The sequence below is a fragment of the Pholis gunnellus genome (assembly GCF_910591455.1).
Source record: "Pholis gunnellus genome assembly, chromosome: 14".
NCBI classification, from domain to species: domain Eukaryota; kingdom Metazoa; phylum Chordata; class Actinopteri; order Perciformes; family Pholidae; genus Pholis; species Pholis gunnellus.
The window spans coordinates 10,103,288-10,173,999 of NC_136541.1; the positions used below are offsets into that span (position 1 = coordinate 10,103,288).

A 70,712-nucleotide genomic window follows, 5' to 3' on the forward strand; every position below is an offset into this window, starting at 1 on the left:
TGGCATCTACTCAACCAGACACACAGAGGGCGAATTTAAATGGATTTTACAGAAAGAATCCCTCCATGGGACGATACAAAAGCATCACCTAAAACAGTACACTTTACATTATATTAAATTTGTTCACTGCACCGATCTCTCTCTCTCACAAATACCCCCCCCCCCCCCCCCCCCCCCCCCCCCCCACACACACACACACACACCTACACACATACAGTGTTGTTTAATGTAGAAAAAAATGTTTGGGCAACAAATAGACAATTAGCTACGTCGGACAGAGCACATACCTGTTCTCCTCAGTTTGCAGTTAAACTGCTCGATTCTCCGTTTGTGTTATGTTGAGTAGCTATTTTCGCCCAAACAGCATGTGATACAGAAAGCCTGTTCTTGCAGGTACCATCCACTACGAAGAAAAACACGCACAAGTAACCAACAAATCTGAGCTCATCGTTCATAATGCCCACTGTTACTGTCTGAAGACTAACTGCCAACTATGAGCCAATGACAACAGTGCTTGGCAATCAGCCAATCAAATTAGGTTGTGGTACCGAGCAATCACTTGTGAGCATGCGTACTGTCGTTCTCCCTCACTCAGGGCACTTGACGTCGCAGCATAGAAGCGCAATTAAAAAAACATTTAAAACTATTATATCAGTCGCTGACTTTAAATTGTATAATGATAAATAACATATGTAACCAAGGCGCGCATTAAAACAGAATTATATTAATTTCTACATTACTCAGTATAAAAACAGCCTTTTTTTCCTGCTGCCAGCAGGTGGTACTTGACTCATAAGTGTTACATAGAATGTTACAACAGAAACCCTCAGTTATTTCCCTACTCACAGATTGATCAGCACCATAACGTAGTTTTATAGGAAATTGTTAAAGAACTGCATCAAAGTTAATAACCTGATTGTATTTTTTATTCAGGCAGTTTCCAGTCGCCATTTCGCAGCTGCTTTTTTGTTTCCAACAAGATTCATCGGTGGTTTCAGTGAGTGGTCTGGTGATATCCGCTGACCCAAATTAACTGGTTTAGATTCCCTAATTTTTCTTCACTAGATAAATTCATGTATAAACTGAGGCATGGCCATCTGCTTCCTAAAACGGCTCCAATCGCATTTTATTGCAAAAACAAAACAAAAACTGAATCACTGTTGAGGTCGAAATTAAACATTTATTGCTAACCAAGATAACAAATAAGTTACAATAATATACACACAAAGTTGGCAACAGTAAGCAGCTTTTTGGATAAGAACTGAGAACTAATAGATTTAACATGTGATTTATTTACCTTCTATTATAATGTCATGAACAGTCATCCAACAACAGATACAATTTGCATTCAGTAAGACAAGAGTGCAGCATTATAACAGTCAGTTATTCCTGGAAGAAAAAAAAAAGTTTTAACCAAATGAGTATAGCTAAAACGACGCTTGAGAATCAAAACGTAAGACTGGAAATATTTCAGGATTTTTTACACTTAGTTTGGGGGGGAAATCTAAAGCCTTTGCCCACAGCTGCGTAACAAAGCACAGCTGAGTAACAGGGATTTAAATAAATAGTGTAGCTGAGACTGTGGATAAGACGTTAAAAATACTTGACAAGAGACGACGCTGCCATGCGTTTAACCTCTGGGTCTCACAAACAAAAACCACCGCCCCTTAAACCAATTCCTGCCTCGACTGTAAACTGAAGTAATTTTAACAAAACTATCTTTGTTTGCAACAAGTCATGTGTTGCATCTCCAGTTCTAACCCTTTAGCACAGTGGTAGTATGATGGCTCTAGTTTAAACAGGACGAGGAAAGCTTGCCCTTCACATGCTCACTTTTCAAACAGGGAAGTTATTCTATTTGAAACAGTAGGTGCGTGAAAAAGGCAAAAACTTGCCAAAAAAAAAAAAAAAAAAAAAAAAAAAGATGTGGCGTCTTAAAACCAGTCAAGTATCTTAGGCCCCAAAAACATTGAAATCACTGAGCAAACATGCTCATGCTGTTTCAATCCACAATCAGAATATTCCTGTCATTCACGCACATGAAAAACACAGCAAATTCTGTCTTCTGGCCAATAACATTTAAGTACGGTAAACAATTCCCTCCAATCTGATAAGAGCAATACAGACTTACTACAGTTTGCCAACAGTCACGTGTTCTCCAAAACTTGACATGGTGAGGAAGTCAAAAGGCTAAGTAATGTTGTCTAATGAATTTCAGGCTTTTGTAAAGATGGTCACACTTCAAAACATCTCTTGCAGTAAAACCAACAAAAGTGACGTGATAACATAAGGAGTGGTTGAGGGTGTAAAGACAGACTCAGAGGAACCGAGTCAGAACCGCGCCAGACTCTTTTTGTCCTTAGTGAGCACAGACCAAACCCTGCATCTAGAATGTGTCCGTAGACTTCAGCTAACACGAAGATGTGTGGCGCTCCTCTCTCTGCTCCCAACATCCAGCCGTGGTAGTGGGGTTCTTCAGCAGGGCAGCTGTGTGTGTGTGTGTGTGTGTGTGTGTGTGTGTGTGTGTGTGTGTGTGTGTGTGTGTGTGGTGGGATGATGATGACAGAGGGCTAGCTGAGGAGGTCAGGCTGCAGGTCGATCCTCTGAAGGACATCCTCGGGCATGCAGAGGACGGGATTAACTGGCTTGATCTGTTCGTCTCCGAGGAGGGAGAGCCCTGCCACTCCGAACAGAGTGTGGAAAGGATCCACCTGCAGAGAAGGAGGGAGCCTCAACAACAACCATACATACAAATACAAAGAGGAGTTGCATGTCCTGTAATGACACACCGTAACATAATCTCCAAGCACAGTTTTAAACGATGCGAATATATGAGGATGTGCATCAGATAGTAGACCGAATAACCGTATCAAATCCATATACTCTGCACTTTACTGTGTTTTGCACTTCTGGCTAGATGCTAAACTGCATTTCGTTGTCTCAGTACCTACACTCCAATGACAATAAAGTTCTATCTAGTCTTGTCGAATCTGATCTAAAACCTCCTCGTACTTCATAAATTCCCTGTGAATCTACTGCAAGATAGCTTTCATCTCACACCTCATATGAGACAGAGAGACAAAGGATGGGATCATGGAGGTGCAGACAACGCTGACATGAGATGAAAGAGGAGAGAGGATTTTGTGAAAAGACAGGTCTAATACGTTTCCCATTCCCGTTGCAGGAGTTAGTGGTGTTGTGACGGCTCACCATGTCCCCCGGTCTGTCGGCGAAACCTCCGGTCTCCTCATCTTGACACGCTAGAATAAAGGATCGCAGCTTGGCCTTGTCGATCCAGTGGATCCTACCAATGATCTTCAGCGACGCTAAAACCCACCACGAGTAGCACACATCTGGAAGCTGAACGAGACGAAATACGAATTAGCAGGGCAGCGGAGCTACTTCCGGAATTATTCTGATTTGATAAAAGTTTAAAAATGACAAGAAGGAGGCGTTTGATTTCCCAGTAAAGTGTCTGGAGAGCGCAAACCTTCTCCGGTCGTCCATTGAGGCCTCCGGACGGCAGCTGCCTCTCGCAGAGCCACCAGCCCAGCAGGTCGGCGTTCACCTGGTGCAGCTGACCGGTGAGCGACAGGAAGCCAGAGCAGCAGTATATCTGACAGACAGAAGGGAAAAGACCAGAGATTATATTTGACAAGGACTTTCACACATGTCACAGCCCAAGAGGAGTGTGTGAATGGAACACCAGTCACCTTTCAGGGTGTGAACATTTCATTCCGTTAGTGTCGGGGGACTGACAGTCTCTCAGTTATGAGTCAAACTCTGTCCCACAAGACCCGCCCACAGCCTCATACTTATCATGTGTGAATAATAATTCATCTGCCTGATAACTTTTATGTGGGAACTAGCAATTTAACACACTTTCTACAAGTTAGATCTCCCGATGTGGCTGCTTTTGTTTAAAAAAAAGAGATGAAAGAAAACTGTGTTGCACTACATGAGTACTTAGGTGGTCTCACCTGACCAGCATGAGACTCTGAACCAGGTCTGCAGCCAAACCCTCCGTCAAAGTTCATACAGGACAAGACAAACTCGACAGCTTTGTCGACGTTTATTGAGTCCATCTTGCCCTTGGGAAGAAGGAGAGGAAACCGAGAGTCATCTTCAGATTACATAGTGTGACAGTGTTGAGAAAAGAGGAATACTTGAGGAAAAACTCGACGTGACATACATACCAGTAGTGCAAGCGTAGCAACAGCACAGAAGGAAAATCTTGTGTCTATTTCTCCTGTAAAGACAAAGCATTGCAATAACGCAACATTATACTAGTATTTAAATACTATATTTAAAGCAAACTATAATCTAAATAAATGAGAACTACTTTATTGTATTACTGAGATTTCGGCTGCAAGCCCAACATGACAGCAATTATTTAAGTCGTATATTTGTACAAATATATTTAAAAAGAAGTCAACTTGTGATACAAATTGTGGGCTGGCATTGGCTATTATTGTATCCCCGTACTAAAAAACGTATGTGCTTTACATTCGCTCCTTTTTTTTTTCACCCATTTGAGGAGTGCTCACCCCATTTGTCCCCTGCAAATGAGCCATCTTCCTGCTGCAGCCCTTTAATGTACTCCACCACTTTGTCCACATCAAGCGCATCCACATTGTCATACAAGCAAAGGATCTGAGGAAGAAAACAACAAAAATAAAAAGTCAAAAACTAGATAAGACAAAACGGAAGATAACAGACGAATTGAGAAGTTTTGCTGGGAGTTCAATAAAAATATCACTTTAACAATCTTAAAAAAAAAAAACAGATAATGAGGCCGCTTAAGCTCAAATCACAGCAAAGTATTCTTGTCTTTCCAGTTGGCAACCACTGCGACCTCTCGCAGCATGAATGTTGATGAGAAAACAACACAAAGTCCGTCAATCAGTCAGATTTCATGGAGTCACCTGGACGGCGCTGAGGGTGTAGAGCAGGTGGGGGTCGTGTCCGATGCTGGCGCTGACGCCTCCACACTCGTGCTGACAGGCTTTGATGAAGTCTATGATCTCCTGCCGGTTCATCCGGGGCAGCTGCCCCATCAGGTCCATCACAGTCAGCCCCCAGTAGACGCCGCTCATCCTCAGGTACTCGGACAGCGTGTACTCCTGGAACATGAACGAACAGGAGAGCAGGACGTCGTTACTGTTTTTACTGTACAGCCTATGGAAACAGGGTTTCCCCCTTGTTTATTCAGTAAAGGAATAAACAAGTTTGTGAAGTTTGCATAAAAAAGCAAATTCCTGAATTTTGTATAATTAACACAGTAAAAGCCCATGTGTACAGCATAGACATGGTTAATGTGCAAACAACTGAATTAAATCTACAGCCTGGAAAATAATATTGCAGGAGCTGTATCCCACAAATATCTAAAGTATAAAACAGTTTCTGTTAACACAGATAGCAATAAAGAATATGCACTTTTAAAGTTTTGTTTGAAAATGGCCTATTGTTTCTATATTTACTCCTATACAGTTTTAATTACACTGCTCATACAGACTTACAAGGTAACATCTGTCATCTAACCACTATGCATTACCTTGGATTGTTTAGTTTTGTTTTGTACACTAATGGTGTTGTTGGAAAAGAGACATACTTTTCTGTAAAATATGACATATGAGAACATAACAGAAGAGAGCATGCATTGGACTTTTGTTTTTGGGTGACAATGGAAACATTCCCAGAGCAAAAGTACACTGAAGTAATTGGAAAGTTGAGAGAAAACCAAATATAACCCCCATTAGATGGATGTTTACTCACATAGTCATCCTTTTTGGAGCCGTAGGCAGCGATGTAGTCTGCATGTTTGTCCAGCAGCAGAGTGCTGGGAGCGTCAGGCTTAATGATGACATCTTTCACTTGGGTACCCTGACAGTAAACACATCAACACATTTAAAACATAAAAACTAATTCTAACTGGCCTTGTTTCAATTTTATGTAATTACAGCCCCCATAATGTCGCTGTCAAACCCGATACTAAGTAAACCGGTAATGTAATGTTAGCTAAAAGACGAGTTGTTTACAGACTGTGCTATCATCGAGCTACATGCTAGCACTGATGCTAGCTACATTTTAGCAACTTTACTATGATTAGCTGCTTTCACACAATAACGGTCAACTGTGGCGCTAACGTTGGATAGAATGGAGACAAGTGGACATGTCTATCTACTTCGGCTATAGTGTTATCTTAAACTACACGGACTAACTATAACATTAACAACATGACACCGGTTACCATTCTGGAAGTGTTCGCATGATCAGGCTTCTGCTCCTTCTTCTTCTTCTTCTTCGTTGGTTTCGGCAGACTAGAGGCGGCATGGCGTATTGCTGCCCTCTACTGTTTGGGAAATCATCTTCCTAACAGTAATTTAGATTTTCGATTTTTTTAATCTCCAATACTGCGCGGATATTGCATCAGTTTCTTAATTGTAGTCCAGTTGGTACAGGTTGAGTAAAGTGCCCAGAGTAAAATAAAATTCTCCAGTTGCTCTCATATCTGAACAGTTTTCTCCTTTGAAGTGAATAATTTTTTCACATTTCCCATCCAGCCCACTCCTAAACCCACAGTGCCCAAGCCTCAGCCTGGTTATGACTACTGCATCTTTTTCTGTTGCCTTTTCCACTTTTGTAAGATCTCCCCTTTTTCTGTTTCACATGTATTCTACCACATTTCTTTGACATGATAGTCCGTTTTGTAGGGCAATTTATATTTCTTCCACAATAGCAGCGTTCTTTGCCAAGTAATCTGCTTCCTTGTACCCTTCTGTACCCAAATACAACTCACCTCACGTCCTGCTTTGTGAATTCTGTATGTTTGATAAATATCCGTCAGTATATCAGGATTTGGAATTGATTTATCTTATTGAAGGTAATGCTGCAGCTTGTCTGGTTGTCGTCTACCCACCAAAGTGCCCATAATGTTGCCAGCATCTTCGGTGTGTATACTGACATCTGGTCTGATTTTCTACGTTCCTTTTTAACTCTTAATTTGTCCCACTCTCTGGATTCTCTGATCCTTCTGTATAAATGTGGAATATGATCTCCATTCTTGTAGCAAGGTCTTAACTTCCTTGACTTTATCAACCGATATTATTCAGTACAGTGATATTAATAATTAAAATTTTCTTCAAGCTAGTTTGTTTTGGCCTTTCTTGCTCTTCCCATGCATTCAGAATGATGATGCAGCAGGTATTCTGTTGAAAAACGGCCAACAATTCTGTCAATAAGATAAATGATGGAGTATTGCGCAACGCCCCACCACATATTCTCAGGGCTTTAGCTTGTATAATATCCAGTCTTTTAATTACTGCAGGAGCTCCTCCTATAACATATCTATGTTCCATCATGTTAGGGATCTCAGTTAGTTCCCCATTTGGGGACTGAGTTTGTTGAGGACTCGTTGGAGGCTTGAGCAACCCGACAGCCTCAGGTGCGTTGCACCTGTCGTGCGTTTCTTCACTTGCCACACCATCGGATGAGAGAGCCCTATGAGGGGATGATGGCACAATTTAGATTTTACATGCCGTGTGTGGGAGGCCAGCTATTGTGTCTATGGCAACAGTGAGTCCGGGGTATTGGTCACAAGCTCCTCAAGCTCCTCTCTTCCTCTTTAAAGTTCATGTTGCGCAGGTCTTGGGTCGTGACATGACCAGACGGTGTGGTAGGAGGGTCCAGAAACGTTTAATGACATAAGGGCCCAGAAAATAACCCAGATAAAGGACGATCATGTCTATCAGAGAGTTTTTGTCCAAGTCAAGAATGGGAAATCAGATCTTATCTCTCAGAGGGATTGTACAGAATGACAATAGTTTGTCTTAAGAGATGCATGACTGAGCGCTTCTGTGTTGTTCTAAACAAATGCCATGTTGAAACTATAGGCTGCCCTGTGATGCCTGGAAGTTAGCATCGCCCCTTGACATAAAGCTAATGAGATTTTCCCACCGGATTTGGAGTTATTACAGAAAATAAGCTCTTTAGCAAACACATTTATCATATTTACAGGTTTTGTTCAGCAGGATAATCTTCACAAATGAGCACCACAAGTGTGAATTCAATCAGCGGAAGTAAAAAGCAAATATTAGGCTATAAACAAACACGACGGTGGCATGAGTGCGGGCACTTGACGGGAGGACAGACTGCAGGACTCTGGTGGGACGAGAGGAGGTGGACTCTGGGTTTACATGATGCTGCTGCTGCTCGGTGCTCAAACAGTCAAAGTTGATGGGCAATGTTTTTCCTATTGTTAAATTTCTAATGTGAAGATTTCAGCCATACGATCTGCCCAGAGAATTTCTCTTTGCTAGCGTTTACATTCCTTGTGATGTAATTTAAAAAAGTACTACAGTAATGTACTATGGTTTTTGCAAGAGTGTGTGTTGAAAATGGGCTTCAACTGAATTTCGTCGTGCATCCTTGTGTTGCATATTGACAACAAATGATCCTTGAATATACACAAGGCTGTAATGGCAGATAATTGAATTTAGGAAACACAAGATTAAGTTTAATTAACATTAAATACATTTGACTAATCCCACCAGGAGACGGTAGATGCAAATCACTATCTAGAACAAGGACCTGTTGTTAAGGTCTTTATTTTGTAAACAGACAGAAACATGTTCAGACCCCATGCATTTTTACAGTTCAACAAATCATTAGACACACATTGCTCTGTTTCTAACACATTCTGGTGAGAAATAGATTTGTACAGATATAATCGGTTCTGCTTGGTTTATGATCATCAATTTCCCCATCAAACAGACCCCAAACTGTTGTATCACATAACAACTTAATAGATTAATGTCCATGTTTGTGCCTGGCAGCAAATATTTACAATCTACAGATGGCATAGCCTGACAGGACCTGAATGTGGCGATCCTCAACCTCAACAAATCATAAAATAAGGCCACCGTTATGAGCTGCATTCAGAAAACCCTTCTTCTAGATGCGATCGGTCTGGTTGATGTTCTCTGATTAGAAAGCTGTCTACCAATTCAGGGTGTGCATCAGATCGAACACAGCAAGTCTGAATGCTGATAAGGCAAACGAATATTCTTTACCATTTCTAACCAAACAATATTTAACAACTATGTAAGCAGATGTGAAGTTAAAACATTGTACATTTGAATGAGGACAAGTCAGGCGTTCATTTCTTGTATCTTCCCAGGTGCTCTCGGGCGATAATGAGTCTTTGGATTTGAGCTGTGCCCTCGTAGATCTACAAAGGACAAAAAAAAATAAAAAAATCATCAAGAAAATGAAGTTTTGACCAAATCTCTGTTCGCAGAGATCAGGTGCACGACATCACCACCCACCTGGTAGATCTTGGCGTCTCTCATCAGCTTCTCCACCGGGTATTCGCTGTTGAAGCCGTTGCCTCCGAATATCTGAACGGCATCAGAGGCCACCTGATTGGCGATGTCTCCAGCGAACGCTTTGGCGATGGAGGCGTAGTAGGTGTTTTTGCGGCCCTGGTCCACTTCCCAGGCTGAGCGCTGGTACGCCATCCTGGCCAGCTCCACCTTCATCGCCATCTCAGCCAGGAGGAAGGACACGGCCTGGTGCTGTGAAACAGTAGGACACACTTAAAAACACTGTACAAGTGAGTAATCACCAGTTATCAGGATAGTTACAGTAATGACAGTATTGCCACTATTATTTTAAATTTTTTTTTAAAAACAGGATTTTTTCACTGAACTCAAAGTGGGGTACACCAGCATATAAAAGCTGTGAGGGAACACGCGTTTTTCTGCTGATAAAAGAAATAAGCAAACAAACCTCAGCAATAGCTACACCAAAGGTCTTCCTCTGTAGTGCGTAATTGGTAGCTTCTTCAAGGGCCCTCTGTGCCAGGCCTGTTGCTCCTGCTGCCACCTGCAGTGCATGAATTACATTAGTAACATCGCAGACACAAATCTTCAGTGACCAATACAATTAATCATGGGTGTTTCATTTGCAATGTTGAAAAGCGTGAATTAGTTTGGTTGTGGCAATAGATCAGATATTGGGAGATTAACTTTAACTTGGTGACATCTGACGTAAAGGCACACTAGTTGTTAATCTGTGGATAAGGAACTGATTTTTAATGGAAAAAAAAAGGGCGCACCTCAGTTTAAACTCATTTTCACATGTCCACACATATCCAAAGGTTGCCTCGTCTGCTGCAAGAAGACACTGTTGACCCGTTATTAAGGTCCTTATTTTATAGTTAGCCATCTTAGGGTAAGATACATGTTGTTACAGATGGAAGACTTACTGGTGGCCTGGTGTTGTCAAAAGCACCCATGGCAATCTTGAAGCCAGATCCCTCTCCAATCAGGACGTTTTCCTTCGGTATCCTCACATCCTCAAAGGTGATGCCTCTGGTATCAGAGCACCTCTGGCCCATGTTCATCTCCTACGAGCACAAAACAAACATGTTATCTAGTGGCGCACACATCAGAGGTCATTATTGGACAACCCTGACTGGAAAGCAGATTCACACACACAGTTCCCCCATCAATTAAAATCTAATTCGATCTCATAATGATTTATACTGCACTAATCTAAAAGTAGAGTTTATAATGCACTCTGTTGTTGAAATCTCGTGGATAGGTGACTTTTTACTAATTATTTGTGAATTGCAGTTATCTACTGTTACCTACACACACTTTATTATCGCAGCTGTTGGGCGCACACATGTAACATGTGTTGCGACATATATACGCTTACGAAACTACATTCCCGCCTTTGTTACAATCCAAGAAAAATACTGATCTTAATACTAAACCACTTGATGTGTTAAGAGGACAAAACTATTTAGCCTCATCGTACCTTTCTGCCTATTAGAATTCCTGGAGTGTCGGCATCCACAATGAAGCCAGTAAAAGCCTTTCCGGTTGAACATTTAGGATCTGCGTTAGTGCGAGCCAGGAGGAAGTACCTAAGAACATAAAAGAGGTTCAGATAACCTTCAGCGCAACGAACAGATGTTTATGTATTTGTTTCCTTTAAGAATATGTAGATACACAAACTCAGTGTTCAGTTTATTAGGTACACCTTGCTAAAACTAATGCAGTCCAATACAAAGGTCCTGCATTCTTCCTTCATGAAGGTTATAACGTGAATTTCACACATAACTGAGTATATATATTGTTAGAGTACAATAAGAGAAATGGTAGCGAGTACACACCAGTTAGCTTTCCCGCCGTTGGTGATCCACATCTTCTGCCCGTTAACAACGTACTCGTCGCCCATCTTCACAGCTCGGGTCTTGAGGCCGGCCACATCAGAGCCCGCCCCCGGCTCCGTCACGCAGTAGGCCTGCCGAAAATAGTCGTCGACTCGTGTGAATAATCAATAACTCTACTAGTGACTGCAGCGCTACTACTTAACGCGTCATGATGCAATTAACTGGATTTCAAACACCAGGTACACATGCTAGGGAAGTAAAACCTCATTATATGTGTACAATACATTAAGCCAACGTACAGCACTCGTCTTAAGCATTAAACTTGTTGTGCAGTCTTTGGTAAAAGTATTAGATGAAAGTAAGCAAGATCATCAAGATATACTTGAGTAAAGTACCTCCTTGAGTAAATGTGCTTATTGTTCATTTCCACCATTTGTTAAATACTTACACACATAAGAGGCTCCTCAGTCATCCTGCCCAGGTATTTAGCCTTCTGTGCCTCACTGCCAGCTAAAATAACAGGCATTTGCTATGTGGGAGAAACAAAAAGAACTTTATATTAACTGAGCTACAACCACCGTCATTAATCATTGTTACGCCTGATGCACATTCTGGAAATATTGATTGGAGAGAAGTATATCTATAATGCTCAGTAGACACGGCGCTATTAACCCCAATGCATGACCCCCTGTGTAATGAAATAACATTGTAGAATTACAAGTCAGTGAGCAACCTTAAAAAGTCACTCCTCCCTGACTCAATGGAAATCTAAGATGCCTTTGAACACTACTGCATAGCAGCAGCAGCATGCACAGCACAGGTTTGATGGAGCACGTCATGTTTATGGTTGATCCCAACAAGGGACGTTAATTGTTCCGTATATACTGTGACATTTGTGGATTAAAAAAAGCCACATTATACAAGACACACAGATGAGTGGAACTATATTTGGAAATGTGTGCTTCCTTTGCATAGGAGTCAGTAGGGGGGGGGCACAAATATTTCCCCCACATCACTAAAGAAACATCAAACAATGGGGATAGTTTTGAGACATTCACCAGACACCTCTATGAAGTGATGGATGGGGTGGGTGTCATTTGGATTTTATCTATATTTCTACCTTTTTCAATACTATTCATCGATCCGGTACATTAACGGTACTGTGCCAAACAAAGGGAATCAATTTAGAAAGGGATTAGAACTTATATATATTTTCAATAGGACAACATATTGTTTAGAGTAAAATCACTGGAAACAAATAATTCCAGACAACACTGAGGTTTGAAATGTATGACCGGAAAGAAATGGGGGACTACAGTTTCACAAATCTCCAACAATTTGTCTCATTTTTAGGATGCATGGATGATTGGGCTAAACAAGCAACATGCATGCATACAGAAGGCTTTCATTACAGCTTGTTCACATCTATTGTCTATTAGCCAAAGAACTGCACTGTGGCTCAAACACACCCGCGCTGAATATGAGTCTGCAGGTAGAGTAGTAGAAAATATTGTTCTGCAAGTTTATGCTTGATGCTAAAATTACTATTGAGTTGTTGTCTGATGTCGGCAAAATGTTACCGTAGTACCGATAATAGCACCAACTTCTAAAATCCCTTGTTTCTTAAAATTTGCAACCCGTTCCAATTAACAACAGGGTTTCTGGAGGCATTACTCGTGGTGGACATCTTGAAAGACTATTTTTTTGTGATTTAAAACAACTTACTCCCAGAGAGTTGGCCTCAATGGCAGTCTGTACTCCGGTGCAGCCATAAGCCAACTCTTCTGTGACGAGGCAGTTATCAAAGATTGACAAGCCCATTCCACCTGAATACAAACACACAAACATCACAGGGTTTTAATTAACACACTAAGGCTGTGACGCAATTTCACACAGCAAATTAAATATATATTTATTATTTATTTAAGTGTGGCTATTGTTTAGGTCATCATCTATGAACTAAATTGATGCGAGACGAGATGTGTCAGGACCTGCGTGGCCTCCCACAAAGGGGGCACACCGGACGACGTCATGCTAAAGTTTAATATTTTCCATATTGAAAAAGACAACGAGCAAGAATATAACATACCATAGTCCTGAGGAATGTGACCGTTCATCAGACCAAGCTCCCATGCTTTCTTGATGATGGGCATAGGATACTGCAAAATGACGTACACATGATGTTTAAGAGTTATGCAAACTTTTTTTTTGTCTGAGATGCAATTTAAGGAGAAACTGTCATCATAGCAACAGGCTAAGTGGTAAGAAAACATTTTATAAACTCTTTAAAAGAAAGAAAAGGGAGATTTAAAAAACCAGTAAGGAATGCATATAACTGGTGGTGGTGACATGTTCACGTCGATTGTTATATTATTGATAGGTCATATTATTAGTATCGGCTCATAGCAGGGGATAGCATGATATCCTTCTGAAAATGTTCCTTCTAATAACACTAAAGATATTTCTCTAGCGTGCTAATGGATAGTCTCTCATCACGGTATAATATCGTGCCCTCCCTGCAGTGTTTACCTTACTCTATTTTCCTCTGGTGTGACTCGACCGTTTTCCCCATCTGATTGGTCTAACACTGTTTCTCAATCTCCTGGTCTCACGTGACCTGGCTTATCGTGCCTGTGTTTCCTAGGTGAACGTGACCTGGATTAACGTAACTGTGTTTCCTAGGTGACCGTGACCTGGATTAACGTGACTGTGTTTCCTAGGTGAACGTGACCTGGATTAACGTAACTGTGTTTCCTAGGTGACCGTGACCTGGTTTATCGTGCCTGTGTTTCCTAGGTGAACGTGACCTGGATTAACGTAACTGTGTTTCCTAGGTGACCGTGACCTGGATTAACGTGACTGTGTTTCCTAGGTGAACGTGACCTGGATTAACGCAACTGTGTTTCCTAGGTGACCGTGACCTGGATTAACGTGACTGTGTTTCCTAGGTGAACGTGACCTGGATTAACGTAACTGTTTCCTAGGTGACCGTGACCTGGATTAACGTAACTGTGTTTCCTAGGTGAACGTGACCTGGATTAACGTAACTGTGTTTCCTAGGTGACCGTGACCTGGATTAACGTGACTGTGTTTCCTAGGTGAACGTGACCTGGATTAACGTAACTGTTTCCTAGGTGACCGTGACCTGGATTAACGTAACTGTGTTTCCTAGGTGACCGTGACCTGGATTAACGTAACTGTGTTTCCTAGGTGACCGTGACCTGGATTAACGTAACTGTGTTTCCTAGGTGACCGTGACCTGGATTAACGCAACTGTGTTTCCTAGGTGACCGTGACCTGGATTAACGTAGCTGTGTTTCCTAGGTGACCGTGACCTGGCTTAACGTGTGACTAACCTTGACCTCTTACCTCTGGTCTAACATCTACTCACTCACGTTCTAGCCTTGAATTCCCTCGTGACTAATTTTCTATGTTCTTAGGAAATTCACCACAGCAGTAAGGTATTTATTTATTTATATAAATAAATTTCTTTTGGGGCATTAGGCCTATTGGACCGCAGTATCCCTACCCTCGGTGATAGTACTTCATGGTGGAGTCCAATCGCCAAAGACTTTGCACTTTTCATATTTGCATGTGTAATAAATCATTGTTAAACTATAAAACAAGTCTCTCCTGATTGAACTGATATAGACAGAAAATACGTAGTACGATAACATTTCAAAGCTTTTATGTCAGTAAACTTATCAAGTCCAGCTGTATCTCAGAATGCATTATACACCAACTGCCACCTAATCTGTGTGCTAGACTCACTTCACCACTCCTGTCATAAGCAGCTGCAACAGGGACGATCTCTTCATGAGCAAACTTCCTGGCCAGCTTTTGGAACTCCTTTTGCTCATCAGTCAGCTCTGTTGGGCAAAGCAGAAGCAAGAAGACTCGTGATAAGCAACTTCACCACACAGGAACACCTTTTTTTTCCCCCAAACTATTTGAAATAGACTCCCGTGAACGTTTCATTACATTGCTGCATTTAGTTAGTTTGACAGTTTTGAAAGTTTAGCAACTGAACTATGTTACAATGACAAGAAAAGAATGTCACTGTGAAATATGGCACACGAGAAAGACATAACCTGATACCAAGTAATGTAATTAAAGTAATATGCGAATCCTATCACATTGCAACTCATATGAAATGTTACATAAATATCAACCATGAAGTTAAAACCTATCAGCCTAAAGTGGACACAGGGACTAAGCTACACCAAAAAGGTGGATTTATATTTGGGGTCAACACAAATATTTAAAATCTAGGCTTTTAGGACAATGCATTTACTATTTTACTGGAACATATTGCACAATATCATCTACATTTAATGCAGCACATCGGAACAAAAAAACATGCAAAACTGATGTAGGACTGCTGTAAGTTCTACAAGCCACCAGATGTCAATGTGTGTTTACCGAATATGAAGCCCCAAAGCGCCAAATCTTTTTCGGCACAAAGAGAAAGAAAGCCCCAAAGCTTTGCAAGGCTTCACCCAACCATCCCTAGTTTAAAACAATAGCCACGTGACCATATGTATAATGAGTTATTGGTTGTAATCATTCCTTCACCCCATACTGGGTATGAAAAAAATCCCTTAGGCAATCTAACATTTAAATGATGGGGACAAAATCATCAGTCGGGTTAAATAAAGTACATATACTTATAAATACAAAGTCTCTGTTGGGTTAAATCCCCCAACTGTGGAAGAGTTAACTGCCCTCTATGTATTTGTCGGACTGCTGTAGCCTCACATGAACTTGAGTTTATCTTTACACAGAATGAGGACAGTGCAAGCTCGCTTGAGGAAGGGATCTATTCACAGCCAGTACAGACAGGAGGAACGATTACAGCGACCAATCATTATTTAGTTGTAGATATGGGCAACTGAGCATTGCTTCAAAGCAGGTATGACAAAATGTGAAGGTATCCTTTGAAGTTATGGAAAGGTTCCTCCATCCTATACTCACCAAAGGAGAAGCCAGTGGATGCTGGTTGGCCCGAGTGAGCCGCTTCAGTGCCGGCTGCAGAAGAACTGGATCTCTGCAGCCGGATCCCAGACCGCACACCGGCTTTGAACACCTGAGCACGGAGAGAGAAACCAGCAACACACAATATAAACAACACATTTTACTGTTTCAAGTAAGAAGTTAGTAAAACAGTAGATAGCCCCAGTTTGTGTCTTTAATGCATCACAATTGCATTCACAGAGCTAAGCATGACGAAATAAAAAAAATAAATGCCATGTTTAAAAAAAGAAAGAAAGAGAGATCACTTAAACATTTACTTTTCCAAAATCACTAAAGTCAATTTTAAAAAACATGAACATCTGATCACAAAAACAAAATAAGCTGTAACTACTTCTATCCATCCATCAGGATATTACAAACATATGGTGGCTCTTTTTGTACACAACAACAACATTAATGCAATATTTTGCATGACAATATCTTTCAAAATAATATCCTTCACAAAGTTGTTACTACTACTCATACATATATCTACTACTACTTTTACTACCATTACTTTGACAGTAACATTGTTTAGCTTCCATTTTCTCCTGTATCGTAATTCAGCCGTTAGCTTCTTTAGATACTTCTGTTTAGCTTCCAACTCTGCCACATTTCAACGACAAGGTCTTTCACCAGTACATTGAACTGCTTTGGGGCTTTACGACTTTTAAGGCAGCCAGTTTCACATTTCCGTATTTCAGCGATACACTTTGCTAGTTGTAATGCAGCTATGTGAGGCACAGACGTTACTTTAGGTGCATTATGATAAACAGTGTGAACACAACGTCTTAAAATGTGTTATGAAAAGCTAAAGGATGTGACGTGGTTAGCAAAACCTTCACTAGATTGACTCGAGAAATGTAGCTGTAATGTAAGAATGTAGAACAGGGGGACGAAAACCTTTCATTAACTAAAACTATGAACATATAGTGGTGAGTTGAAGCTATTTTAACGATACGTACCTTATTGAAGAGCATTGTTAAGTGTCGCTACTGCACCAGCCGTCTACACAGACTGAAATGAGACCTTTGTCCTACATAGTATGTATTCGCCTCTCAGCCAATCACAGCAGCGGGATTGATCACGTGTCGTGTCTCGTTATCCGGAAAATGACTTTTCCCCCAGTTAGCCTCACCTTACATGATCGTTACCAAACAAAGTGTTGTATACAATAACTCACCCCAAATGTTGATCTATTCTCTTAGGTCTCTCACATATGCAATGCATTCTAGTATGTATACATTTAACTGAAAAGTGGTTAAACCGACACATATATTGTGACTTTATACTTCTTTATTTATGGGGTGTGTCACACTATTTGTCTGTTTAACCGGTTTTGCAGTCATTATTCTATTCTAGAATCAATTGCATATGTGAGAGATCTAATTAAGAGAATAGACGTATAAAGAGTTTAGGTAACAACTATGTAAGCAACGGAGCCCCTGAAGGGTCATATCGTGCCTTTTCCATTACCTTACCCACAGTCTATGACCTTTCTCTGCCACGTTTAGCGTTCACTCGCAATAAATATTCATCCTCCCACACGGTGGAGAGAATAACATAAAATAAGACAATCCTTTATTAGTCCCGCAGTGGGGAAATGTACAGGATTACAGCAGCGTAGTGGATAGTGAAAACAAGGGACATGTTAAAAAACAAGAGCAAAACAAGTATTATAAATGAGTAATAAAACAGTAAAGAATATTAAATAAGTTAAAAAATCCATAATAACCAAAATATTATATATACAGACAGAATACTTGTTGGGTTGAAAAAGTTCTCTGCATTTGACCCATCCCTGTGTAGGGAGCAGTGGGCTGCTATTGAGAAGCGCCCGGGGAGCATTTAGGTAATTGGTGTCTTGCTCAGGTACACCACCACCTCGGCACAGTAGCTACACGTAGTAGCCAAAGATCGAACCGCCAATCTTGCGAATACCGGACGACCCTCTCTACCCCGTGAGCCACGGTCGCCCCGACCATAGAAGGCCGACGACCTGACTTTGTTCCACAGCAGGTGTGATATGTCCACTGTCACACAGATAGATATGACCCACTGATTGACTGACTATTTTAATTAGCACCAACCAGCTATACATTTTATAAAATATTTTGGTACACTATGCTGATCATTTTATAAAATGTCATGGTATAACTAACTTAGAGCTGACTGCTTTTACTAAGTCAAAGATATAAATACTTCAACGACTGATTATCTGTCAAGTCTATTTTTCTTCCAGTATAAGTGACCCTGCAGTCTTCTGTCCCTTTCTCCTTCAGCCTGTACTGTTTATCCCCACAGCCATTTGTGTACTATTGAATTCAGATCAGTCATTACATTTTTATTTTTCAGGAGGTGTCATGTCCTCAAGCCCTGCTAATTAGATTAAAAACACATTGTTCTCCCACAATACTTTTGTGTTACCTCGCAACACTTTTCGTCTTCCATTCCTTCTCAGCCGTATTATTCTGGACGGTGTTTACATCACACCTCAGGCCTGTGTTAGTGAGGCGCTACATCACCTGGCTGACCGGATAACCAACAGCTCAGTTCACCGTGCAGCTTTGGGACTCACAAAGGAGATCAGGGTAGCAAAGAGCAGCTACACTGAAAAGTTGGAAAACAGGTTTTCAGGCAACCCTGCATCAGTGTAGAGAAGATGAAAGACGAAATTGTTCGAGAGACTGGTGTTGACCCCCCTGAAGGACATCACAGCCCCCTGCAGTTTGCCTACCTGGCAAACAGGTCTGCACTACATGCTGCAACACCTTGACTCCCCGGGGACATACGCACCACCATCATCACCATCATCATGGAAGTACTTCAACCCAAACTCTCCCAGCTCACTGTGTTAGACTCCACCTCTCAGTGGATCACAAACCTCCTGACAGACAAGACGCAGCAGGGAAGGCTGGGAAAAATCACATCCAGCTCCCGGACTATCAGTACCGGCGCCCCTCAGGGATGTGTGCTCTCCCCACTGCTCTTCTCCCTTTAACGACTGCACCCCAGGATGTGTTTCCTGCGCCAGCTCAGGAAGTTCAACCTCCCTCAGGAGCTGCTGATTCTGTTTTACTCCACCATCATCCAGCCTGTTCTCTGCACGTCCATCACTGTCTGGTTTGGATCGGCCACCAAACAGGACAGGAACAGACTACAGCGGACTGTCAGGTCTGCAGAGAAAATCATTGGTGCCAGCCTACCCTCCATTCCGGACCACCAGAGACCTGGGTAAAGATACCCGGGGTTTGTTGAATGCACTTTGTATTATACGTCTTTGCCAGTTTCTTGTGTTTGAACTGAGACAAGCACTTCCTTCCTTTTATTTTTCAATTGTAACAAGTATTTCAATTCCATGAACTTTGTTCTCTTTTTGTTCAAAGTAGTCATATGCAGCAACTCTCAAATGGCGGTTTATATACGACATAAGCGTGTAACGTTTTACTCTTGATGACACTGCAGTACAAGAACTTCTCCATGAAAGCAGCTGCAAATATCTTGAGAAAAAGGGCAGAATCAGCAAACTGTATCAAAACTATAATAGTTAGCTGATTGCTTTAATAATCAGCTAAATGTATAATCTGAGTTATTACTGACGTTTGAATGAGTAAGCGGACTAAGATACGCAACACTGCACATCATACTTTTCGATAGTCTAGAGACCATTTATGGACTGAATCAGATCATTTTTAACAGACAGATGCATGTGTAGATTTTTTTGATTGGGTGTGGTCTGTTTAAATTTGTGTGTTCTGAGGCACAAGTACTACAGTACTCTTATTTGTATGAAGTAAATATATTCTGCTGTTGAGCCACTGGCAACTAAGTACTACATACTATTTTAACCTTTACTCCAATATATTAAAGGCTAGATGTTCCATTGCAATATATACATTTTTAATTCAACTTGAGATATGAGCCATTGATAATCCTTGCCCCCAAAATGGAATTTTGTAGATATGATTTTTAAATTTGCATTCTTTCCTACTGTGCAATTCAACTCGATATTCCTCTGAACTAAATGTGATCTTGGGTGATCAATGTAAATGTCCCACTGATGTAGACAACTCAGTCATGTGTATTATTGTCTTCCAGTGTAAGTGACCCTGCATTCTTCTGGCTCAGCCTCCGACTGTTTATCTCCACAGCCATTTGTGTACTACTGAATTTAACAAAGATCAGTGACTGCATGCATTTGTTCTTTGCTTTATTTACCATTAAGTGGTAATCTGAATATTAAATGTTTATTTTTCATGAGGTGTCACTTCTTCAAGCCTTGCTAATTAGATTAAGAACACATTGCAATATTGCCATGTGGCCAAGCATAGAAATAGAGTTTCACATCACCAATAAAAAGAGAGTAAAGCAATGGCAGCAGACAGTTTGGGGCGTTTGGATTTTATTGAAGTATCAAACAGCTGTACATCTATTTGCCTTTCTTGGCCTTGATCTTCCTCAGGTAGAACTCAAGCTCTTTTCCCTCCAGGATGTAGCCGTCTGCTCTGCCGCACTGGCCGGGTCTGGAGGCGATGCAAGCTGCAGGAGGGAAGAGGGGAATATAGTCAGTGATGGATAAACCGTATCAAAACATACAGGAAATAGTGCGTCAATCAAATAATCTCAGGCTGAAGTCAGTTTTGAGGTTGCAGAAATGTTAGGCACTGTACGGTTAATATTGACAGATTATAAGACTAGAAGATGATTAATTTAATCTTATTAGAGTACATTTAACAAAGTGCTTGTTTCGTGGTTCTTTCACAGCCAATCTGACACCATTCTATAAACGCCCTGCTGTATCAGCTGTTGGAGACATGGAGGCATTCCAGTACAAGTACAGTCATCTGTCGGCCACGTAACAGCCAAATTGCTTAAAGGCAAGGGAGACGTAAGGGACAAGTTCTACCATTTAATTTCTTAAACTTTAACACCCAGATGGGTGCAGTGAATTAACACTGCAGCAGATGTCCATGTAGGTAACAGGTCTTTCTCAGAGTCATCATTATCATCACTTTCATTCAGTAGCAGAACTGGACAAAGTTATCTTCATGGAAAGACGTGCACCACAGACAGCACTTTTAACAGATGCCATGTAAAGAAAATGCCCGTTAGTTATTTTGTGACCCTGGTTGCATATAGAAATTTTAGTCTGGTAAACAACCCCAGACTAGGAGTGTTATTCTACAGGATCAGATAAGTACAATTACACACTAAAAAAGTATGCATGTCCCAGGACAAGAGAAATGTTTCATTTAAATGTTCACCCAAAATCTGAAATGAGGAACCCCAACAAATAACATTTTCACAGATATTACAAGACTTGTGATGAAAGATTTTGAGTCTTTCGCCTTAATGAAATTAATTAGCATTTGACCTGAAATTTTAATTATTCAATCACAAGTCAGAGGCAAAAATGTAAAACACAAAACAAAAAGAGCCAATGACATTTCTTTGAAATTAACTACTGGTAGACGGAAGCCACCCGAGGTCATGTTGAGACTTACCGAGCAGCTTTCCCTGCTGGAACTGCTCCTCCAAGAGGGTGCTGATCTTGGCCGTCTTTTTACGCTCATCGTACTTCTTCTGGGTCCTCTTTGACCTTTTCTTGTTCAGGACCTCTTCCTCCTCAGGGGTCTACAGAAGAGGGGGGAAATAAAAGTTCATTGGATTTAAGTTTACACTTCTCCTGCTTAGCAACACTAGTTGATTTACAATAAATGCAACACTGCAGAGAAAGGCAGTGTAGGGAATGGGTATTAACGCGGCAGCAGATGTCCATGTAGGTAACAGGTCTTTCTCAGAGTCATCATTATCATCACTTTCATTCAGTAGCAGAACTGGACAAAGTTATCTTCATGGAAAGACATTCACCAGGTCAGACAGCACTATAATATAGGTGCCATGAAAACTTCTCAGCTGGTGACCCTATTTGTAACCTTTTCTATTATATCATATCAAAAAGGTTCATGTATTCATACATTAGAAGCCCACTATTAATCACCCCCCAAAAGGTGTCTTACACTAAACAAACTTCAGTCTCAAGCTGGACTGGTATTACAGGCCCCTTTTTATCAAACCTAGCAAATATACAAAGTCGAATAAGGGCACAGTGCAACGGCAGATTCTCATTTGGGCAATAAACAGGACCACAATTCTCAGATGTATGCATCTCTTGAGCATTGAGCTCTAGTAGTACTAGAGGAAGTGTCATCTTTGTGTAGATCGGACAAAAAGATGCATTCTCCAATGTATCTGCACATGGGTCGCACCAACTGTTTTCAGTTATGATAGCAGCACCATAGAGTTCATACATACCAGGCCAAAACAAAACTGGTGTGATGCAGCTATATTTCTCACAACCGAATAAAAAGAAGTAAGCGACATTTAATTTATACACATACCAGCTTAGCTCCCTTTTTGCGTCCCAGTGGAGTGGCAAAGTGGGCCTCATACCACTGCCTGTAGGGAAGGCTGTCGACGAGCACGATGCAGTTCTTCACCAGGGTCTTGGTTCTGACCAGCTCGTTGTTGGAGGCATTGTAGACCACATCAATGATTCTGGTCTTGCGTGTGCAGCCTGCGTAAACAAACAAAACCCATTAGCAACTGCAAAATCTCCCCCATTTTGGTTGACGAATAACAGATAGATCTTCAAAAGTGCGACACAGGTCTTTCTCAGGTGTCGCGTTATCACCATTTTCATTCAGTAGCAGAACTGGACAAAAGTTATCATCATAAAAAGACATGTATAACATCAAAGAGCAGTGGCATGCAATTATAGTAGCATTTGATATTAACTTACACTCAGAGCCCCATGAGAAGTTACCGACATCAAGCCTCAGAGCACGGTACTTCTTGTTTCCACCACGGACCCTCACCGTGTGGATGCGACGAGGTCCAATCTACATAAATCGACAGTATTTTAGTGTTAGTAGGCAATTTGTATGGTTATGGATTTGGGTTATCCATGTGTAGAGATTGAATTCTGATGGCTCATGGAAAATAGTACGATGCACATATATTGAAGCGTGTCAGTGTAACTATGACGAGTCCTAACATTGGTAAGTCTAGAACTTTGAACCAAAACGGCTCAAAAAGACATACCTAAGGTCGTGTTTTCATCACCCACGCTTAATAACATCAGATCAATTTAGAGCAGGTAAACACTGGCTTATACATACTTTTGTGTTTGCAGGAGGGCGTCCAAGCTCATACTTCCTTTTCTTGTGGTAGGGCTTGCGTTTACCGCCGGTCTTGCGGCGTTTATGCCAGTTATCCCTTGAGATACCTTAATAAATGATTAAACAAGAGCAAGAACCAGGTGTTAGATCATTGGACAACTCGCAGGAAAAAGCAGCACAAAATGATCATCAATGCTTGAGCAATCAGTTCTCCAAGGTATAGGTTGTCCGCAATTGTAATTATGGATTCCATTAGTTTCATCATATCGCTCAAGCAATTTTAAGGTACCTTCTCAGCTTAATGGTGCCTGTATATCTGTTAATTGAATAAGATCATAGTGAACTAGGTTTAGGATAATTTAATCTCAAAATTTGCATACAGTGAGATGTTCTACTGAACTGAATGACCATGTGATGCACGTAGTGATTTAAACTCTGGCCAGAGACAAATTAGAACAGAAATGTCGGGCCTTTACAGTCACACGATGGCCTTTTAAGAAATAACATGCAACTAGTGTACCCAAAATGCGTCTTTGTTAACTTGACCTTCGTTATAATTTTTACACAAGTTAATGTTAAATGTGTCCACACTTCATTTTCAAGTAAGTATTATTCTCAGGTTCAATTTAAGAGTTTCAGTTTAGCAACGTGACATGTTCACCACCATCCTGCTAACTAGCTAATGCTAACATTAACGTTGCCTCTCCACTAGCATGGCGCTTCGAAGAACTAAAACACTGCTCCTGAACGGCAGAAATACAATACAAGGCGGAATCCCGCTTACATATTTTAATACCTCACAAACGGCAAACGGTGCAGTTTTCTATTAAACTAGAATCCCAGAAGCTAACTCCATGGACAACGAGTGCAGCCATCTTGGAGCACTTCGCACATCCGTAACAGATTACTTCATTAAAATACAACAAACTGACTGTAGACAGCTAAGTTAAAGATACATCTCTTCAAATAACGTTTAGCGACAATATAGCAAACCATTAAAGAAATATTCCTTCGATAAAACATCAGATGGACAAGGATTCTCCCTCCGACTCGAGCATGAAAACACGTACCCATTCTCAGGCGCCGGCTAGAAAGAGGACTCGCAAAGGCTCATGGGGAAGTTTGAAGCAACTTGTTCTCGCGAGAATTCAAACCGAAGCGAACGGTATTTTCGAGGGTGAGATTTTTTCTTTATACATTCACGGGTTTTGTTGGACACAGATTATACAGTATAGTACCTCTGAATTAACAATAAATGCAGTGGAAGAAGTACTGAGTAATAGCACAGTATAGAAATTCTACTTGTATAAAAGTACTAAAGTATTTGCATCAAAATATACATAAAGTGGCAAAAGTGAAAGTAGCCTACTCACTATGCGGAATGGTCAATTCTAAAATAATACATATTAAATTAATTGATTATAATTATTTATAAATTAATGTGTACTACTATTGCAGCTGGTAAATGTGGCGCTAAATTTAATTAATGTATAAACTGTGATATTACTATGTCTAATCTACGATATGATATTCCATCATATTTTATTTGTTAATTATATTTTGTATTAATAATCTGAAACTGGGAGTAGAAAGTACGATATTTGCCAACATTTGACATGTGGTGGAATAAAAGTATAAAGTAGCATAAAATGGAATTATTGAAGTGAAATACAAATACCCCAAACCGGCACAGTGACTTTGCACCACTGATTAATGATATAATTCTATCCTTGTAATTTTGCTAAATGTAATCCCTTTAACAAATCTTACTAAATTAATTAGTGTAATGTAGAAAAGCAAAAAAATGATGTTTTACTCAAATATAATTAGTATTAACCCCTTGAATTATATTATTTGTTCTATATTATATATATTATACTTTTAATCAACTATTCTTAAATTATAATTATATTTCGTCAATATCTATATATAATCTAAATATCTAAATATAAAATATGATCAATTGTAACATATGCATGTTTTTCTCTTCATTTCATTAATAAAAAAACATGTCTATATATACAGCAGATGAATATAGATATAAAAATGATTTGATTATTTTTAATTTATCTGTGAAAAGCTAGTAAGAGGACTTTAATTTCATTTATTTGTTTTATTATTGTATTATCTATTTATTTGTTCTGTAATAGGAGAGGTAATTCCAAATAGTCTGGCGACTTTGCCCAATGTCAGCTGAGATCTGCTCCAGCCCCCCTGCAACCCTGAGGATTGGAGAACTTATGTCTCAACAGGATTCGGAAAAACTTGTCCATGCATTTATCTTCAGTAGACTCGACTACTGTACCGGTGTGTCTCTGTAAAACATCAATCAGAAAGCTGCAGCTCGAGTCCTCACTAAGACCAAGAAAGTCAATCACATCACTCCAGTTCTGAGGTCTTTGCACTGGCTTCCTGTCCAACAAAGAATTGACTTTAAAATCCTGCTGTTGGTTTATAAAGCACTCAATGGTTTAGGGCCAAAACACATCTCTGATCTGCTGCTACCTTATGAACCATCCCGACCCCTTAGGTCGTCTGGGTCCGGTCTACTTTCTGTTCCCAGAGTCTGAACTAAACACGGAGAAGCAGCGTTCAATTTTTCTGCTCCACATATCTGGAACAAAGTCCCAGAAATCTGCAGGTCTGCTGAGACCCTCAGCTCCTTTAAATCAAGATTGAAGACTTGGTTTGCTGCTGCCTTTAATTGAACCAGATTCAAGGACATTAATCAATTTCTGCATTTTACTATACTGAAATTTATTTTACACTGCTTTAGTGTTTTGACTGTTTTTATTTATTTTAAATCTCCTTTTGGCTTATGTTTTTAAGTGAAGCACTTTGAATTACCTTGTTGTTGAAATGTGCTAGACAAATAAACTTGCCTTGAATAGGATAATCTGTTTCCTGTTGCATTTAAACATTACTCATGAAGAAAAGTCAAACATCTACTTATGATGTCCCATTGACATTGAAAACCAGCCACAACTTTTAAAACACATTTAAACACATCCCTTCATTTAATGTTTCATTCAGAACAATAAAAAAAGAAAGAAAAAAAGTAATTTCCACATTTCCAAATATTTATTATGTACAGCTAGGATTAATTGGCAGTTGTGTAGATATGGTGATGCACATGACAAGATGTCTCCATTCAACAAGATGTGTAAAGTGTTCAGTGAAGCAGCAGTGACTTCACTCTTCCCAGGGGCTCATGTCAGTGTTGATGGCCACGCATTTGCAAGCAGCGTAACGCAGCTTCTCCTCACAAACTTTAGCACTGCAGGACAGAATGAACAAGAGGAGAGGAAAGGAAATGAAGCTATAAATGTGATGTTACTGTCAATAAAAGCAGTTTCACAAAAAGTTCACAAGACCTCAGAGCATTCTATGAATTTAATTAAGTGTAAGATGGACAATGAAAGCAATTGGTATTTAAATTGTGTTTTGGTATCGCACCATAAAAACAATACAGTACATCTTTAACACAATTGTAACATCCTGCAGAACATTGAAATACCTTGGGTAGTTGGGTAAATAAAGAGTGCTGGAACATGTGGAGGACCGTGGAAGTGCATCGGTCATTTCAAAGCTGAAACAGAAAAACGAAAAATGATATTGTTAGCATTTTGCTAGCAGACAGCATATTTGACTGTATACTGATTTGTAGGCGATTTACTTGCACTCACCCTTGTTTGTCAGGAAAGACAGACGGTGCAGGGAGCCGACTTCTACGCCAATCCAGCTGGTGTCCAGAGAGGGGTTGTCTCTGTGCTCCATGGCAAGACGTCTGTTGATGTACAGCTGGGGCATGAAGTTTGGCTTACTGGTCTCTGAGTCCTTCAGGCACTGTGTGATGAGGGCTGAGCGGCGTTTGGACAGCAGCAGGAACTGCTTTATGCTCTAGAGGGCGACAAAGTCATTCAGGAGACTTTTAAAGTTTGTGTCTCAAGTGTTAAAGTACAGATGCACCAGTAAATCAGCATATTATCAGTATGAGCTACTACCAGCTTTTAAGACTCTTTATGAATCAGCTCCTGGTAGTGGGATGGTATCAAATATTAGTGAGCAATTTATTTGTCTGTTTTTCTAATCCCGTTTGTTTCTTTATTGTGTACAACGGAGCACTGAAAGAATGCTATTTCACTCCACTTTATACTGTCAGTTTTACCTTTTTCTGACCAGCTCGTTGTTGGAGGCATTGTAGACCACGTCAATGATTCTGGTCTTGCGTGTGCAGCCTGCGTACAAAAACAAAAGCCATTAGCAACAGCAAAATCTCCCCCATTGTGGTTAACGAATAACATGATAGATCTTCAAAAGTGGACACAGGTCTTTCTCAGGTGTCGCGTTATCACCATTTTCATTCAGTAGCAGAACTGGACAAAAGTTATCATCATAAAAAGACATGTATAACATCAAAGAGCAGTGGCATGCAATTATAGTAGCATTTGATGTTCACTTACACTCAGAGCCCCATGAGAAGTTACCGACATCAAGCCTCAGAGCACTCTGAGCACGGTACTTCTTGTTTCCACCACGGACCCTTCATGGATGCAACGAGGTCCAATCTGCATAAATCGACAGTATTTTAGTGTTGGTGCAATTGGTATGCTTATTGATTCATCTGTGTGTAGAGATTGAATTCTGATGGCTCATGAAAAATAGTACGATGCACATATATTGAAGCGTGTCAGTGTAACTATGACGAGTCCTAACATTGGTAAGTCTAGAACTTTGAACCAAAACGACTCAAAAAGACATACCTAAGGTCGTGTTTTCATCACCCACGCTTATTAACATCAGATCAATTTAGAGCAGGTAAACACTGGCTTATACATACTTTTGTGTTTGCAGGAGGGCGTCCAAGCTCATACTTCCTTTTCTTGTGGTAGGGCTTGCGTTTACCGCCGGTCTTGCGGCGTTTATGCCAGTTATCCCTTGAGATACCTTAATAAATGATTAAACAAGAGCAAGAACCAGGTGTTAGATCATTGGACAACTCAGAGGAAAAAGCAGCACAAAAGTATCAATGCTTGAGCAATCAGTTCTCCAAGGTATAGGTTGTCCGCAATAGTAATTATGGATTCCATTAGTTTCATCATATCGCTCAAGCAATTTCAAGGTCCCTTCTCAGCTTAATGGTGCCTGCATATCTGTTAATTGAATAAGATCATGGTGAACTAGGTTTAGGATAATTTAAACTCAAAACTTGTATACAGTGAGAGGTTCTACTGAACTGAATGACCATGTCCATCTTGGAGCACTTCGCACATCCGTAACAGATTACTTCATTAAAATACAACAAACTGACTGTAGACAGCTAAGTTAAAGATACATCTCTTCAAACAACATTTAGCGACAATATAGCAAACCATTAAAGAAATATTCCTTCGATAAAACATCAGATGGACAAGGATGCTCCCTCCGACCCGAGCATGAAAACACGTACCCATTCTCAGTCGCCGGCTAGAAAGAAGAACCGCAAAGGCTCATGGGGAAGCTTTAAACAATTTGTTCTCGCGAGAATTCAAGCCGAAGTGAACGGTATTCTCGAGGGTGAGTTCTATATTATACTTGTAATCAACCATTCTTATAATTATATTTAGTCAATATCTATATATAATCTAAATACAAAATATGATCAATTGTAACATATGCATGTTTTTATTTTAATTTCATTAATAAAAAAACATATGTATATATACAGCAGATGAATATAGAATTATTTTTAATTTATCTGTGAAAAGCTAGTAAGAGGACTTCAATTTAATTTAAATTTGTTTCATTATAACTGTATTATCCATTTATTTGTTCGGTAATAGGATAGGTAATTCAAAATTCTACTGTCTGACTCATACATTCTACTCAGTATTTTATTTGACAAAAACCTGGTTTTGTATGTCAAAGTTATTTGTTTTGAATTTTTACCCTCAGAATGCAGTGGTTTGATGTTCATAAAGTTACTAAACTGCCATCTTTGTGTTTTTTTAATTTTTTTATCATCAACAAGCTCTAAAAATGGGTTTTCTCTGGCTTCCTCCCACATTCCAAAGACATGCCGCTTAGGTTTAGGTTGATCGAGAACTCTATAGTGCCCGTGAATGTGAGCGTGAATGGTTGTCTGTCTCTATGTGTCAGCCCTGTAACAGTCTGGCGACTTCGCCCAATGTCAGCTGAGATCGGCTCCAGCCCCCCTGCAACCCTGAATAGGATAAACACTCACAGATAATGGATGGATACCGTTTCCTGTTTTATTTGTAGAACATTACTCATGAAGAAAAGTCAAACATCTACTTATGACGTCCCATTGACATTGAAACCTGCCACAACCTGTAAAACACATTTAAACATCCCTTCATTTAATGTTTCATTCAGAACAATAAAAAAAACAAAAAAAACAGTAATTTCCATGTTTCCAGATATTTATTATATACAGCTAGGATTAACTGGCAGTTGTGTAGATATGGTGATGCACATGACAAGATGTCTCCATTCAACAAGATGTGTAAAGTGTTCAGTGAAGCAGCAGTGACTTCACTCTTCCCAGGGGCTCATGTCAGTGTCGATGGCCACGCAATTGTAAGCAGCGTAACGCAGCTTCTCCTCACAAACTTTAGCACTGCAGGACAGAATGAACAAGAGGAGAGGAAAGGAAATGAAGCTATAAATGTGATGTTACTGTCAATAAAAAGCAGTTTTACAAAAAGTTCACAAGAGCTCAGAGCATTCTATGAATTTAATTAAGTGTAAGATGGACTATGAAAGCAACTGGTATTTAAATTGTGTTTTGGTATCGCACCATAAAAACAATATGATACGTATTTAACACAATTGTAACATCCTGCATGTATAAAACACAGAACATTGGTATACCTTGGGTAGTTGGGTAAATAAAGAGTGCTGGAACATGTGGAGGACCGTGGAAGTGCATCGGTTGTTTCAAAGCTAAAACAGAAAGACGAAAACAGAACAATGAATAGCATCATGTTCTATTGTTAGCATTTCGCTAGCAGACAGCATATTTTACGGTATACTTATATGTAGGGGATTTACTTGCACTCACCCTTGTTTGTCAGGAAAGACGTAGATCGGTGCAGGGAGCCGACTTCGACCAGTTACAAACCTCAGAAACCTGCTTCGATCCTCTGAAAGCAACATTTTAAGTGTTCACCACAAATGTCGCTCATTTCTTCAGTACAGAAGATGTGAACATTTTCGGCATAGCAAATACACATTCTCTGTAAAATGTTGACAAGTAAACAGTGAACTGACCATTGGTGAAGCTCGTCAGTGCTTCCCATAAGTGTTGCACTCTGACGTCAATTTGTTCCAGGTCCTCATAGCGTGCTGGTCGGGAGATAGAAAAAACATGAATGAGTCCTTACGACAAGATTTAATTGAAGACGATCTTTAATCTTTTCCTTAACTTAATTACTAGCTGGACACCTTCTTAAAACTTACAACTTGGTATATTACAATTTGGGTTTTATTAACTTTACTTTAGATTTATCCTCCAAATGACGTGGCTCGGATGATCCGAGTGAATCTTTTGGCTTGTTTACATCCTTTATCTTGTCACCATGGATATCAGTACAACATTTCATGGCATGGAGTTATTTCAGTCTGGACCAAAGTAGTGGACAAACATAGTGTCACCTGTTCAATCAATGCAGAGAATTCTAAGCTGGACACTCACTGAGTCGTTTCAGGGCCTCCACAGTGATCTCAGGGTCTCCACACACTTTCTTTTCCACTTCCTGCCAGGTGAGCATGTCGAGCACCGCCTGAGGAACCACCTTCAGCAGCCCTGCCTGCATGGCTGCAATCTGTAATACACAAACAGACAATGAGGCACATGCACGCAATTCGATGATTTAGCCGCTCTACACTAGCAATGTATAGGAAGGCAGTGAGCCCCACCTGCTGCTTGCTCTCCTCGAGCCGAGCCTTCTGCACCAGGCGGACGAACTCGCTGCGGTCCTCGTAGCGAACAGCCACGTTACTGCCGCCGGGGATGAGATCCACCATCTGGCCGTCGCTCAGCAGGGTGGTGTACACCAGCTCCTCACCAAACCTAAACTCATACGTCTCCTGGTCCAAGTTCTCCATGGCATCCAGCAGGTTCACCTGAACACACATCCAAATTTAACTTGAGACAATAAAGGACTAGTGGCCCCAAAACTATTTAATCTCGATACAATAAGATTTATTGGTCATTTAAGTAAACTTGAATCTACTATAAAAAAGTACCAAAAACATAAAATATTGATCTGGACAATTCTTCTACCAAAGACAGTTTCAGACTCAATGTGCTGTACATACTTGAAACTCAGTCTGCAGAGCCTAAAATGTATGTTACATCACATGTAATGGTTTGAATGTCCTCACCAGAACAGAATCTACAGCTGGGAAATCTTTAGTCCAGCTGACAGCCTCCCCAGTTAGCTGCTTCCACACCAGGCCGGGCAGAGCCAAGACCTACAGGGTGGGACACAGAAGAAGAAGAAGCCAGAGAATCAAGCCTCTACATCCACCCACTCTTTCTTCACAGCGTTGTTAACGACCTACAACAGGTGGAGAATGAGCATCACTCACCAAGAAGTCTTTCCCTCTGAGAGCAGCCCCCATGAGCTGACCGATCCACTCATACTTTTGGAACTCTTTACAGGACGGGTTGGGGACGTAGTAATCTCTGGCCTCCAAGGAGCCCTGCCAGCAAGCGAAAAGAAAGACATAGCCAATGAGAACCCTGTCCAGTCAAATCTACTGTCAAAGAAAATGCAGCAATGGTGAGTGATTACCTGGTTGGACGTACGGCTGAAGAATGGCAGAGGCATGGGACACTCAGCTGAGCTGGGGCACAGCTCCTCAGACATGTCAGCTAGGCTGTCCCGAAATCCACCTCCCTGGTCAATGATTCCCTCTGCAATGAACTTACATTCCCACCACTGGTCATACCGGGCAGGCCATCTGACAAACCAAGAGGAAAGATGGTTAGTTTAGATTTTAATAGCCCTCGAGTTTGAATTATATTCAGGCAACAAATGTCAGATGAGCCTGAGAAACCTGCACACCTATAATCCAAAGTCTTCTCAAATTTGTCAGACGGCTTGAGGCCTTCGTACACCTGCAAGGAGAAAAATAAAAATCATGAGGCAATGGTAACCGTACCCATAATGCATCAGACAAATTCATGAAACCCGACTCTTCTCCAAGCCAGAATCCTCTAACACTCCCGTCGGTATAAATGCATCTCATCAAACCGAAGGAGGAGGCGTCACACTCACAAAGTGTTTTATACCTGATTGAACACTGTGTTCTTGCAGCTGGTGTCCAGAGAGGGGTTGTCTCTGTGCTCCATGGCAAGACGTCGGTTGATGTACAGCCGGGGCATGAAGTTTGGCTTACTGGTCTCTGAGTCCTTCAGGCACTGTGTGATGAGGGCTGAGCGGCGTTTGGACAGCAGCAGGAACTGCTTTATGCTCTAGAGGGCGCCAAAGAGAGTCATTCAGGAGACTTTTAAAGTTTGGGTCTAGTGTTAAAGTACAGATGCACCGGTAAATCAGCATATCAGCATGACCTACTACCAGCTTTTAAAAGACTCTTTATGAATCAGCTCGTGGTAGTGGGATGGTATCAAATATTAGTGAGCAATTTATTTGTCTGTTTTTCTAAACCGGTTTGTTTCTTTATTGTGTACAACAAAGCACTGAAAGAATGCTATTTCACTCCACTTTATACCGTCAGTTTTACCTTTTTCGTATATTTACTATCAATCTGGTAAGAACGTCGGTTTGGAGGTTATTGCTGCTTATTGCCTAGTTGTTATTCAGTGTCAGTCTTGTATATTTTAAAAACTGCACGATGACTTACTTTGATCTGGTTGAAGGTACCCAGACTGTAGTCCCAGGCTGGTACCAGGTGTGGGAGCACACTGTCCAGGAGACAAATGAACCTGCAGAGAGCGAGACAGAAGAATAAAACTAACACAAAAATTGACAAATGTGTAATGCTTTAAAGCAACATAGACAATCACAGCACTGCATCTGACCTGTATTTCAGAGAGTTATATAACTTTGGAGTCACTGGTTGATTAAAAAAAGAATTATCATGACATTTCTATAACTTTCTGGACATGCACTTTGTCTGGTTATCACAAAAAACACCACAATTAGGTGATAAATATGTAACTCCATGATGACTGTAAGAGCCATGGCAGTCAGATGAATGTTACCTCTGGATGACCAGCGCTCTGCGGTACAGGACGTCGGGCGTGTTGCCCTGCAGACGGGGGTAACGCACCAAGTTAGAGGACTGGAAAACATCCGCGTTCAGACCCAGGTCTCGTTCACATGACGACTTCACCTTCAAACCTCGGATCCGGACATCTATGCCCTCATCTGCAGAGACACAAACGTTGTTTCAGGTACATTACACTACAGAAGCTTGTGCAGCCAAAGAGCCACACAGAGTGTATTGAAGTGTTTAAAATCACAGAGAATATCTGGTCAATCTGCCATAGAAAACATGCTAAACAGCCATACCTCTACACTCCTCAATCCGGACCTCAATCACAGGCAGGTGGGCCGTCATATCCTCCAGCACACATACTTCTCCAATCAGGTTGCTGCAGGCAAAAGAAGAGCAGAGGTGGTTCAAACCAACTGTAGTCAAATAGACATGAAATAAGTAAATGGACTAGACCAATATATCAGGTGGATATTGGCCTTATTTTCAACAGATCAGATTTTATTATATGTCCCCAATTTATTTACTGCATTTAATAACAAAAATAATAATATTAAAAGAAAGAGCTCACTCGTCTAAGGTGACGTCACTCAGCTTCTTCAGGTTGTCTCCCTCTCCTCCAAACACTGTGACTCTCTTGGGCATGTAGTTGTCGTCTGTAGAGTCCACTGTCAATATCAGCTTACTAGAGAGCGAAGAGAAGCACGTTATGATAACGACACGTCTACGAATTACCACAAGACAGAGCGCAGGACCCCAGTGGGACGAGAGGAGGCAGACCCTGTGTTTACGTGGATGATGCTTGGTGCTCAAACACAGTCAAAGTTGATGGAAAATGTTCCCCGATGTCGAATTATTTATGTCAAGATGCCGGCCATAACATCTGTCCAGAGAAAGCACCAGTGTTTTTGTTGCTGCGGTTTACATTCCTCCTGCTGCAATTTTAAAAAATGCACTACATGAGTGCTCTACTGTTTTTGTTTTGTCATGATTTTCTTGTGTAGGCCACAACGGCATTTCGTTGTACAACCGTCTGTTGCAGAATGACAATAAATGATTGTTAAACCTTGAGTTTCTATTCACACCGCGGTCCAAAGTCTTTCACATTGCATTGTAAAAGTACATGCAGTCAATAAATACCATATTACTAAACTCGAAGAGCGCAGAACTCCGCCAAGGCAATAATGCCTAATCTCAAAATGTCAACCAAAGTGAACAATAATGCGTGTATCCGCCTACGCGATATGGATAAGCACCAAGATTAAATGTGATCTTCCTTGTCTCATGCTACACCCTTCCACCAAGTTTCATGAAAAGTAATTTTTCCGTAATCCTGCAGACGAACAGAGATAATATAATAGAAATACGTGTATAATATATAGCTGACATCAAAAAAATTACGAACAAAAACATTAAATACATTAAGTTCAGGGTTCGGATTACAATGAATAACCTAGAAAACCACACACACTACAGTTGGCACTACATTCTTGTGATTTGTCACTTTGTTGCTCAACAGCTTACTTGACCACAGTGCCTTTCTTCATGTGCAGGCGGATCCAGTGTTGTCCCTGCATGCCGTCGCTCTCCCAGTAAGTTTCAATGTCGCCGTCTGTCAGACAGCTCGCTCCTCCACTGGGATCCTCCTGTCAGCAAATATCAAGGTAATACATGTAATAAACCCTTTACTGACTGACTTGCTGTTACATGTTTTCAACAAGATTCAATCAACTCAATTGAATCTGTAGTAGAAAAAAGTAGAAGATAAACAGACTGAATGTTTGCTTGCCTTAAATACTCGTACCGTTTTATTCTAACGGCTAGAAAATGTACACAGCTGCAGATTTCAAATCTTCATATCTCAAGGACTGGAACAGGAACAGGAAAAAAACAACGAAAGACAAACACCTGAGCGCACGTGACTCACCGAACACGAGGAAACATCAATGCTGGTCACGCACTGCTTCACACTCCCCAGGTTCTCATCCTCTTTCCCGATGTGGTCATAGAAGTAATGCACCAAGTCCTCGTCACATTCGTATGCCCAGGTGGGAGGAACATACCTTGAGTATTTGAAGGGGAACAACACGGTTAATGTGACAATCAGCTCAGTCTAAACACAAAGTCTTGGCTTTCTAATCCGATTCATCACAAACATGCTCACCTTAGCTTCTGGACGGCAGCGTCATCACACTCAGCGATTTTGGGTTTGGAGCCCATGTAAAGCGCGTTCTCCACACTCACCACCTGCTCCCACCTGTTGCAGGGCTTGTGGTCGTAGCCGAAGAGCTGCTGTTGTCTGCTGATGGTCTCCGGTGACTCCACCGGCACCAGCCTGTCGCCTCCCTCCGTGTGCTTACACACCAGGATCCAGCCTTCCTCCAGCTCCTGGCCCGGACGGTGCTCCTCCAGTTGCTCCTGGACGCAGACACGGCTTGTTATGTCAACATGTGTTTTCCTACCACATTCAAAATAATTGTAGTAACACTAACAGGTAATAAAAGCATCCTCGCCAAAGAGGGACAAGTGGGGTTGTGCAGGATGTGATTCACAAAATAGCCTGGTGTCAAACTGGAACTTTCATTTTCAGCTGATATTCTCAACTATTTAAAGAATCATTTTACGTGTTATTTAACCACATCATTTTAAACTTCATACCAAATTGTATGTACTGTGGAAGTGAAAGAAACTGTATATTTTGCTGCAGCGTGACACTGAAAATGATATATAATGTGGACTATAACTTGAAAAACATCACCCTTTTCCAATTTCAACAGTCTGAATTAGTTTCATTTGGACTCTCCTCATAATTATCACGTTACTATCGTGATCCTGCATTTATTTTTGGAGGGACAACATGCACAGAAAGACTGAAGTCAGTTCAGCTGGATTCAAACACTGGAAAGTTCACAACATTTTCTACAATTTAAAAATAGTTTTGCCAAAGCAAATATTCCAATTGCTGTTACTGTAACTATTGCAGGCTTAACAACAACATGTGACAAAGGGGAAAATAATGTCAACACATGTTCCACACACCCATATACATGTACAGGGAGTAAATGTAATGCACTTAGTAAAGTAGAGCAGTTCTGACAGATGTTGCTGCAGATTTAGATTGGTTGCAGTAGTTCAATGGCTCTGGTTCAGTGAGTGTAACCTGGAAAGGAGAGAGAATCTCACCTTATTGATTTTGACCCACAGGCCCTGGCTGTTGCAGTATTCCTCCCCTGTTGTCCGGATACAAGTCCCTTTCTTTGGTTCTATGTTGAACTTGCCAACTTTCTTAATGTGTGGAGTCTGGTGTGGACTCTCAAAGACGGAGACGAGCGTTTTCCCTAAGGTGGAGCCTCCTGTAGATGCTCCGGCGGCGGCTGAGGAGGTGGACGATGAATCCTTGCAGATCTTGTAGCACACCTCTTTGGAGACATAACACAGACACTCCGGCACCGCCTCGCTCCTCTTGAAACACTCGATGCACCTGTTAAGAAAGCGGATCCTGCCAAGCAGCAGGTGAGGGTTGTCGCCCAGAGACATGATGATGGTGATGATGATGATGGAGGTGACAGTCAGCAGCTCAGCAGCAGGGGGGCGTCAGCTGACATTACACCACTGTCCTGCCTGTGTTTTTCCTGCCTGGTTGAGCGTGGATGCTCCTGTCAAAACAAAGCAAACAAAACCGAATGTTCCTGAGAAACAGAGCATTTAACGAACGGCAGCACAGTCCTGGGATTTAATTAGATTTTCAGCTTTCTTTTACTGGAGTCTAAAAGGTGAAACAAAACCCGCTAATCAGCGACCAAAGTCCGCTGACACAGTAAGATGAGTATCGGCTCCTTCTCTGAAAAGCTAACATTAGCAAGCTAGCTAACGTTGGGTGTTAGTTAAATGAGTGTATCCTGGGACGTTTACGATGTATGTTCTCCACAAAATTACGTTAATTTCAATCAGAAGTTACAGAGAGAAAAGTACTTGGTGAGCTAAAAGCCAGAGGGATGTCTAGAATCAGTATTAACGTACCCTTACTGCCGAGTAGTATGTTTAAATGTGAAACTCGTCTATCGGACTTCGTTGCAATTCTGACAACGCGGAAGTGCATAAGAGACTTTTGAACCTCTCCAAGTTCCGTCGTTGCTATTTCAAAATAAAAGTCTCACCACTCTATTCATTAATTCCTCATTTTCATTTTACATATTGAATTGGTATTTATTGAGAAATAAGAACGGAAATTAATGAAACACCTTACAATCTTTTTTTTAAATAAAATGCTAAATCAAAATTTTAAGTTTTAGGTATAACCACTTGTCAGTGTCAGTTGGCACTCTGCAGATGCTTAGGTGCCACTAAAAAGTGAAACACTTTGTTATTCATTATTTATGGCTATTAAAGTAGACCTACTAATTAGTGAAGACTGTATTTTTTTCCTTTTTGTTTCAAACAGCCTAAATCATAACGGTTGTAGCGGAAGTATTTTAATAAAGTAAATTTCAAAATAAAGTTGAACCTGGTTGCTCAACACAGGCATACAGTTTTAAACCAGCTACATAGATTGACTTATTCGGACCGTTGCTGAGTTACATTTTCCATCCAATTTCAATGGGTCCTGTTTATATTCAAGGGTTTAAGATCTACGTATTGAAAAAGTTGTTTTGCAGTATTGCATTTTGTAATTACTAAGTCTAGAAATAGGCCTACATTATCTATCTATCTACCTATCTGCCTGTACATTATATGTGCAACGTAAATCAAATTAGGCTACTGCACCGCAAAGCTGGTCCCGAGAACATTTTACACATTGCACTGAGAGTATGAGGAATTTGTCTTTGGTGATTGAACAATAAAACAGGATTCATCAGTGTTACAAATTAACAATCTAATGTAATTGATAAACAGGTCACATTTAAAAGGGATGTATACATAATTATACTAAGCATTCAATAGATAGATTAATTAAAACACAATTACATTATGAAGTAACACCACAGTTTGAAAATAGAAAAATACACAACTCTAACAACTCTATCATCATTAGTACGAGCCATCTGAGGCCTGGTCGTCAGCCCCAACCAACACCCTGTGTTTCAATGGTCACTTAGGATTTACTAAGGATTTAGGAAGTGACTAATGCTCATGCTAAGGTTGATAGAGTTTGTAAATAAAGTTAACATGGGCTATTGCTCAAAATCAGCTGGCTTCACTTAATGAATGCAAGACCTAAAAGGCTCTCCATACTACAATGGCATGCAGACTTTCAATGATATGGTACTTTAAGTGTTTTAGCAGTTGTAGCAAGTAAAAAACACAATTTGAAAAAAAACTTGACTGATTTTGTGCTGCTATTTTCTTACTAACCTAAGATACTTCACTGCATCCTTTCACTCTTTCTCTCCACTCAGATAAAACACCTGGACAACAGAAACACACCAGAGAGGTCAACCAGGCCGGGAATACTGAGAGAGAGCTCAGAAGGAGACGGCTGGCAGCCAAGTGTCCCCCTCAGGGAGAATGGCCAAGCTGCAGTTAATCATTGTGCCAACAGCTGAAACATGACCAAGCGGGCCTCCTTCCACTAATTAGAGAAATGAAAACCATGCGCTGCTCCTGGAAGAGTGTTAACCAGAGGTATGAAGCTCATTTGAAAGATATTCAGGTTATGTCAAGGAGTATTGATATATCGTGACTTTTTGAATCAACCTTTTGAGTCTGCAGGAGCACCAGCAGAGGGTGGTATAAGTCACATTTTTAAATAACAGGGATGTAGTAATAATGTAATGGTGCATTCACAAAGCTACTATTTTACAGCAGAAACTACACTGCTGATGCTCTCATTATAGCAAAAATAATATTTTGAGACAGTTTCTCCAGGTATTCTAGCAATGAAAACAAGCAACATGATTTTCCAGAGTATAAAGTGGTTAAATATGACACCATGATGTTGAGTGCGTACAAAACACCATAAATAAGAGTCAAATGTCCACAGCAATTTAACTAATCTTGAGCTTTCGGAACGGTAGGCTGCCGTGCAGCGCCTAGGGAATAGCAAGGGGTTCAGTGGGGTTCACTTCAACATGCTTACAGGAAGAGAATGGGATTAAACTGCCAACCTTGTGGTTAAAGAACAACCCGCTCAATCCCCTGAGACACAGCCGCTCCCAAAATTTAAACTATATCGATGTGCCAAATCCTGTGAAAACCAAAGAGTGCCAAAAATAGTGTAAAACATTTAGTCTGGGCTTCAACTAACCACATTCTCTACAGTTGTAACGTAAGTAGTCTACTATAAAGCAAACTGAGACATTATGAGTAATCAAAGACCAGTTTCGCTTTTCTCCCCCCTCTATATAGCAGCCAAGAGATTCCTTTGAGCAGCGAGAGCACTATCCAGAAGTTCATTATTGTATTTGGCAGAGCCGACGGTGAAGCCAGAGGAGGCCGGGGAGATCTCCAGACATGCTGTACATAGCTGTGATTGGCCACTGTCGGCCAGATGATGCATTCTTGGACTTGTGACCATACGACTTTCACAGCCAAAGGACCCTTGTTGCACAATACAGAGATTATGTGGTTGAGTTTAAAAGTCCTTGGAGATCCCTGATTTATAAAATTATCTTTGACTTAATTGTTAATTTGGATTGGCATTTAATTAATAAAGTTATTTTAGTATTTACACAATACTTCAGGGTTTAAACAATATAAGATGATATAAAATTGCCTCAGTCGAGACCTTTGAGTTGAAGCTCCCATGGCGATAGTCTGTGTGACATTTGGAACAGTAATCCAATAGCACAGGGCATTTGTTTACACTACATCCAAGTGTCTGTGTTGACAGGGAGACTATACCCCCGATGATTATTCTCTCACTTCTCAATGTCAGTAATGTGTTGAAGATACATTTTGCTGTCGGTGGAGTGCCTCCTTCATCCAGATATTTTCTGAGAGGAGAATAAAAGTCCCGCTTTGTAGTGAAGATGGAAGGATTACATGATGTGAGAGGACGAGGGTGTCGAGAAAGCTCGACACCCTTTTGCTGGCACCTGTCACTGTTTTATCATGAGGACAAACCGCCCGTCCTTTGGCTCTAAGTGGTGATGGGAGTGGAGTGTTGACTGGATTAACAGAGGCTGTGGAGGGTAGTTCTGTTTGGTCTTCGTCATCTCTTCTTACTCTCCTCTTGAAACTCTTCTCCCTAAGCTCCAAGAGCTCCTTTGTAGTTAAAGATAGGAAAAGCAAGGCTGCAGCAGTTTGGATGAAGAGTAAAGTTAAAGCCGTGGAGAACTTTGTCACTGGCTGGGAGACTTGGCTTGTCAACAGCATGTGTCTGGTGGCCTCCTACCTCTGGAGCAGGCTGTGTGATTTACTATGCTACAGGAGGAGGCGCAGAGCATCCACTTCGCCTGCCATTCAGGTATATATATATATACAAGGCTGTTTGACTTGTTAATGATAATAATTAAAAAATTAACTGAGGAAAACTCACCCATTTTTGTTAAAAAGAACTAGAATATTAACCTATTAGTAATGGTGGTTGTTGATTTAGTAGGGCGTTGAATATTTTACAGTTCATTTTTGTATTGTGTGTTTTATGGACTAACAATGTTTGCGTGTGTTTCTGTGTATCTGTCTTTTAATGAATGACAAAGGTGGGTGAAAGTCAGTTTTCCACCTTTGAGGACAGAGAAGTTGTATTCTATTGTATTCTATCGAAAATCCGCCAAATTGTATTGTCAAGTGTCCTACTGAGAGATTACGGAACAAAAGTGTGAAAACTTTGCTTGATTTGCAAACTCCTGCATACGGTTCCTGTAGGATATAATGAGATTGTTTAAAATGGGAAGCATCAGATGACCAGGAATATAATGTGTACTACATGAAAATCACATAATTCACTGGTATTAGCAATGAATAGTTGTGTAATTGCTTTAAACAGAACACCTTGATCAGTTACTAATACAATAGATCCTGTCAAAAACTTTTGGACCGTCTTCAGAGGGGAAGGCAGCAGCTGCAGCATCTAACAACTTCCCTTACTTGATAATCTCACTGTCCTTGTAGGAATGTCCTATTAGACAGCAGGAATAGTCATTCCAGAAAGGGTTTAACAGTAGAGACATATGTATATTTAAGGTGACGCTACGCAGGTGAATAAAATCTTGAGGTTGATTAAAAATAAAGTTATTAAAAATGAAACTAGAGACAGCAATGTCCTTGCCCTGACTTTATTTGCTCTGTTTATTCTCATCGATGTTGTTTTTAGTGTCCTTGGAAGATGATGCAGGGTTGGCATTGAATACCATTGATTTACCACAATGTCACTGTTGCATGACAAGAAAAATGTGTGTGTGTGTGTGTGTGTGTGTGTGTGTGTGTGTGTGTGTGTGTGTGTGTGTGTGTGTGTTCTACTGAGAGAATAGACTTTGAATTCTGCGGGAGAGATCCAGCTCATAAGTTCTGTTGAACACAACAGCAGGCAGCAGCGGGTGCTGCTGTGTTGTAGCATCAGATTTCTTGTTGAAAGGCTCTCAACCACAGGGTGATGGAAATGAGTTTCCTCACTAATCATAGTGTTCTAATTATTATTATTGCTTTAATCTCAGACAACAAACAAGCACCATGGATGCATGCTTTCTAAATGTCACTGATATAGACTTGAATAACCTTTACAACTATTATAATTTGTACATGTCTGTGCCTACTTAGGTTTATTTGACAGCTACTCTATATTTATTTGAATTGTACGTAAACATATTATGGTTAGATATTTTAATTTAATTTATATTTATTTCTTGTCTTATAACATTACTTTAAATATTTCAGTTTTGCCTCAGCACCTTTTTTAAAAACTTGAATATATTAAGCCATTTCCTTCTTGTCTTTAAAATATATTTTGTTTGTGCATTATCTGCTTACCTTTGCACTCACTTTTCCCACATTATCCTCCAGCTAAATGTCACATTTAATTTAATTAGGTAGCTCAACATATGATGGGTAATCCTTCCAGCAGCAATGTGGTGCTCAGTATTTGAAGGAAAGATGAGACTGGTAATCATGAGGCATGTGTGTTTTACTGTGTTATGAATAGCAGCAGGAAGGATAAAACATGAGATAAGGAGTTGATGGTGTTTATGAGTGCAGAGTTCAAAGAATCTGGTGTGAAGGTACGATGAGCTCTATCGTTAGAGAGTGAGAGTTAAAGTAGTGTTTTGCTGCCATCTAGTGATCTCTGCATTGCGACTGTGAAGTAGCGTTGGTGTATTAATACAATAGTGACATTGCATGGGGCGGGAAAAGCAACAGACTGAAAACCTTTCAAGATCAGTGCAAGAGAGCTTCTCTGCTGATATTCACTTGAGGAGTTCTGTTCCAGTTATTTGTCTCCCTCAAAACAATTGTGTATGGCTCATTCTCTCGTTAACTGCTTCACATTTTGGAACGCTAATTTATGCAGAGCAAAATCTGCCTGAGAATAAGTAAACATTACACATCTAAATACACATACATACTGGGTCTTTATGCCGTCAGACATTAGTCCTCAGAGACTAGCGGACGGGCACCCTCTCTTGTTTCCATTCCTCTCTTGGCATTCAAGAGATCCACACTGACATTTAATGTTGTAGATCTATGACTAAGCTTTCTTTGCGTCCTGTCACTAACCTTTAATACGCTTCTTACGTTTCCACATCGATAATAATAGTGCATCTGGGAATATCTTCCTCAACTACAGGCCTCACTGTACTTTACTAAAATAATTTCTAAGAACAAGTACGATTACTTGTGCTCTATGGTAGTAAACCAACCTTTGGATTTTCAACTGTTGGTCAGACAAAAAGGTTGATTTAAACATGTTAACTTGGGCTCTAAGAAATTGTTATAGACAATTTTCTTCCTGTTTTCTGACATTTTATCAAAAAAAAAAGTAATCAAAAATGAATATAATGCTGAGTTGCAGATGCACTGTTCAAAATAAAATCAGAGTCAGTGAGTTAATGGGACCAGGAGCATACAGTTCCAAATGTATTCATAAAACACTGACCAAATGTACGATCAAGATATAGCGAATCCGTAAAAACAACACAGTAAAAACACAAAGACCAGTTTGAAAGACAAAACGACGGCACTATACAAAGGCAACTCTCATGGTGAACTAAATTAAGCTAAGACGTATTTTGAGACAGGATTTAAAAACAGGCAGCCTGCTTAACACGTAGAGACTTGTTCCACGGTTTGAGGGCTACAGCTGCAAAGGTGAATCAGAATCAGAATCATCTTTATTGGCCAAGTATGTGCTCACACAAGGGATTTGGCCGACTTACACAGAAATACTGAGTGGAAATACATGGACTGGGTGATTATGTACAGTATTTAAATTGACAGTTTATTTACATATTAAAACATTTGTACATTATTATAGAATACTATTCTCTAATGGCAGCAGTGGATGTTTTGATGTTAGAGGGTTATTGAAAGTGAGTGACTGATGTTAAGTGTTCATCAGAGTGACGGCCTGTTGGAGGAAGCTGCTCTTGTGTCTGGTTGTTTTGGCGTTCAGCGTTCTTTAGCGCCTCTCAGAGGGGAGAAGTTCAAACTGTTTGAGTCCAGGGCGGTAAGGGTCTGCAGCGAGGTTTCCTTGATAGAGGGCAGGCTGACACTGATGTTTTTCTCTGTAGTTCTGATTGTCTGTTGTAGTCTGGTACTGTTGCTTTTGTTGACCGATCCAAACCACACAGTGATGGACTGGCAGAGAACAGACTGGATTATTATGGGGCTGAAGTATAGCGCAGGAAGCACATCTTCTGCTGAGCCTTTTTTTCGTGAAGGTATCTATAGGAAGTCCACTTCATGACCTGAGAAATGATGGATCCCATGATGGCCGATGACCCGTCGTCTGCAAATTTCAAGAGTGTAACAGACGAGTCTCCTGAGGTGCAGGTGGTTGGTGTAAAGGGTGAAGACCAGTGGGAAGAGCACACATCCCTTCGGGGGTCGCAGTGTTGATGGTCTAGGTGCTGGATGTGATTTTCCCCAGTCTCACCTGCTCCGTAGTATCTCCGGGATGATGGTGTTGAACGCCGAGCTAAAGCTCTCAAACAGGGTCCTTGCGTATGGGGAATCGAGGTGCTGCGGAATGTAGAGCAGTCCCATGTTGACTGCATCATCCACTGACCTGTTTGCCTGGTAACTGCAAGAGGTTCACCAGTGATGTCCTTCAGGTGGGTCAACACCAGTCTCTCAAAGGATTGACTACAGGCGTCAGAGCGAGCGGCCTGTGGTCATTTGATCTTGTGATGGAGGGATTCTGGACCAACTCCAAGCGTGAAGGGAGGCCTGGCTAACACTTACATAAAGGGACTTACAGTAGTCTAGTTGGGTCAAGATAAAAGCATGTTTAACATTTATAACATGTTTTATAACGTTTTTAGAACAGTTTACATAATTTAGATCTTCACTGTGCGTCCAATCTCAAAAGGCATCAGAGCATATCCAATGAAATCTCTCAACATTTGGATGCTTTAGTTTAGACGTGATACATTTATCACATTTCAAACAGACATGCGGAATGCGCAAGTATGTACAGTATGTGGGGAGTCAATGTATTGAATGAGCATAAGGTATTTTTAACAACCTTATGTCAACAAATTTAAAAAAAAGTCTAACACGCAGCAGGAGAATATGTTTACATGCCAAGAGAAAACATGAGAGGGAAAAAACAGTAGAGACGTCTTGGACATTAGCACGAGGAGTTAAGTTTCACCGCTACCCACACACATTTAAGCCAACAAGTTTCCAAGAGAAAGTGTAGCCGGAGCTGGCAGGCTGTGCGATGTGTGAGTGGAGACTGGTGAGGCGACTGGACAGTAGCCACAGCACACAGCCCTGCTGCCTCCCAGGACATTGTGTTCTCTGTTGGCGAGGTCGTGCTCCATTTTTAACAGTTCACCTTGTCCCTGTGCCAAATAAAAGGCCTAATACAGGAGGCCATGCAGGTCACATTATTCAACCAGACTGTACCTCCCACGAGAGGTGACTTGTATTAATGGTGATGTAATAATAAGATGTCCATGCATTTCTGTGCATTTTTACTCACAGGAGGTTATGTAATACCCTCTGGAATCAACTTATTGGTTTGGACTTCATTCATTTGCCATTATCATGTCTTGATCGAAAGTGTTCTCAAAATCACTTAATAGATTTGAAATATTTCTGAAGGAAAAATGCTGAATATATTCTCTGGTCCATATATATAGTTAACATATACTGTGTATCTCTGTCAAGTATCATTGCAGATTGAATATCTCTGGATTTTGGGGTTGGTCAGACAAAAGTGTGATTTTTGAAGACGTCAGCTTGGGCTCTGGAAAACTGATTTGAATTTATTTAATAACGAGAACGACACATGTGCACATTAAGGCTGTTGCCATCTTATTTTTTTTTAACCAGAAGAGGGCAAAGCTATGTACAACCTAAGACCTATGACATCATTAGGTGACCAAAATGTTACAATTAACTTTGATGAACTGAAAAAAAACACTAGGAAAGGGTTAAAAATGTAAACGCAACAAAAACACGGACAACTCTCAGACCAGACAATGCAGTGGCGGCGTCCTGTCAATCACAATGTAGCTTTATCGTCTGTTTTACTTTAAATGGAACCATAATTTACTAAATGAACATCATGTTGAGCGATTGAGACCATAAACTCAAGTTTATAATGTTTACTGAGATAATAAATCAAGTGAGAAGTCATAGACTTTTATACAATTCAATGTCTTTTTACAACCAGAGCAGTCGCCCCCTGCTGGCCATTAGAAAGAATGCAAGTCTAAGTTAGAGTTGTCGCCTGGGGTGTAGCCAACAGTCCTTTGTAGCTCTGTATCACGCTCTAAGTCCGCCCACTTTTTTAGTGTTCCAATCAAATGTGAAGGACTTGAGTTAAATCCCTCTTGTAACTGTACTCTGCTCGAATAATCTGTGTCACTGTGAAATACGTCACAGAAGCTGAAGACGCTCTAACTTTTGTTTCACTGACTTTAAAGGAGCTAAGCCCTCTGCTGTATATCATTTTACCATTACATTTTTCCACTCTTGATGTCTGTAAGTCAGAAGGTATTCAAACTGCAACGTCAACCATCATCTTCAGCAGTCACTCGAGGCTTGCCTGACTTTGTTTAACGTGGGTAGACTGTCATTGACAGATCTCGAACAAGATCCAATGGCATGGAGCCCACGACGTCTGGGGGCCACGTTGCAGCCTTCATTCGTCCTCCCAGTTGGTGTGATGCTCTCTTAAAGTCAGCCATTATCCTCCGCCTGTTCTACCGTTGAGGTATTGGTTGCTCCTGCTCTTTGTGAAAGACCTCCCCCACGACCTTTCCACCATGGGCGACCCTACCAGGAGCGTAGATCCAGACGGCGTCGCTCTCGGGATCCCAGGAACACACAAGCTTCTCCACCACGACAAGGTCACCATCCACAGAGAAGCTCAACCAGCACACACACTAAAAAAACTACGTCAAATTGTTTGTTACGGCTTTCTGAACATTCATGCAGTTGTCGATGCCTCCAAACAGCTTAATAATTTTGTCGTCACATTAACTAAACAACTTTTTTTTCATGCACCACTAGACGGGGCAGTGAATTCTCACCTGCCGGCTTGTGTGCTCAGTCTGTGTGCACACTTACTTGAGCTTGGCAAAGGGGGCGAGCGAGGACTTTGAGCACCAGTCATGATGTTGTTACTTTCTTTGGCGTTAGTTTAACTGTAAAGTGTAAGTGATATAAACACGACGTTTGCTTTATATAATGCGCCTCAGAGGCTAAGGGGTCTGTTTACATCCCCTGCGGGGTTTAATAACCTTAAAGTACCCCCCACTTCGAATCAATGAAAGACACCATAGTCACGTATGGAAACCTTTTTAAAGTGCAGCAAAATAACAGTTCTAACACTGTGTGGCAAAATCCATTTATTTTTGTCTTTCTTTTGTGCAGTCTTCTTGCTGCTTATGTGGATAAAATACAGACTGTCTTTTCTATGCACACCCCTTCATAAGAAAGTTGACTCAACATGTTGCAAATGACCTATGTTGTCTGTCATCGGTTGGCATCTAAGGACAGGTGTGAGTGTCCCTGTCCTCCCTGAGTGATTGATGGTTGAATTCACTCCCATCTGTTTCTACTCTGTCAGAGACTCCTGTTCTTTCCGATGAAGCCATCTTGAGTGAAAGAGAGTAATATGCAAACTGATGCGGTGACTTGTCAGTAATCACGAACTGACAGGTAAACTCCTTCTCGTTTCCTTCCCCTCACCTTCCCCCCACCCGACTCCACTGCCAAGTTCACAGCCTGTCCTAGTGAGTCGGAGTTTGGCCGGGGTCCCTGCGCCTCAGTTTGCCAAATTGAGTGTGTCAAAAGTATTTCACGGTGGCTTGAGCAAAGCTGGATTCCTCCTTAACTCCATTGCCCATGAATTCATGGTGACAAAATGAGTTTGTGAAGTTTGGAAAAATTGCCCGGAAATAGTTTCATTAATCAACCGCAAGTGCATGGCAACATCTAGATATTTGAATCATTTTGACTATATTTGACTATACATTCAGTGTTTGTTTAGGAATCTAATATCTGTATAGCCCTGTCTGTTGACTTAAACACATGTTGTTATGAGAATAAATCAGACATTTTTGGATTTAAAGGGAACATGGATTAAGGTCATATTACAAGAGCTAAGTTAAAATAGATCACATACTCTCTTAAGGGAGGTTATCGGTGGATGTTTTTGTCAGTGAGTAGGCATCATATAAATCACCCATATCACCCATCTCTTCTTTCAGCAGAAGGGCTAAACGTCTTACTGTAGATCCCTTTAGCCGGTAGCCACATGCTTCTTCACGTTTCCCTTAACACTCAGTGCAAGTTGCAGGCATTCAAAAGATAAGGGGGAATTTATCCAGCTTTTACAGTACGGCTGTGCCAAATAACGAGCAGCATTTCAGACTTTTCAATGTCAACACAACTTGTCTTTAAAAATGACAATATAATCTCTTATTTTACTTTGAACCCCACCTGTGCTATCTTTGTCCACTCAAGCATGTAGACCAGGCGTGTCCATCTGTCACAAGGAGCTGATGTCATTGCCATTTGAATCGGAAAAACGGTGAAACTGAATGAGAATTGTCACACTGAAGAAGTCCTGTGTACAGTAACCATTTTGACACCCACCAGGCGAGTGACGGTGGTGGGCTTAACACTTGAAGGCTCTCGAATGTCTCATTGCCCGAGCAGTGCCAAGCCCCCTCCCCAAACACTTGACCCCTGCTGACGTAGCCGGTCCATTTACATTTATGGACACCGGCTCACTCCATTCTTAATACCATTTCTAGTGTGGAGAGAAGCAGACGCCAGGGATAAAGTGTGGCAGGAACAGAGAAGTGTTTTTTTGGCTATATACTAGTCAGAGCTCACTTTACTTGAGCATTTAATATGCATTGTTGTCGATTGGTGATCTTTAAAAGAAACAAACTTTTTGGAGCCACTTTTTTGTATCTAAATTAGTTTGCACACCAACTGGGAGCACTGAAAGATAGAGCTGGCTACGATATTTGAAAAAGTATTTTTGTCTGTTTCACGGACGTTATTGGTCCTATTTTTGTCTCAAGTTGGTGTCTTAACGTGATTTTACATCACCGGAGGCCATGAGTTCCTTGGTAATGAACACAACAGGAGATGGCAACGGTGCAAACTTTGATCTCATCCAAAACCGGGTTGAGTCACTCAGCAGCAAGATGGACAAGCTCATCAACATTCAAGAAAAAGTCCTAAACCGATTAGATGGGATGTCTCAGGACATTGACGGCATTGAAATGGATATGGAGAATCTGAAGGTTGACAAGGAGGAGATACATATTCCACCCAAGATGGTGAGCCAGACCCAGGTCATGGGGCAAGAGGTGAGGGAGATATGCCAAGAGATGAGCACCATCATGTCGGTGGTGAACCAGCGGTCCGAGCAGCACGCTCAGAAGCTTGAAGGGATGGAAAAGCTGGTCCTCAGCATGCAGCAGGTGATCAGCTTCATTGGGGAAACGGTGAAGAGTTCCAGGGTTATGGAGCTGATTTTAAAAGGCTCTGCTGCTCGGAAGGGCTCCAAACCCAAAGACAGTAAAGGCAAGCAAGCCATTAAGAGGAAATCATCTACGGACACATTAAACAAGAAGCTTGACAAGGTGAGACTAAGAGCCTGGAATGTGATGCCGAAACCCAAATATATCTTTTCCTAGAAGGAAATGTGAAAAAGCTTCATTATATTTCTTTAGCATGAAGTAAGTTTGAGATAAATTGAACCCACATTTTTATATGAATTAAGGGTTTTAATATTTTTGCCGGTGTATATCTACACTGTTAAGTTTGTATTGCCATGCTATCGCAGCTCATCCATCACTACGGACATGTCTTTTTGTAAAAGTGTTGCAAAAGATGCTATATGTGTTCCTTGCTGACTTTGATTTCTCAGATCTCACAAAGATCTTGTTCTTCTTGTTGTTCTTGGCAGAACATGTGAAATTGATCATAGCAGCAAAGTTGACCAGCACAGTTCAACTCTTGCGTATGAATGGGACTTGGCTTGTGGGTGTTGAATAATGGGGCTGGGTTAAAAAGCTAATGTCTGGGATTTGGCGTGTTTACACTTGCCAACTGCTGATTAAAGGTAATTTATGCTAATTTTATAGTGTTCTGTAAGCTGCTGCACGATAAATATGTCACTTATAGTTTACATGAAACCCCGATTTAACTCACACTTCTTGGCTCTCTGCCCATGCTGAGTGCAACATGGCCTCCTTGGCGGGAGGCTCACTCTGGAACCCCCCGGCAGGGCACAAGAAGTGAGGCCAGGGGGGGAAAGCGAGTGTCCCGGTTTAGAAATGCTGTTTTTGGATCGGGGCTGCAGTGTTTGTGGTCTAAATGTTCTTTAACCCTTTTAGTTTTATCAGGAGTCAGGTGTCAACAAATTGTGATGAGTCAGACTTTCTCCCCTTCACTCATCAACCCTGACTCACTTAAATGAGGCACATTTCTACCCTGTATATGAACACTGTCTTACTTGTGTCCAATTCATAGCTGTGCCAGTAAGGACATGTGTGTTTGACACTGGGTAACATTAGGTAACAGTGGGTACTAGCTAAAGTCTATGCCATGTGATTCTATGGAAATCACTTAGGCTAACTTCCTGCATTGCAAAATAGCTCTTCAAAAGATAGTGCTGTCAAAGCACTTTTGATTTAGAGGTTCCAGCAAATGTCTGTCTTTAGCACTGCATGCAGTGTTTCAGGGATTATCTGTGCATGTTCAAAAAAGTAAACATGTGCTTTGTAAATATAATCTCAGTGAGGTTACTGTTGCTCTTCTCAGAATCCAGAATTGTAACTTAATGTTTTTAGTTTCAACTGTGGCTTAGCTGAATCAAACATGTTCACTATGAAACTTAAATTACCTCCAAATCCAACCGAAGGTTTTGGTTTTTAGCATACAATAATTTGACCTCATATTAAGGTCACTGAGTGCTGCTTGGCATCAACAGCATGAGCTGCACTTACAGATCTGTTAACGCCACATTTCTATCACTTGCATAGCTGCAGAGGTTAGAGTCATATCTCTTTTCCTCCATGATCTACAATAGTAAACTCACCGGAGTGGTTGTAATGTCAGGTTATCACATACGTGAAGGAATATTAATGTCACAGTGCACAGTGTGCAACAGTGCAGTCAGTTTTTAAGCCAATTAAAAGTTTGGATCATGATTTAATGGCAAGATTATATCCTGATGATTAACGACCACATACCACTATGACAGCTTCTATGTGACTCACATTTCTGAGAATTTCTGTGGTCGTCAGAGCACCTGTCAGGTGGTAGCTCCATCTTCCTCCATCTCCAGAGGTGTGAGATACCTTGCAACTGCTGTTACTGTGGCCTTCTCACACTTTCTCCAAACTCCCAATCAGAGTTTTGAACTCTAGAAAACACAGCTGTCACTGGGGAAACACTGCACTGGAAATATACCCGCTGCTGTTTACCTCGCGACAGCATTCAGAGAACAAATGTGAGACGCCCAGAGTTCGAGACAGGTTTTTCCATGCTGACCTGATCAGAGAGTGTTTAGTGAGTTTGCTCAGCTGAGAAATTTGAACAACAGCCTACAGTCGCTTGTAATATTTTCCGCTCAGGGTCAGCATTGCATTCCACCGCTGAGTGCGACAAGTGATAAGCTATAAATTCACTGCCCCGCTGCAGTCTATCCATCTGCTATGAATAATCAAAAGGCATGCCATTATACAACTCAGTCTGCGCATTGGAGACGTGCACTGGATGTGCTAATCTGCAAGATGAAAACAGAGGAAGTGGTGCTTATATTTTTACCTTTCGTCATTATTTTATGTCATGTCATTGAATTATTATTGTTATTTAATATGTTTGACTCATTTGTTGTGTCGTGTGGATTACATGTGACCCTAACTTCATCATATCAACCTTCTGACATTCATTCTTAACATGTGATATTTCTTCCTTTTCATATAACCCTACTAAGCATTGCCATCTTGTTTCTTTGCTAGAAACCTACCTCTAATAAAGCCAGTAAAGGGAATCAAGAGATAACTCCTGCATGTGAGCCCAGTTCTCTACAGACTTCCCACAAGAGAAAGCTCCATGGACCAAAGCATTACCTCGCCTCTCGCAAATTTGTAGGTTTATTGTGCTCATAGTTTGTATGTGTACAGGAACTTGTCTTTTTTTAAATTTATGAGCGTGTGTGTGTGTGTGCTTTTACTTTTCTTGCCATTTGTTCTTCATGTTATAGCTCACAGGGTTGCCTCCATACTGCAGTGTTCTGATTTTCTTGATGAGAAGAGAGCTGTGCATTACAGTTGGTAAATTTAGCTTCAGGACAGTAAATAGTGCAGTATGACATAGCTGAATTGTTTATTTTAGACAGGAGCAATAAAGAAGAACAAAAAAAACCTTTTCACTGAGATCATTTCTTTGAGAATGTAAAGATTGAATGTCGATAAACTGAATTGTCCAGATTTCTTTTTTTGACTGTTTTCTATTTGTATTCCACAGTTGAAGGACCACAAAGGTAGAGATGGGACAGATAAGCCCCCATTGAGCCCAAAGGGTCTGAAAGCTCAAAAGAAGATGAAGCCTCCAGACACAGCAGGTGCTGAGATCAGCATACTTATATTCTACAGAAATATGTCAGTGCTTAAACTCTGATGCCCATTTGAAATAATCAGCGAGACACAGCAGCAGCAAAACGTAAATAAAAACACGAATTTGCCCTTTTAGATCTTTAGATCTGCGTTAGAGTGATATTCTACTACATGTACATCTGTGGCGGACTATAGTATTTACACTGTTACACAGAAACCAAGCTCAGAATGTCAAAGTGAAAGATATCCTATAACCTTTCACAGTATTTAACAGGTTGTGAGTGACAAAATCTGAATCCTGTTTGGGCTTCTTGTAGAAAATACCTCCTTGAAGAAGCAGATGTTGCTTCTCGATGAGGTGCAGAAACTCAACAGGGAGAATGCAGCGAAATCGGGTCGCCATCAGCTCACCCCTGGAAATCTGGATCTGGAGGCTGGAGTGTCCCCTAAAGATCAACAACCTGAAGCGGCTGTGGATGAGAAACGCAAGGTTGTTGAGGCGGTTCGTGAGGAGGGGATGGGGCAAAAGGTGAAGAAGGCAGAAGCAGCGCTAACAGAGAAGGAACCAAAGCTCGATGTGGAGGATGTAGTGAAAGAAGAAGAGAAAGCAAAGCTACCAGAGGAAAAGAAGGAAGAGGTTGCTCCTCCTGAACGAGCTGCCAAAGCCCCAGAGTTGCCTGCTGCCCACAAGGACGAAAAAGAGCAAACTGCTACAAGGTAGTTTAGCTTTAACCCCAATAAGAATGATTTTACAATAAATCAATTCATCCGTAAATTGATCAACAAACATTTATTTTGCAAATGTTTTGATAATCATCTAACCACTTGAGTATATGTGAATGCAAACATAACAAACATTTTAATTGAGAATTAACTGAAATTCTTTGTCCTGCGATATAGTAAATTAAATATATTTGTATTTGATGATGTCACTTTGTGCTCTTGGAAATTGTAACGGCAATTTTTACAGTTTTCTGATGTTTTACAGATAAATAGATAATTAATCAATTAAATATTAGAATAAAGAAATATTGAGCTTATTCTCTGGTTAATGTTCTTTGTTAATCTTTTTAGCTCAGCGGTTCAGGAGAATAGTGCTTCATTAATAAAAATGTATGATAGTTCTATTTTAGAGATCAAATGTAACTTGTTATTTGTTATTAGCCATGACCTATTATATATTCGCTATGTATCTCAAAGTCCATTTCATTGATATTATGACTTATTTCTCAATGGTGTTGGATGAATCAATTAAATGTTTGTTTTTTTAAAGATCATTGAATCTGTGCCTTTAGCCACATCTACAGTATGTACTGGAAACTATGCAAACTGTAATGACACAAAACTAAGAAACAAAAACTAATTTAAAAAACGTTTTTTTTTCAGCAGTGACGACCACAAAGATGCCCTATCATCTCCAGAAGATGAGCAGGACCAGATATCAGAGGTCAGCAGAACGAGCAGCACGTTCTGTGTGACCGAGGAACTCTTTGTGGTGGAGGAACACTCAAAGAGCCAGGTGGTGGTGGAGGAGGATGAGGAGGAGGAGGAGGAGGAAGAGGAGGAGGAGAAGAAGGTAGACAACGAGGAGGACGAGCAGAAGCTCGAGTCTGAGGGCTGGGCCGTCTTCAGGGCAGATGGAATTCAATTCCAGTTGAACCTGAAACAAAGGGTGGAGAGAGAGAGAAAGAAGAATGATGCAGATAAAGATGCAGAAGAGGAGGATGATGAAGATGTAGAGCGGTACTTTATCGGTGAGTCGGGACTCTTTGACAATAATCATGGTAGGAAGTTGAAAGTTTGAGTAACTGAGCTTCATTGACCCTCATTATTTCTACTGTCCAGAATCAGTTAATCATTAGAAAATGTACAAGTTGGACACTGTTTAAGACTCTGTGTGTGTATCTTTAATTCGTTAGTTTGAATTATAATGCCCACATAGGAGTCTATAGTTGTTTTGTAAATAACTTCATACTAGAACTACAAATATAGATATATCAGTATTGGTGTATATGATGGCTGATAAATTACAAGAACCTGCAGTGCACAAATGAGAAAGTTTGATTTAATTGAATAACAGTGCTACCATTCCATTTGTCTACGAGAGAGCACTGACAAGTTGATCTTTTTAACTGTAAAATGTCCTGCTTAGTATAAATGTTCTTCATTCTTAAAAAAAATAAATCTATATTATTAAGGGCCTCAGAAATCCAGTATTGGCCGAACTATATTTCACACATTAAATCCATAATACTTTCTTAATATCTTCATGTACCAACTTCATGACTAAGTTGGTACAGTACAGTAGTATTGAGTAGAATAAAGCACATGAAGTAGGTTGCCACTAGAGGATGTGTTACTCCGAGTAATATTTAGACACCAACTATGCCTATAGTTGGTGTTTATCGTAGCACGTTAATGCACAATGTGCTAACATGATTATCGCACCCTTTCAAAATCCTCACTGTAGTTGATTAACAATGAAGCTCCTATGTTCTCACATTGCTCATAACTTATTAAAACCAATTATATCTTTTCTTGGGTCCCCCATCCTACTGTAGACACCTCTTCTCCTCCAGCGGCTCCTTTTAATCACCGCATTGTTTCTGCCAAGCCCAACCAGATCATCAACTTCTACACCATCAACTGGCAGGAGGTCCTGGGCGGGTGAGCGTCGTACTTTTCTAATCTCTGAGTCATGTCAAAAATGAAAGCTATTGACGACCGGTTGATCTATTGCAGATCAAAGTCAGGTTGAAAGAGGTTTCCATAAAGCCTAATTGCGTAACCCTTCCCCTCTCCTCTCCCCATAACTCCAGAGTCACTCCAGTTATTTTTACTTCAGGACTGAGTGGTATGTGAAACAGTATCCCTGGTGCCATCTGGTAGCTAATCACTAAGTGTTAATCCAAGTCTTCAAAGAGGAGACACAGCCCAGCTCAGATTTAATGAAATAACAGATTAAGCTCAACACTGTCCTAAAACCTCTCCGTTTGACAAAAGATCAGTTTTTGATTTGTCATGGAAACACCGTCTCTGTCCTGTTCCACAACTGTCTCTAGGCTGCTGTGATGTACGAGTTGAGGTGACTCTGCAACTAAAGGATTCCTTAATTTCTCTTCAAGGGGTCGTTTTGGCCAGGTGCACAAATGTGTTGAAAACTCCTCTGGTCTCACTTTGGCGGCGAAGGTCATCAAAGCCAGGAATCTGAGAGAAAAGGTAAACGTCCAGTATCATCATGATGATTTAGTCCTATTTTGATACAACAGTGAGAGCCACACCACATGATATTAAATGCAAAGGGGCCCATTTTTCAGTGCACACTAATGCACTTACAAGGCCACTTGGAACAGAAGCAGAGGGAATATTTCTCACCTAGGTGAGAAATATTTGACCTACAAGAGAAGATGCATTGTCTCATAGCAGAGAACAGCTGACACCTCTCATCGTGTCTGTGTGTGTGTGTGTGTGTGCTTGCTTGTTTGTGTGTTTGTCTGCAACTGTGTCTCGCTGTCTGCATCTGTCTGTCTGTCCGTCTGCGCCTGTGTTTTTGGTAGGACGTGGTGAAGAATGAGATCCAGGTCATGAATAACCTGGACCATGCCAGCCTGATCCAACTCTATGCAGCTTATGAGTCAAGGAATGACATCATCCTTGTACTTGAATAGTATGCTCCTTCTTTCATATTTTCAGCACATATTCTTTTAAAAACTGCGCCGTATACCAAGTAGTTGTCCTTCATAGACTTTAAACTACTTCATTACTGTCCAGTAGAATTTTGGTTAAGTTTGTTGATAATTGTATTCTTGATAGTGTGGATAGTTATGCTAAAATATAACACTGCTTCGGATTTAAAATGCTTTAAATGTCGGGTGTTTGATTGGTGTTTGTTATGCATTTGTCTTGAACCTTAGTGTTGGTGGAGGGGAGCTGTTTGACAGGATCATTGATGAAAACCACACTTTGATGGAGCTGGACGCTGTTCTTTTCATCAGGCAGATCTGTGAGGGCCTGCAGCACATGCACAAAATGTACATCCTGCACTTGGATTTAAAGGTAACAAAGTCACTCATATTTTATTGTAATATTATTTGCATTCTCAAAGTTAAACCCATCAATTATTCAAATTTCAGCCAGAAAACATTCTGTGTGTGAGCAGAGTCACAAATAAGATCAAAATCATCGACTTCGGTCTTGCTAGGGTGTAAGTACCAACATTTGCTTCTATTTTGTTGATTATGTTATCGACTGCTGTAATAAACCAAAATGTAATTGTCCCTTTTACCCCAACATAGATATAAACCACGAGAGAAGCTGCGAGTGAACTTTGGCACTCCAGAGTTTCTCGCTCCTGAAGTCATCAACTACGACTTTGTGTCGTTCAACACAGACATGTGGAGCCTCGGCGTCATCACCTACATGCTGTAAGTAAACACACAAACGCATGCACACACATGCACAAACTAATGCTCACGACTGTCTGTTGCTTCCCGTTAGTCTGAGCGGTCTCTGTCCCTTCCTCGGCGACGACGACAACGAGACTCTGAACAACATCTTGTCCTGTAAGTGGAACTTTGAGGAACAAGAGTTTGTGGATACGTCCGAAGAAGCCAAAGACTTCATCTCCAGACTCCTCCTCGTGAATAAAAGGTAAACATCGTCTCGTTCTGTGTGCGTGCTGTGTGGTGATCTTTAACAGAATACAAATGTGTCATTGTGTGTATCATCAGTTGGAGGATAGGGGCATCTGAGGCCTTGAGACATCCTTGGCTGTCTAACCCAGTCCTTCATCATAGCCTTCATACGAAGGTACAGTTCACAGTCCTCCCCTGTATTTATCATAACTAACTGAGAAACTAGGTTACTGATCTTATAACTTAATTCTCCAAAATAATATTGAAGGAATAGACAAAACTACCACTACAATTCAACTATCATTGTTCTTTAAGAATAGATTAGAAAACATGTTTTCTTATTTCTGAATATGATATTAATATTCAAAATATTAGAAAGTTGTTTTTTAATGTTGTAGAGAAGCTTAAGTGAATTAATCTTTCTTTTGCTTTATTTCACAGAAAACTATGTGCAGATCACGGCGTTCATCGTGTGTGCCCACGACTGATAGTTGAGGTTGGTCTCTCTTCTTTTTAGTCTTAAAAAATATATTGTTATTATCTTTGAGCTGTTAAATTTCTTATTTTTTTGCAAAAAGAGATCAATACTTCAAACATTAAGCCTTTACAGGAATGCTTTCAAAACAACCACAAGGGGGAAGCATGTCTCAAATTTTGTGCGAGGCCGCATAGAAGAAACAAGAAACTTAGTACCTGTCTGTTACTGTATATGATGAGTTAGTCATCCTATTTACAGTACACTGTCTTTTTTTTTTTAGGGCTATAAAGATGTGATGGCTTCAGCCGTGGCCACTTGGACCAACCTTCCTGTCCACGTAACTTACCTTAATTTTCAGTCCATGCACCTGCAGCATGGACAGAAATTTTGGCTACCCCACAAATCCTCTTCTTATCCGCTGTTGTGTTTATGTCAGCAATATACAAAAACAATACACAAACAAAAGAAGTTTTGTTTATTAATTGGGGTTAAACGTGGGTATTACCACCATGCATTAGACTAGAAGTAAAAATAACAATAACATTTTATAACATATTTTTTATCATCATTAATGGCAACTCAACAGCTTAGGTTGTTTGTCTTTGTTATTTTTTTCCATCACCTCATATGTGGCATTTTAAAACGGTGCTAATGTCACAGTCTGACCGACTGTCATTAGACCTATAGACAGTATAATCATAGAAGAGCTTAATCGTGTGTCGCACCTTTGCCTTTTAAAGTTGAGGTGCACATTGTACTATCTACTTCATTTTGAAATATCCACTCATATGTTTCTAACCAAATACGCTGACTGTAATAATATGTGTTGCATTTATCCCCCTTGTTATTATCCAATAATTATTATTATCTGGCTGTAAATAAAAGCTGAACTGTAGATTTAAAATTCAGATTTTCACATATGTTACGGGATGGACTCCATTAAATTGCTGGATTTGTATTGTATGTATGGACAGAATGGAATTTGCACGGTTGGTGTCATGAGCTGTTGTATGTGCACTTTATAATGTTATTTATTTAAACATAGATAATACATGAAGCTACTGTAGTTCCTTAGAAAAGGCTTGTGTGGTCAGATCTACCCATATTTTCTTCTGTTTCATCCTGCTCTGTCCAGGTGTTTATAAAGAAAATATATTTTGACTTCATAACAAAGCAAAACAGTTTAGGTCTTATCAGCCTAGTGTATCATTTTAGATCTTAATTGCATGTGTAGACACTAGACACAAGGAGAAATAACTTTTTTAAACTTGTATTTTTTCACTCTAGCTGCATATTCTGTAGACGCTTTTTTCCACAAAACAAAGTTATCATGCCTTCTGTGAAGGTTTATTAACTGAAAGTAATACACTACCTACTTAATTTGCCTAAGTTGATGAAATTGTTAGAACTACATAAATGTGGTTTTAATTGAACTTGATTGTAAATGTTACTTTAATTGTTGTTGAACACAGAGTGCTTGTGAAAGAAGTTGTCCTCACCGAGTGTTAACAATTTCAAATTCAGCATGTATTTGTGAAGTGTGTACACATCCATTAAACTGAAATAGTGACCTAAATGGGAATAGGTTTCCTTTTATTACTGTTGTTTGAAGTTCAGTTTGATATCACACAATACAGCAGAGTGCATCAAAATGATGAACATAGTCGTGAATTTACAGTGGGCAAAAAGGAAATAAAGTGTTTAGTAAATACCAGTGGCTTTCAAATAAAGAGGAAAACCACATACGTAACTAGCGAGCAATTTCCAGGATCTAATATATTTGAGAGCTTCTGACCTTTACAAAGAAGACTGAGGTTTTCCCTTGTGACACCCAAAAGAAAAGAGGTCTTAGTGAAGAACCATCCTCAGTGTCACACTTTAGACGAGAGCTTCACACTTGCCTACAGATGAGGTCTTTTATTATAGTTATATGTTATGTTTTTGAAGAAATGTATTCTGCTCGTCAATGGGTAGCATTTTCAAATTATCCCAGATACACAACTGATGTGGTGTTACACTATTTCTTTAACAACCTGCATGATTCCTCGTGATCTCATGAGTATTTTTAGTTAAAAAAAACTTTAAACTGTGACTGAGAGCACAACACTCTATTCATGCAGCCTTTTTACTATTTCCAGCTCTATTTAAACCTTAAATACACACTCCTTCTCAGGATGAAAGTACAGCTGATTCCAGGAGCCTAATAAAGAGCATCTGAGGGAGCCAGTGTGCGTAATATGTTTCTTTTCACCTGAGAAAATAAACTGTGTGGGATGATGATGATGATGATGTAGGGGAATTCGGCTGTGACTCAAGTATATTGTGAACAAAAAAAAAAGAAATCCGTTTTTTTTTTCCAGAGGTCACAGGAAGGACGGAGACACTGAAAATGAAAAAGAATGACAGTTTGGAAATTTGTGAGGAGCATGTGTACATTTCAAGCTATTTCCACAAAGTATACCTTAACTTTCAGCTTGCTCTATCCTTTTAAAGACGGTAAGGTCTTATTTCACAGAACCCGCAGGGTTAGTCAAGGATAAGTGCAGACTTTATGGGGGAGTACCATGGGAAACATGTATTTAATTGTACAGAAATACCAGAAAAGCAAACTATACCACCAAAAAGCATAGAGACCCAGTAGTTGACCACTTTTACGTCCAGTAGTTTGAGACTGTCACGGCCATAAAATTGTAAGGGCCGACAAAATAATTCACAGTTTTGGGGTTATTTTCATTTTTATTCAGTTCTGATTTATAGAACATGCACTGGACAGTGACAAGAGAGATGCATGAGAGAGAGACATGCTGTATGAAAACCTGAAATCTACTTGAGCTCCCTTTGTGGGTCTTTTTCCTAGAAAGTGGACAAGAGGAGAGATGTGCAGCTACATATGGAAAACCACCACAGGAATGTTTACGGAGCATCAAAACCAACTGAAAAAGAAAATATAACACAGAAGCTTGTGATAGGTAACCAAAATAAAAGTGCTCAGTTTGCTTTTGTTTGTTTTGCATGGAACTACCTTTAATTCACTTAGAAACAGGAAAAGCACAAAGACTTTAAAAGAAAAATGAAGATCTCGAGATATTGATAGTGTAAATATAAAAAAAATATCTGACAGAAATTCACTGATGGGGATACACAAACATGTTTTCACAGGTATACATCCGGCTAGCCAGATGTAGCTAACTAGCTAGCTAGATTACTTTTTGCGCTGGCTACTGTACATGTATAACCATCAATACTATCCGGACCTTTGCCACAGAGGTCATCTTTTCATCTTTTGGAAAACATTTCTCCTGGAGTAGTATACATGTATCAAACATCAACATTTTTACAACATTAACATCCTATACATGTATTTTAAATACTTTCCGTCCTGATTTCCTATCAAGGACTGACAGCTTTGTTTAGTCTGCTATTTGTTTGTTTTCACACATCAGTTCATCAGACAAACTGACTGTTTCGGGTCAGTAGTGGTTCAGAGAGAGTTCATACATTCCTCCACAGCGAGAGAGTAAGTTAATAGCCATTACACCGAACATGCAGGTCATTTGGCAAAACAGGTGATACTGATTTCTTCCAAGTATTTCCCTTTCTTTCTTACTTTTTTTTGCATATAGCTTTCAGGAGCCTGAGGGTTGGAGCTCTCGCTCTATCCGTGGTCCAAGGCCCAGGTTGGAATGGTGAGAAATTCAATTTAAAAGAAGAAAAAAGCCTCCTCGAACTGCCCCTCCACCACACCGCCTCACCCCTAAGTCCCCTCCATCCACATCTCCAGGGGCGATCTCGAGGATCCAAACCAAAACCAGATGGACTTATTGGGCCTAAAGATAACAAATAGTGCCTGAGTTCTTGTCAGTTAGAGACCACCGGAGCTAAGAAGCTGAGCATGAAAAAAGAGCTGACTTCTTTCCCCTGCTATGTAAAATATTATCAATATTGACAAGTCTTATAATTGTTTGTAAAGTTTCTGAGAATGTAACAGAACATTTGGTGCTAATAGTTTGTTTGGTCTGGGATGCTGACCGTATAGTTTTGCTGTTGATGTGTGTGTTAAATGGGGGTTGCGTTCGCAGACCAGGTGACATCTTGGCTTTGGGTAGGTAGGCTGTCAGCAGTGACCTGAATCTCTGGGTGGCATACTCTTTAGTTTGTTAGTGGATACACCTACCGCCCACACACACTTAAAGGACAGAGAGAGAAAAAAAAGAGTAGGGTGACCCCAGAACTCCTCACAGCCTCCCTGCAGATTGACTAAGAAAGTGTCCTTTGTAACAGGAGTTTCCTGTACGTAATTAAAAAATATTGGGCCCTGCCCAGAAGGGAGGAGACGGGGCCCGGGGTTGCAGGAGGCTATGTGAAGGGTAAGATTCCCTGCTCCACTCTTTGTTTCATGTAAGAGCCCTGGAGCTGGCCCTGACGTTTGTCCAAACAAGAGGCGCTCTCGCTCTCCAAGGAGGTCCGGAGAGAAGACCAGCCAGTTCTCAGGGCCTGAGGCAGGTGGTTCTGATTTGCGAGGGGCAAACAGACCACGTTTAAGTTCAGTTAATGGCAGAACACGTGTCGTCACGTCCACCAGTGGGAACATCATGGATGAGTGATTTGCTCTTAACACCGCTGAGATTTTTCACCAATAAGAACACAATGTCCAATTATCCCTTTATAGGATAAGTAGAGGTTGTCATCCTAAACCTGGATATCCCTGATAACGGCCAGTCATTATGAAAGGATCTTCTTTCTTCTTTGTTAAATTAAAGCAAGACTTTGTTACTTTTGAAGGAAAAAAGGTTCTCCTCATATGAATAAAAAGGACAATTTATAAGCAATAAAACACACTTGGGCTCAATTCAATACACTCAGCGTTTTCCGCACTACAGCGTTAGTTGGTCTGTGACCAATAGTATATGATGGCTAATGTGAGCTAATGTTCACAGTGTTTGACACTGTGATAGTATGTCTGAGCATTTACCATTATCCTGAGATTGTCACTTGTGGCAACAGTTGAGCAAAAGCTAGTCTTAAAGGAGCAAAATACGCTATTCAGAGCATTAATGTAGCAGCAAACAACTATTTGCTACGTATGTAAAGATACGGTGGAGTAATGTTTACCCGAGCAGAGAATGAAGTCACTCTCCTCAGTGGTTTTGTTGCCTTAACCGAGCATTACGTTGTTTCTGTGGTGGCACGTCATTTTACACATTATGCCACCCTCACGTAATGGTCGTGGGCTTTTCACGTATTTCTGTGACATCACGCTGCAGACATAGAGACCAAAAGAAGAGCTGAGTTAATATTGGACTTCAATTTGTCAGGTGGACGCAAACACAACTGGCTAATGTTGCTCCGTATCCTCTGGATATGTAAATAGGAAACTTTATGCGAACAAGTTCATGATCATCGACTTAAAAGGTGATAATGTGTCAAAGCTGCTCTGTTTAAAGCTGGTTTTCGTGCCCTACAGCTCTTTTGAGGGATTCACTTTGTAAAGGGTCTAATTAGTTTTAGGAGCGTGAAGTAGATGGGCTTCATACTTTTACTCTGCGACCAATTCTTTTAAGTAACAGTACAACATGACTTTTGAAATGAAAACAGCCATCTCCCACCCACGCGCAGATTGATTTCCAGACGAGGGGGAAACACAGCAGCTTGCTGTGTCAGGTGTTTTCAGTCGGTGGTTTCAACACTGATCAAATGGCCACGCTGAAGCCTTTAATGATCTTGGAGGTTCCCCGCTGTTGGGTCATCTGCTCGGCTCCACATCACCTCCAGGTTGGGCCCTACTGCTGGTCAGGCGGTCCCACATGGGGCCCTTTCCATCAGCTTTGTATTTACTCGTCCCTCTGGCTCCCCCCTCGGCCTGCACGGGGTCTCTGTTCAGTCTGCCAGCCCTGCTGAGAGGGCTCTGTGGCCGAGAGGGCCATAATCCATCAGGCCCCCCGAGTGTGTACGTGCTTCGCTCTCTTATGCTTTAGCTCAAGCTGAGGAGTCTTTGCTGAAGGAACTAAATGGAGCCAAGCGTCTTGTTCAAACAGACTGAAGGAGCACGTTCTCTGTGCTAGTGTGTTAGTACAAGCTTGTGTGCAGGCGTGGGTGGATGAACATGCCGCTTGTGTGCATGTTTTATCACTTTCCAGCTGACAAATGAACTCCTCCTTGACCCCTTACCCACGCAAACGTCTACTCATCCTGCCCACAACATACCCCTGTCATGTTTTATTGGAACTGCTTTATCTACTCGCACTCGCCCACACACGCACATGTTACGTAGACATCCGTGAGCTTCATACATATCCATACTGTACATGTCTCTGTTATGTTCTCCCATCCCACCCACAGCGTCTGTCCTCCCTCCCAGTGCGCAGTGATCGATGAGCTGAACCCCGGTCTCTCTGCAGCCGGGACCGTACTGACTGAGGGGAAAAGACCCCTTAGCCCGTTCTCCGTCCGACTCCCAAAAAACAGCTCCCATGGCCAACAAAAACACCGCACAAGGCATCCAAATGGCAACCCGTACGGCTGCTGCTATTGTAGTGTGAAATGTTTCCCACGACGGAGCTCGAGACGTGGAGGGGAGGATTCGATGCATGACACAACCCTGAAACTGAGAAACAAGGGTCAGACTGAGGTGATGCAGAAGATGTGATGATTTCTGCCACGAAGATTTGAGTCTTGTTAATGTACAGCACGGTGAGAAAGTACTTTTTTTTTTAACACCACATATTTTGAGAGACATGATAAAACAAAAGCAGCTAAATAACCTGAACATCCTTTGCAGTTTTGATCATGTAAATATATAGTAAACATTGAGGGGAATAACTCATATCTGACCATATTATAGCTAAAAATGCATCGCTAGTTTGTTCTTGGTTTGTGCTTTTTTTTGGGGGGGCCTGCCTCCATTTCAGTCCAGTCTGCTTTTAGACAGGGGAAACAGGAAAAGAGTCACAGTGCTGCGGTTCACTCTTCAGGCCATATTCACTTGACCACACAAAGAGCCCATTTTGAGGGAGACATTTTATGTGTTGTGTGGCAGGCGAAAAGATTTACTGCGTCTGTGTCTATTCAGAGGCGTTTTGGATGATGTTCATGTGCTTACTGGTAAAGGATTTATTGCAGTTATACTATCAGGTAGTGACACCGTTATAGTTCAGCAGTTAAATCCAGAAAAAAGTATTAATATACAATTATCGCTGCAATTCTGAAGAGCGGTCCAGTTCCTTGATATTCTATCACATAATGAAGTTGGATTTCATGCTGTTAAAATACAGATCTGATGTCCGGTGCTTTAGCAAGTGTTTGAAAGTGCTTTAAATGCAACATAAGGGAAGGAAAAATATTTGACACAAAGATTTGGCTTTGTTCTTTTTGAATATGCGAAAACGATTTTAATAATTCATAATAATGAAGCTTTGATCCATTAAACCTCTGACCATATTTTGTAAATAGATGAAACTTACTTTTTTACTTTTATAAAACAGGTCACAAAAGAATAATGTAAAGTATCAATGTAATTGTAATTTCATGCAATCCATCTATTCACTAAATTAAAATCAACTATTGCTCAAACATTTGCATTATCCATCTTTGTTCAGTTTCATATCATTTTCATATTTTAAATTTAGTATTTACTTATTTCTTTTTGGGTTCAAAGGGAGCTGACTTTTAAGCTATTTTGGTATATGACTATTATTAAGATCATTAAAAATTGTCTCTTTACATTCAGTTAAATAGACTTTTGATTCATGCGAAAAATTTTAATTTAAACTACAAAAAAGCCAATTGTATCTTAAATTGAAAAGTAATATGTAACATCTGAGTAAGACAACAATATAAAATACTCAAGTTTCAGTCCTTTTAAAATAAATCACACATAACAGAAATGTGCATAGTCGTGATTGTTGCGTGCGTGTTGTGTATGTGTGTGTGTGTGTGTGTGTGTGTGTGTGTGTGTGTGTGTGGGTATGTGTTGGAGGTTGGTGGAAGAGAAGGCAGTTGTACCACTGAGGTAGCACTCAGAGTGACTAACAATGGCCCACACATATCCTGTGGCTGTCAAAATCTTGAAGACCCTACACAAACACTTTGGAGTCAAGGCCCACAGTCCCCCTTTTCCCTCAGTGTTCCAGGTTTTGTTTCAGTTTGAGTTTTTGTAGAGACTTGAAAGCTGTCTTTCATTTTGTTTTGTTTTTAGAAACCTGAACTAAAAGAGTTTCTATTGGGAAACTTCTATTTATGGACACAAGTGAGGATTGCTCAGCGGGGAATACAGGAATCTCAACAGATTATAGTCCAGCAATCTATTTGAATGCAGACTCCTTTAGAAAGCTTTAAGTTGAGTATACTAGTTCCTTATTAAAAGTACACAAACACAATTTGCTCCATCATGGGGCTTTCTGAGCCTCACCCTTCCCCTTTATGTGCTGTCTCAGCAGACTCCCTTTCCTTCTGTCTGAAGGGGGGGGGAGAGGCCATCACAACCTGCAGGCCCACAGAGCTCACATCAGCACACATCAGCATGGGGAAAAGGCTGCTGATTGCCTGGGAGCGGGAACCCACTTTCCAAAAACTCAGCAGAAAATTAGTGCCGAGTGGCTCCATGTTGAGGCCAACGCACTAACACCTGTATCCCCTTGTTCTCCAGCAGTCTCTCTTAATCTCCGTCTGGATGTCTGCCCTCAAAAAGTAGCCATTGAACACTTCATATGCAACGCTTCCAAAACAGAAACCAATATCCCCTTTACTCCCTCGTCATTCCACAATGACAGCCTTCTCGCAGAGAATACAATGTCCTGCCAGTGAGCATTTTGAGAAAACCCTTCAATAGCAGCAAGCACAGCTTGGCTGATGTCGTTTGCTTTGATGGGTTGCTGACAGACTGACCGAAGCAGAACTCCTTGTACTGCCCAAAATTGAACCAGTGCTTTCTTACATTCACCAAGAGCTCGCTGTCACTGAGTTCAACAATGTGAAGGGGACCACCCATGCAAAAAATAGATGTCGTGACGGAGCTGCAGTTGCTTTTGTGGCAGGCTGCAGTTCTGCGCAAAACGCACCGCATTATTGCTGACTGAGGAAAGGAGAACAATGCAGGCTTTAACCAGCAGAGGGCGACCGAAGCTCTGGAAAGAATCCCAGAACATATTATTTGGCCAAGTTTTCTCAGAGTGTCAAAAATAACATCTCCCATTACCTTCATGGCTCTAGAGGAAATTTAAGTAGGATGGTATGAAAACCTCCTGCCAACCAGAATGTAACAGCACAATCTGCAAGAAGAAACTGTTCTTATTCAATTGTCTGTGTTACTGAGAGGTGCAACATCTTACGTTTTCTCCGTAGTCACAGTAAGATTTCTTTACATAATGGTTTCATGGTTTTTCATGGAGGAGCCATATAAGAGGTCACCTGGCCACACAATGCAAAGCCCATATATTTTGAACGTCAAGGCCTGGTCACATGTAATCATACCTTCACCCTCCTGCCCGGTCCACACCATAAAAAAAATCCCCACCACTAAACCACCGTCAGCACCACTCCCCCACCCACTCCAGCACCTCTCCCAGTTATTCCCATGGTGAGGGGCCCGTCCACGGCCAATCCCAGGCGGCCGCCAGGACCTTGGTGGTCTGGAGTGTCTCCGAGGTGGCACGGCCGCAGGGCTGCAGAGAGTAAACAGGACACTGGGGAATGGAGGGATGGAGGAAGAGGGATAGAGGGATGAGAATGTGGAGTCAGCAGCCTCTCCGCCCGGCCTGGGGAAGAGGAAAGCCTGCAAAGCCTGCAGATTCAGAGCTCACACAAACAGTGGACCGCCCTGAGACTCAGCTTAGTGGATAAGGCTTTGGCCAGACAAAGGGGTAGTCAAATAACGGCTGAATTAATTTTACTGAGAGCACAAACTTGATTTTTTTTACGAGAAGCTAAGTAATTAGATAATTACTTTATTAGAAAAACTATTTTTGGTTTGTTTACTCTGTCGTATTTCAGCTACTCAATTTGTTCATTTTATTTCTTTCAACTACAAAACTTTCAGTTTGGACTGTGGTTCAATGTTACCAAATACATTTACTCATGTACTGTTCTTAAGTACACATTTGAAGGACTTTCCTTGCGACTTTCTACTTCCTTGTCACAACATTTCAGAGCGAAATGTTGTTCTTTTGACTCTACTACATGTATTTTGACTGGAATGGTTACTAGTTACTTTGCATATGAAGGTTTTTACAAATAAAACAGATACAGTGTTATAAACACTCAAAATGACTGAGCCAAAATTGATTAAAAAATTGGACTATTGGGGACAGATTGTTAATGTATATAACTGCATTTGTGATGATTTTAAGGTCAAACTTAAGCTTGTTGATTCAAAATAACCTTTCTTAGTTTAGTAAAAAATAACAACAATATATAATCATTGTAACACTAACACTGGGTCAAGTGACTAAATCATACAAACTTTTTTAACAGTACTGTATATAAAATCATTAAAATCATCTCCACCTCGACCAACTACAACAGTGAAATGCTGCTTACACATTAACTCATCAGTAATAATAATCATGTAATGTTAAATTAATTACTATAACACTGAGTGGGGCCAATATTCTGCATTGAGTACTAATGCAGAATTTTGACTAATACGTCTGTACTTATACTTAAGTAAAATCTTCAATGGCGCTTTTATTTGTGCTAGATTATTTGTTTTTCACTGTTGTTACTTTTACTTAAATAAATCGGAATATTTCCTCCAATACTGACAATGGAGAACGATGATAAAAGTTGCAATTTAAAGTTCATACATAAAAGGGTGAGCTAACAAATAATTAGCAGTGGGAAGAAAAAGACATCAACTTGTCTGCCAAATGGAGGTTTAAAGATAATTCATAAAGAAGAGTGGAATTCACCGGTGCCCAAGTCTTAAGGGACCGTGGAACGAGTAGCCAATATCCACATGTTATACACACCGCCTGTTTCCAATAATATTACCCTTGCAGGTGATGACAGGTTGAAAAGTGATTTACCTGAGCGGGCTTTTATTACAAATCTTTCTTGCACCATTCCCTCTGCTACTTAAGGAATCAGGCTTGCTTCATTGCTGAACTGAAACCCAGTACTAAATACCATAGATGGCTCCCAACTGTTTTTGAATCTCATGATAAAGATGGATGAGGTGAGATCGCACTATCGCAGGATCTGCGACTGGCACTGTCACTGCAAAATGATTAACTTTGTTTGTGGGAAAGATGGAAGCTAAAGTTTAATTCATGCAACCACACTCCTTCGATAAAAGTTCTCCAAAAAGGTACACAACTAATAAAATCAACAGGAAAAGAAAGAGAGAAAAGAAAAATCTGCAGTTGGCATTGTAGCCAACCATGACAGCAAACTGTGTCTTCTCAATTGAAATGTCCTCTGAGAAACATTTTTTTTTTTCCACCAGTGGCTTTTTCATTATTTTCTTTTAGAATCCACATCCAAAGCAGTGTACTTAGTGCATGTTTTCATAGATTCAGAACCAGTCATCTGGGTTTTGTCTCCTTCTTTAATGTGCCAAGGGGGAAGGCAGAGATGGAGGCTGTTCTACCAGGAAATATAGGTATCTAATAGATCTACTCCCCACTCGTATTTTGACAGCAATGGCAGGTCTGGTGAACTAATGGCATACTTCTCTTTCTGCCAGGGGGGAGAAATGCTTCGCCACAGGGGAAGCCACAGTCCTAATAGGCAGCTGGAAAAAGAGAGGCAGACATAAACTTCTGCCCTGGTCGCTCTCAGAAGAAGACAACTCTCCAAATAACGTATACGGAATTAGGACAGACTTTTATATGATTCATTTTATGTGAGCGGTTAAAACGGGGCAAAATATCCACAGATAATCTGAATTTGATCGTATTTCACTGAGACATGTGCTTCCCCTTTCCTGGATAACTGAGGCATGTAATAAAACACACACTGTTTGAGTTGCTTCCCCTGAACCCTAGAGCCCCTAGAAATGGTGTTTAAAGTTATGTGAAAGTTTATGAATTTCATATTTGAGAAAGGGGGTGAAAACCCAAAAGCAGGCAGGTAAAAAGAGTAAAGACTGGAGGATTACAGAACTGTTTTCAAAGTAACTGCATCGTCGATACAGTTAAGAATGAATATTTGTATAAATTATTCAAATAAAGCTATAGTTTCGGTAATGAGGGGTACATTTTGTCTCAAGTCAGATGAAAAAAGAGGATTGTTTAAACTATATTCTGGGAAATGATCATGACTAATTTAGGATGCTTGACAGAAATTTAAGAACGAAAGTAAACGCTACGACACTGGACAATCATTCGGCAATTCTCATAGACTGCTGTAGTTTTCCAAAAATAGGATACTAGGTCATAAGATCACCAGGGATTCTTGTCTGCAGATTAAATCTTTTCACTTTTGATAATTAGAGAAGAAATTGTCCATAAAGGGTACTTTAATAAACATAATGGAAACAAGCATAATTACAAACAGGATTCAGACAATTAATTTGATGAAACAGAGCCGTGGGGTCGAACCGGCGGAGTGAAATCATTAGAGGGGTCTTTTTTTTACTACTGATCTGAGATCTTTTTGTAATAATTACTTGACATTTAACTGCTGTTATATGAACATGTGGAATATAATTAATGGTCTCTGTAGTATTTGGGGAGACAAAAAAAGAAAACAGCTGTGTTTCATAAGAGAAAGACCAGAATTTGAAGCATGCATGATTTGAGAGCTCATGAATTACTTTTCTTTTGTGTGTGTGTGTGTGTGTGT

The 70,712-nt window shown here is 40.6% G+C and overlaps 5 protein-coding genes and 1 pseudogene across 8 annotated transcripts; 1 reads left to right on the top strand and 5 right to left on the bottom strand.

Moving 5' to 3' along the window:
• Positions 1–1,170: 1,170 nt before the first annotated feature.
• On the bottom strand, positions 1,171–6,289 carry rabggtb (Rab geranylgeranyltransferase subunit beta). Its single transcript, XM_079173799.1, has 9 exons — positions 6,251–6,289; positions 5,776–5,883; positions 4,926–5,123; positions 4,548–4,653; positions 4,197–4,249; positions 3,981–4,091; positions 3,491–3,616; positions 3,211–3,360; positions 1,171–2,711 (listed from the first exon to the last, which is right to left on the bottom strand). Exons 1-9 carry the CDS (start codon positions 6,251–6,253, stop codon positions 2,571–2,573), a joined length of 996 nt encoding a protein of 331 aa, XP_079029925.1. The 5' UTR covers positions 6,254–6,289; the 3' UTR covers positions 1,171–2,570.
• Positions 6,290–8,590: 2,301 nt separating this feature from the next.
• acadm (acyl-CoA dehydrogenase medium chain) lies at positions 8,591–17,247 on the bottom strand. The gene is made up of 12 exons (XM_079172628.1): positions 17,161–17,247; positions 16,157–16,268; positions 14,954–15,051; positions 13,272–13,341; positions 12,908–13,008; positions 11,631–11,711; positions 11,183–11,313; positions 10,825–10,933; positions 10,268–10,408; positions 9,790–9,885; positions 9,327–9,575; positions 8,591–9,229 (listed from the first exon to the last, which is right to left on the bottom strand). Exons 1-12 carry the CDS (start codon positions 17,173–17,175, stop codon positions 9,158–9,160), a joined length of 1,275 nt encoding a protein of 424 aa, XP_079028754.1. The 5' UTR covers positions 17,176–17,247; the 3' UTR covers positions 8,591–9,157.
• Positions 17,248–20,583: 3,336 nt separating this feature from the next.
• LOC306706292 (small ribosomal subunit protein eS8) lies at positions 20,584–24,496 on the bottom strand. Its single transcript, XM_079173304.1, has 6 exons — positions 24,447–24,496; positions 23,377–23,483; positions 22,998–23,097; positions 22,597–22,772; positions 21,700–21,829; positions 20,584–20,734 (listed from the first exon to the last, which is right to left on the bottom strand). The coding sequence occupies exons 1-6, from the start codon at positions 24,448–24,450 to the stop codon at positions 20,625–20,627; spliced, it is 627 nt and encodes a 208-aa protein (XP_079029430.1). The 5' UTR covers positions 24,451–24,496; the 3' UTR covers positions 20,584–20,624.
• Positions 24,497–26,465: 1,969 nt separating this feature from the next.
• Positions 26,466–28,829, bottom strand: LOC306705856 (small ribosomal subunit protein eS8-like; annotated as a pseudogene). The gene is made up of 7 exons (XR_013767715.1): positions 28,826–28,829; positions 28,217–28,323; positions 27,840–27,944; positions 27,545–27,614; positions 27,063–27,274; positions 26,894–26,965; positions 26,466–26,653 (listed from the first exon to the last, which is right to left on the bottom strand). The product of XR_013767715.1 is annotated as a small ribosomal subunit protein eS8-like (transcript).
• An 859-nt stretch (positions 28,830–29,688) lies between these two features.
• On the bottom strand, positions 29,689–37,709 carry hectd3 (HECT domain containing 3). Its single transcript, XM_079173587.1, has 20 exons — positions 37,645–37,709; positions 36,808–37,280; positions 35,789–36,042; positions 35,552–35,687; positions 35,149–35,270; positions 34,196–34,309; positions 33,921–34,003; positions 33,611–33,776; positions 33,250–33,331; positions 32,678–32,860; positions 32,451–32,503; positions 32,178–32,346; positions 31,972–32,085; positions 31,765–31,854; positions 31,297–31,503; positions 31,073–31,202; positions 30,649–30,723; positions 30,440–30,521; positions 30,250–30,321; positions 29,689–29,995 (listed from the first exon to the last, which is right to left on the bottom strand). The coding sequence occupies exons 2-20, from the start codon at positions 37,159–37,161 to the stop codon at positions 29,911–29,913; spliced, it is 2,571 nt and encodes an 856-aa protein (XP_079029713.1). The 5' UTR covers positions 37,162–37,280; positions 37,645–37,709; the 3' UTR covers positions 29,689–29,910.
• An 11,292-nt stretch (positions 37,710–49,001) lies between these two features.
• LOC306706549 (uncharacterized protein) lies at positions 49,002–59,497 on the top strand. 3 transcript variants are annotated; one of them, XM_079173670.1, is made up of 15 exons: positions 49,002–49,838; positions 52,224–52,352; positions 52,732–52,828; positions 53,138–53,537; positions 54,207–54,574; positions 55,382–55,487; positions 55,946–56,039; positions 56,378–56,487; positions 56,735–56,876; positions 56,954–57,024; positions 57,116–57,244; positions 57,318–57,470; positions 57,551–57,629; positions 57,896–57,950; positions 58,213–59,497. In XM_079173670.1, the coding sequence occupies exons 1-14, from the start codon at positions 49,308–49,310 to the stop codon at positions 57,947–57,949; spliced, it is 2,463 nt and encodes an 820-aa protein (XP_079029796.1). In that variant the 5' UTR covers positions 49,002–49,307; the 3' UTR covers position 57,950; positions 58,213–59,497. The 3 variants fall into 3 exon arrangements, with proteins under 3 accessions (XP_079029796.1, XP_079029797.1, XP_079029798.1); XM_079173671.1 differs by having other exon boundaries at positions 54,210–54,574; XM_079173672.1 differs by lacking the exon at positions 52,224–52,352.
• The last annotated feature ends 11,215 nt before the right edge of the window (positions 59,498–70,712 follow it).

Excerpts from the sequence above, each read along its gene's own strand:
- rabggtb (XM_079173799.1), bottom strand. Across the intron at positions 4,654-4,925 it reads ACACCCTCAGCGCCGTCCAG|ATCCTTTGCTTGTATGACAA; the intron begins GTGACTCCATGA and ends TTTCTTCCTCAG. Across the intron at positions 4,250-4,547 it reads ATTTGCAGGGGACAAATGGG|GAGAAATAGACACAAGATTT; the intron begins GTGAGCACTCCT and ends TTGTCTTTACAG.
- acadm (XM_079172628.1), bottom strand. Across the intron at positions 13,342-14,953 it reads CTTATGACAGGAGTGGTGAA|TATCCTATGCCCATCATCAA; the intron begins GTGAGTCTAGCA and ends GTCATTTTGCAG. Across the intron at positions 9,886-10,267 it reads TTGACAACACCAGGCCACCA|GTGGCAGCAGGAGCAACAGG; the intron begins GTAAGTCTTCCA and ends CATGCACTGCAG.
- LOC306706292 (XM_079173304.1), bottom strand. Across the intron at positions 23,098-23,376 it reads GCCCTCCTGCAAACACAAAA|ATTGGACCTCGTCGCATCCA; the intron begins GTATGTATAAGC and ends CGATTTATGTAG. Across the intron at positions 20,735-21,699 it reads CCAGCAGGGAAAGCTGCTCG|CTTGCATCGCCTCCAGACCC; the intron begins GTAAGTCTCAAC and ends TCCCTCCTGCAG.
- hectd3 (XM_079173587.1), bottom strand. The coding sequence starts at position 37,161 with ATGTCTCTGGGCGACAACCCTCACCTGCTGCTTGGCAGGATCCGCTTT. Across the intron at positions 32,504-32,677 it reads AGAACACAGTGTTCAATCAG|GTGTACGAAGGCCTCAAGCC; the intron begins GTATAAAACACT and ends TTCTCCTTGCAG. Across the intron at positions 31,855-31,971 it reads TCAGAGGGAAAGACTTCTTG|GTCTTGGCTCTGCCCGGCCT; the intron begins GTGAGTGATGCT and ends CCCACCCTGTAG.
- LOC306706549 (XM_079173670.1), top strand. The coding sequence starts at position 49,308 with ATGAGTTCCTTGGTAATGAACACAACAGGAGATGGCAACGGTGCAAAC. Across the intron at positions 52,353-52,731 it reads ACCTCGCCTCTCGCAAATTT|TTGAAGGACCACAAAGGTAG; the intron begins GTAGGTTTATTG and ends TGTATTCCACAG. Across the intron at positions 54,575-55,381 it reads TGTAGAGCGGTACTTTATCG|ACACCTCTTCTCCTCCAGCG; the intron begins GTGAGTCGGGAC and ends ATCCTACTGTAG.